Source organism: Triticum dicoccoides, chromosome 7B (genome assembly GCF_002162155.2).
Source record: "Triticum dicoccoides isolate Atlit2015 ecotype Zavitan chromosome 7B, WEW_v2.0, whole genome shotgun sequence".
In the NCBI taxonomy this organism is placed as follows: domain Eukaryota; kingdom Viridiplantae; phylum Streptophyta; class Magnoliopsida; order Poales; family Poaceae; genus Triticum; species Triticum dicoccoides.
Window position 1 is genome coordinate 359,396,659 of NC_041393.1, and position 63,399 is coordinate 359,460,057.

The 63,399-nt window shown below is 47.7% G+C and overlaps 1 protein-coding gene across 3 annotated transcripts; it reads right to left on the reverse strand.

Moving 5' to 3' along the window:
• Positions 1–8,336: 8,336 nt before the first annotated feature.
• LOC119337222 (pentatricopeptide repeat-containing protein At5g65560-like) lies at positions 8,337–42,154 on the reverse strand. 3 transcript variants are annotated; one of them, XR_005163070.1, is made up of 5 exons: positions 39,853–42,154; positions 38,835–39,048; positions 38,451–38,623; positions 38,185–38,376; positions 8,337–9,417 (listed from the first exon to the last, which is right to left on the reverse strand). XR_005163070.1 is itself a non-coding variant. In XM_037609343.1 (1 exon), the coding sequence occupies exon 1, from the start codon at positions 42,026–42,028 to the stop codon at positions 39,809–39,811; it is 2,220 nt and encodes a 739-aa protein (XP_037465240.1). In that variant the 5' UTR covers positions 42,029–42,154. The 3 variants fall into 3 exon arrangements, 1 of the variants encoding a protein (XP_037465240.1); XR_005163069.1 differs by having other exon boundaries at positions 38,835–39,051; XM_037609343.1 differs by lacking the exons at positions 8,337–9,417; positions 38,185–38,376; positions 38,451–38,623; positions 38,835–39,048 and having other exon boundaries at positions 39,809–42,154.
• Positions 42,155–63,399: the final 21,245 nt, after the last annotated feature.

Sequence of the window (63,399 nt, forward strand, 5' to 3'; positions counted from 1 at the left end):
CACCACTCCACATGGAAGAGGCGCCAGATCCAGCCGCTCCTCACAAGGTCCCCAGGGGAACCCGAGGCCGGCACCGCCGCCATCTCGGAAAATTCACGCCGCCGGAGCTACAGCGGTCACCATGGCCGTCACCGGTGCATTTTCCGGAGCGTCTTTTTCTTAATCTAACACTATGCTCACACATGTATTCTTATGAATGCAACCAATTTGTTCTTTTTTCAAAAAAGAAATCACGATTTGCATGCGCGCCGAGAAGGGGCCAAACTGGTTGGCAAATGGCAAACACATGCATTCATCGACGGAGGGCTCCTTTTTTTTGGCTGGAATAACGAGACTGCTCGTTCTGCAACTCGTTCTGTGAGTGGATGTGGTATTTAACATTAGGAAGTGTGAATTGCAAAAAATATCAACACTTCATATAAGGTTTGCAGAAACCACACATTTACGGAATTATGCCAAAAAGCACTAATTTTTTCATATTTTTTTGCAAAAAAAACTAGTTGGCAGTTTTGGTCGTTTTGATGACAATTATGACAGGTGGGTCCCGGAAATGATGACATGGCGTAACTGATGATGCTAGAGGTCATTAGAGATACTTTTTACCAAAAACTCCCTCACTTCTTCAAAAAGAAAACACCTGTGGTCAAACTAAAAAAACACGCCTGCACATAGGACGGCCGGACCTTGCCTCCGTCGCTGGCCTCGGGTCGTACACCTCTGGATCAGGAACATCGGACCAAACCGAGCACCGCCATGGCCGCCGCTTGTCGTTGACGTGGCTGGAGACAACCACGAGCTTCAGCATCATGTGCATCCGCCTCGCCCTGTCTCCCTCTCACTCCTGCTTCATTGACTGAGCCAGGGACACGCCATAGCCATCGGCAGCAACCTTGCTCTCCAACCTCGGTCATGGCGCACCATCATCAAATTAGCCACCGGCAGACTCCTTCGGCCCTCATCCTAGACACCGTCTGGTCCGCAGCGTCAACGCCGACCTCCTGGACATCCCAGCGTCAAGCTCCGCGTCCTCCTGCACCCTCGCCGACAAGCTCCGAGCCCCGGTGGTCGTCGTTGTTTCTCAACTCGCCGTTCCATGCTACCTCGCCTTGTCCGAGCACGCGCACGGGCTCGTGGTGCGTCTTCTCTGGTCCGCTCGCTGCAGCCTTCAAGCACGTCCCGGCGTCTGCAGCAGGAGGCCGACGTCGAGCCCCTCAAGGTGCCAGCACGCACGGGCACCGGAAGCCCGGGTCCGAGCTCGCGGGCACGCTGCCCGCCGCCGCCCTTGCCCCAGCTGGCCGCCACCGGATCGACCTCCATCGCCCCCCGCCCTGCAGCATGGCCGACTGGCCGCGGCCGGCGCGGCTGCAGCTCGCGGCCGCCAGGGCTGCTGCTCGCGCCCATCCGCGGCCACCGCGGCTGATGCCCACGCCCGTGTGCGGCCACCACGGCTGCTGCTCCGATGTCACGCTCCCCCAGCAGCTTCGCCCCTGCAAAAGCTGTTGCTGCTGCCGGTGCTCCGGCGCCCGCGGCAGCTGCTGCTCCCGTGGGGAAGGGGGCCGGAGAGAAGACGCGAGGAGGAAGGGGCTGATTGCTTTTTAAGTTTTTGAAGAAGGGCGTCTGTGTAAAATCCCCGGTTTAACGGCATCACCTGCGAACCGTTACGCCACGTCATCATTTCCGGGACCCACATGTCATAATCGTCATCAAAACGATCAAAGCCGCCAACTAGTGTTTTTTAAAAAAGTTATGAAAAAAAATTGTGCCTTTTGGCACAATTTCGTAAATGTGTGGTTCCTGCAAACCTTGCCTGGAGTGTCGGTGTTTTTTGCAATTTACTCCATTAGAAAAGATACTTGACCGATGCAGAGAACCTTCCAACCAGAACGAACCTCAGGTTAACCGGGTGCACACTGACATATACGGAGAACACATGAGACTTCTCTCTTCAGCATCAAATATACAAGATACTGCTAAAATTCCATAAGCCCATTCAGAAGAAGCCCATGTTTGTGTTAAGATTAATTAACTAAAGGTTAATTAAGGTTAGTCCCCGCTCCTTCCCGTTTGGCAACCGCACGTCGGTTGCTCCTGAAGGGTTGTGTTCACCAACAGTCACGTTCCAGGAGGCATTCACATGTTATATATGTAACCAATCTGATGCAATAAGGATACACTTGATTCATTTACATCTCTTTCGATTCTCTCTCTCGATTTCTACTTCAACATGTTATCAGCACTTGCCTACCAGAGTAGAGCAAAAGAAAACAGAGAAAGTGAGAAGGAAAGGAGGACTCGCCGCCGGTGAGATGCCAGGCCTCGTCTCCTTTTTCCTTCGCCTCATCCGTGAGGACGGTCACGGCTACCGCCTCACCACTCGTCGCCGCCATGGAGTGGGTGGACTCCGGCGTTTCCGTTGCCGGATGCAGGCCATCCGCCGCTTCGACCGGATGTCGTTGGACGCGGCCACGATGGCGTTGGGAGGGGCGCGCGTGGAGGTCACCACGCCTTTGGACGCGGCCGCCGCGCCGCCGGAAGCGCTCACCGCGGTGCTCCTCGTGCCCGTGGCCATACGCCGGTGGGGTTTGACCCCTGGCTGGTGGCCGGCCCAAGCGCTCCTGCAACGCATGGTGCCGCAGTCGCGCCTGCTCCGCCCCCCGGGTCTCCGCCTCCACCCCCTCCACCTCCGGTGGCCTGGCTCGCGCCGTGACCGACAGCGCCAGGCCGTGGCCGCCCGTGGCTGGCAGCGCCAGGTCGTCACATGGTCGTGCCAGCCCGTCCGCTTCGCCCAGCCACCGCTCGCGACATGGCCTCGCCACCTGCGCTCACGCGTGGCCGTGGACGCACTCCCCATTCTCCGCCGCAGGGACCCCATGGGGGCGCTATCGTCGTCGTCTCCTCTTGGGAAGGAGACCTCGTCGGTGCTGTGCCGGTGATCCCCGGAGATGCAAGGGCAGGCAGTGGCGGCCACTCCTCCCGACGGTTGCGCTGGGTGGGTGTGGGGATCGGGGTGTGGGGAGGTCTCTGACCTTATCCAGTAACCGCTCCATCCCCTCCCTCCACTTATGCGGTGGTTGCTGGACTGGGCCAGCCAAAGGCCGTGGTGGCCCAGGCCTAGGCGCTCTCGGCTGTGGACCGGCCCGAGCAGGATTTTTCTTCTTCTTTTTCTCTCAGTTTTATTAATATTAATACTATTTATTAGTATTCGCATGTTTTAGCCTGTTAATTACATTATTTGTCTTGAATTCCGATTTCTGTAGAGTACCTTGTATTCCAGTATGTGCTATAATATATTTCCATGTTAAATACATGTCGAGATTAATTACATATATTATTTGCAACTGAGATATTTATCTCTTGCAAACATAAATTCAGTACCTCTAGAAAACTGATTTGCGATTGAGAATTTTCTTCTCTCGCAAAACAAGCTCATTGAGATTGAGATTAATTTTCTCCCACAAAATATTAATTCACTTTGCTGAATTATCTTGCAACTTGATACAACACCATCTCATTTAATTTGAGGTCTATACAATTCAAGTTTTCACTTAAATATCAAGTTTACAACATCATTACTATTCATTACAATAGTAGTGTATTTCGTTTGAGTATGATGTATTTCGGAATGTATGTATATCCATGTTCGCTACACGTCGAGATTAATACGTCTATTTGCAATTGAGATTTTCAATTTCTTGCAAATATTGATGCAAAATTCAAAGTGATTTCTTCAAATTGATGCTTGGGATCACAAGGTAGTGTGTAGATCTACTGCTTGTAGATTACCACCATTACTATTAAAGCTTACATTTTGTCATTTCGATATTATGATTGCTTTACAAAGTGTTCTCCCACACATTTTACTAAGTCATGACATAAGGCATTACGAGTGAGTATATATTGATTTCATCAGATTATACTCTCTAGTGTTGCGAGATCTACTCCATTTTTGGAGATTATCTTCAAGGTGTCATATTTAGCAATTTGAGATTCACACTAATGGCTTCAAGATAACTTCTTGAAATACCCATTGATTTTGCTAAGTTCATTACAACATCAACCATGATGGTCTTGATTATCTCTGGTTTACCAATGGCGGTAACATATGGCTATAGAATTTGAGGCACTAGCCCTCAATGGCCACCACTGCCCTATCTGGGCCATGGACATCATGATCTCTCTTGTCACTCGTGGGATAAAGTGTGCAATCCAGGATTCAACTCTAGTCAGGATCACACCGCTAACAAAAAAACGGTGTCTTATATATCATAAGGCATCAGTTCAGATCTCAGCATCTGGTTATTCTGCATTAGCAATTCCTGGGATACGATGAACTCAAGGGCAACGGTTTGAAGCTCACTTCAACCTTCAACCCGACATCACCAGTGATGACGGGATCCTATGGGCACGGAGAACGTGTTGTTGAATATGCCTCAACCGACATGTTTGGAGACTATGAATAGTCTCCCAGTCCCCTGAGTGGTCAATATAATTTATGTCCATTCATGATGTTGTAACAATAACATGAATATTGTTGTCATCATATATTGTATATCACAACATATTGTCTCAGCATTTTGGTACAAATACATGTCTATATATAGATTTCTACGGGGTCAATCCGATGAAAGATGATATGTGCTTTATGGACATATGAACCACAATCTTTGTACTCAGGGACGTCCAATGTTTCCACTCTCATTGAGAGAAAGGAGATATTTTAAAGTCGCTAGACGCGATGAGGTATTTGTTGGCTCAACTCGAGTCATATTTACTATCCCTATGGGTACTCGAGTAACGTCGGCATGCTTTATTGCTTCCCAAGTTTAACTCCTACCCTACTAAGCTATAGAGATATCCGTCAAAATAGTTTCCATAGCGAATCTTATGTTGACAAGAAAGAGGAATACATTCTCTTTACCATATGCAACGGATATGGCAAGCACATTCTCTATGTATCATCTAGATTGTACTACACATACTACAAAACCCGTAGCACATGTTGCACCCAAGATAGTTTTCCAAAATGTCTTGTACATGACAAACTTGGCATACTCGCCTTGGTCATCGAGACACTAGGTTGAAACCAGCACTATCAGCAATTCCAATAGTTTATGATTATTATGATGCTAAATTCTAACGATATTTGGATTTTGTGTGCACTACAAGTGACACAGGGAAGCTCATTTTGAGGCATGCATCTTAAAGTCTACACTGAACCACTCAGACTCCTTGAATGCATCAAGTTGAGGTAAGTGGTTCTTCCCATCCATTGACTAGATATTCAGGTGTTCCATGGTTCTAAAAGACACATCTATACGATGGTCTCAAGTGTGGTTTATCCACACGGATCCATTGACTCATTATCCTAACATCGATTTCAAGCAAATCGAATGGATAACATTGTAGAATTCTTCTTGAGTGCCTTCTCTATGGTCCTCGGATTGAAGTTTAGCAATTTGTCGTAATGTCTAGACTCAAAATGGTTTGGTAGAATTCTTTATCCAAAGAGTTAAGCTCATGGCATTATCTTTACTTTGGAATTGCAACTTACCAACTTTACGTTGGAGTCATGAAGTTTTACACGCTCATGACTGAACTGCATAATATTATTCCCCTCTATCTTTGATACGTGGAAATATACAAAGTATTTCTCATCTGCAGTAATTCGGTTGCATACCGATATCACCACCCGACATACATCATAGGCCCCTCAACATATAGTTGGGATCTATGTGAGGAATAACTGTATTACCGTCAATACCTCAAGCCCCTCACATGGGGAGTTATTCAAGGCTAGTATGTTGATTCAGTGAGGAACATTTCCAGGCATTAGGGGGAGATTTCAAATACTATAAAGAATGCCAAGAAATTAGTGGAACGTGCTACACATTTCTGCCTCAAATCCATGTACTCAAAGATATGAACCATGCGTTCAAAAGATTTGCATCACATTGCAGATAACCTACCAGATTCATTTACTGACTATAAATGTGTCATCCAATCCTAAAATCCTGCAAAAGTACACCTGAAAGAGTGGAGGTACCAACAAAAACCACTCCACTCCCCGTTGAATGTAACAGGGGAGATGTATGGCAAAAGTACATCAGGATTCAACTTCTCGCAAGCAAGGATATCGGGGCCTCTGAATCAGCAAATACAAGTCAACGTCACGTTGACAGACACCTAATGGGTAGTATACCCAGTGGATGAGAAACCTCCACCAACCCGGTCATAGTGCACACAATGACTGGGACATCGGAATACCCGACTCAATCGCATTGGGATATCGCGAGCAATCACCATGGGTAACGATATTTCATCAACTCTATATTGATATATAGATTCTGAAGAAACATATAACTGGAAGTCGACAATTGTCGACATACATTTCTCAACTATATTGCAAAAACCTTTCAAATGATTCAGATCCAAAGACCATGGCCATGACAAAGTGTGAACAACACTCGGACTGAACTCAAGCAAAGGGTATAATCTAGGTAGAAATGATCTTGCTCAATAATTGGAAGGTATTCATAAGCAATACCTACACCAGTTTTCTTTTGGAAACAAAATGAGAACAATGAGGTGGTGAAACATAGAGCAAGTATTGTGGCACAAGGGTTCATGCAAACACCCAACTATTCTCCAGAGGTGGAATTTCCGATAACTTATATCATTGGCAGTACAAAATCATCTATCTCTGCAGTTGATAGAGTAGTGATTACATATCCATGCGGATCACTAGATTCAGACATATATGATTGATTCCCGATGGAATCTCAATTCTGAATCGAAATACAAAATGCAACATACATTGTGTAAAATCAGTAAGTCACCATATGATTTATTGTTGCCGGTACATATGGTACAACTGACATAGTAAGATCCTTATACACAAGGATTACTCCTACAACGATGATTATCCATGTTCATGTGTCTACAATGATGACATATGTAATCATCTAAATGACGGAGTTTAAAATGAAGGATTTGGTAAACCAAAATACCGCTCGTTACTACAAATTGAGCACCTTCATTCATACATTATGGTATACTATGTTGTCTATATTCATAATATATTGAAGAAATTCATTATGGACAAATCTTATCCATCCATAACTCTTATAGTAGTTCATTCTCTAAACGTAGAGAAAGATCTATTTATACCAAGAGATGATGGAAATGAGATATTGGGACTCAACATTCCATAATGCCATTGGATCCATCGAACACAATTGGTTGGTACTCAAGAATATCTTTCGATATCTCCAAGGCATCAAACATCTTATCCTGGTTTTTCAGTTTCACAGAAATGTGAGCACCGATATCATTAGATATATCGATCAGATCCCCACTATGTCAAATCATAGACAAGCTTAGTGTTCCTACTAGGTGTGGTAGCCCTCTTGTGAAGAGTCTTCGAAACAGACCTCATGGCTACATCCACCAACCATTATCTCAACGATAATGTTCTTGTGTTGACCGGATGCAAACAGGTTAATAATAAGGAATATCACTATATTGCATATCTTGGAAATCAAACCATGCTACTGATTTGTTCACCAGGTCTCTACCAACTTCTATGTTCTAGAAATGTGTTCATGGAATTGGTATATGACAGACTTCGGAATATGCAAGAATCAGGGGGAGTATCTTCCTGAAGTGTTCCTGTTAAAAGCATCATATTATACTTTTTCCCCTTCATGAGTTTACTTTATAGGTTCTCATAAAGGTTTTTAATGAACTAATATCAACACAAGACCATATGTCATATTTTCTGTTTTCCCCACCGAGGCTTTTTCAAGAAAGTATAAGTGACATATTTATTGTGTTCTAAACTCTGAGTTTTCTCGTATTGAGTTAAAAGAGACAATAACCATTATATGTTACATCGTTTTCTCCTTATTTTCCCACTGGGTTTGAAGGAGTTTTAGCAACATATCAAACACCTATCTCCTCATATTTTTCCCACAAGGTTTTTGAAGGAGCCTATAATCAAGATGATGATTATGCATTGTCAGGTGGTGATTAGGGTGAAGTGTTAAGATTAATTAACTAAACGTTAGTTAAGGTTAATCCCCACTCCTTCCCGGCAACCGCACGTCGGTTGCGCCTGTAAGGGTTGTCTTCACCAACAGTCACGTCCCAAGAGGCACCCTTTCACATGCTATATATGTAACCGATCTGATGAAATAAGGATACACTTTTCATTTACATCTCTCTCGATTCTCTCTCTCGATTTCTACTTCAACAGTCTACTCGGTTTATAGAAGTGAAACCGGGTGAAAACCTGCACAAGGACCACACAAGCACAACAGGACATAAAAGAACGCCACAACACAAACATAAAATCACATTGCCGATAAAGGGGTGTCATCATACATCAGCAACCATACTCACAGCCGGGCGACTTCGACTTCGCCTCGACTTTACCAAAGAGCACCACTTGTTGCATCGGGCAGGACTACCACAAGTATGTTTTGTGACCTCGTCGACACCGGAGAGAGAAGCCATATCCGATGAAAGAGGAGCAAACATGTGCCGCTCCAACAAGACTTGCTTGATGCTGCAATGCATGTCACGTGTGCTCCAACTGCCCAACACTGACGGCCAACACTCAGCCCCAAATGGACACGCCACCGCAGACACCACCCCCACCTCGGCACCGCCAGCTTCCGACCAGCCACTTCACCAGTCTAGGTGCTCCTGCCAAGTGGTCAAAACTCCAAAAGAACAATGCTTCCATTGCAGAAACAACGCCAAGGGTGCTGTAGTCGCCGATCCGACGAGGCAGATATTGGTTTTCACCCGGAGAGTAAAGCTCGGGGATGGGAGAGGGGCCGAATCTCCTCGATGAGGCCTCCAAGAAGGAAACAACACCCGCGAGTATTGTCATCACCCATAATGAGCAGGACCTACGTCAGGAGTACTGCACACCTGATAGCACCCCAAACATCCCCCGCCCTCAAATGTGGAGCTGGAGCTCCTCACCTCCTAGCAGGTCCAGATAGCCCCCGCAGACAGAGTAGTAGAAGAGCACCATCCAGAACAGAGCACCATCCACACGCACCGGCCCTGGCGGGTCCAGATAGCCCCCGCCGCCACCCTTGGGAGCAGCGCGAGCGCTCGAGGGTAGGTTTCCAAGAGAACAAAGTTGCTATGTTCTTATTTACTATTTTGGCATGCTACAGAAGTACAATTGCTGGTGTCGCTACAATGTATTGGTAGCATACTGAGCATCCACCTAACCATTCTGAAATATGGTTATATATGACGCCCCGAACAACTACCTCCCTCACAGTTTTTCAGACACCTCTTTACACCAAGTGTGCAGCTTTACAAGCACCTGTCGTCCACGTGATTCTAAAATAATGGAACCAAAGTCTTCAAGTTGCCTTCCAAAACATTCTTGGAACTCTGCTCAGAAGCCAAATACGTTAGTACTACACATTATCATAAAATGTGAATGACTAACAAAAACTACATCTGTCCATCAAATTCATATGTTTCTAAACTTGACTCATCATACATAAGATAAAGATTAGGTTAAGTTTATACATAAGAGTAGTTCCATAATATAATGCTCCTCGGTCCCAAATTATAAGACATAAATAAGACACTTATGTCTTATAATTTGGGACGGAGGTTGTATTCATATTACTTCTACTGATATACTTGTTCGGAAATTAATGGTCCACGTTGCATGGTGGAGACTGCGCCCATGTCCTACACATCATCTATTTACGGAAGGAAGTGCAAAACAAGAAAATGTTGTTAGGATAGTTTTATGTTGGCTATGGCCCCAGTTAGCAAACTATTCATTCCATTTGTTTAAGCAATGTGTGTCTTCTTTAACTAGTTTTATGTTCGCTATGCTCCCAGATCTAGATCGGAGTACGAATTCGCTCGGTTTGATCGGAAATTGATGTCCGATTCACCGAACTCTAATCGATCTCAAGTTTCCTTCCGATTCGTCGATCTCAAGTGAACCCAAAAAATGGAATTACAGGCTAGACCCCGCTGCAGCTCTCCTCTGTTGCCACGGCTGTCCATGTGACGACAACGATAGAGACATAGCTGCCGCACAGAGGAAAGATGCATACCTGAAGCGACGGGGTAGAAGATGTGTGCTTGTGTGTACGGACGAGATGTATAAATGTGGCACACAGGCACCTAGTGTGTTCACCTACATAAAGAGTACAATACACTGCATACTAGGGTTGGTGAATCGTCACAAACCCCTTTCACCAACCCCTTCTCTAATGGAGATGTGTACCCCTCTGATGGTGGACGAATTACTCGATGAGCTCGCAGGCACAAGGTTCTTTTCAAAGCTAGATCTTCGTGCAGGCTATCATCAGATTTGAATGCGCCCTAGAGATGAACCAGAGACGGCTTTCAAAACACACCACGTGCATTTTCAGTTCCATGTGATGCACTTCGGTCTTACGAATGCACCAGCGACGTTCCAGTGCGTCATGAACTCAGTCTTTGCTCTTTTCCTTCACAAATTGTGATAGTGTTCTTGGACGACATCCTGGTGTACAATGCATCATGGGAAGCTCATCTGGAACACCTACGCCTTGTGCTCGAGCAGCTCCATGCAAACAAGTTCTTTGCAAAACTGTCCAAGTACTCCTTCGGCAAAGCAACATTCACTATCTTGGCCATATTATTTCAGACACTGGGGTGGCTACGGATCCAGAAAAAACAGCTGAAGAAATGGCCCGTGCCCACCAATGCTACAGAATTGCGAGGGTTTCTCGGATTAACAGGGTACTATCGCAAGTTTGTTCGGAATTATGGTATCATCACGAAACCCCTGACACAGCTGCTGACTAAGAAGGGGTTTGTCTGGTCTGAACATGCTACATCAGCATTTGAGCTCTTAAAACAAGTGATGACTCGTACCCCAGTCTTTGGCCTTGCCAAATTTCAAGCTGCCATTTGCCATTGAAACAGACGCTTGCGCAATAGGGGTCATGGGTGGGTGCTGTGCTGATGCAGAATGAGCACCCCATTGCTCATATGAGCAAAGCATTAGGATTTATGAATCAGAAATTATCCATCTACGAGAAGGAATTTCTTGCACTAATTATGGTTGTCAATAAGTGGAGGCAATATTTACAAAGAGGGCCGTTTGTCATCTATACATATCATAAGAACCTGTGAAGTCTGACTGAACAACAGTTGGGTTCAGATCTTCAGCGCAAAAACAGGGAAAACTTGTGGGGCTGCAGTTCAGTTTCAAATACAAATCAGGGGTGGACAATAGTGCCTTAGATTCATTGTCACGAGTGGGGCACTTGTTACTCCTGGATGGCCTCTCAACTTGTCGGCCAGATTGGTGTCTGGACCCAACGCTATCTCTGTAACTTGACAACACCTGACAGCAGAGTTCAGTTAATTTGAATGGTCAAGGCGAGCGCGCGAAGACAGCTGAGCCGTCCATCTCGGATCCAAGGTCTCCTCTTCAACCGTACCACTTCGCTGGATTATGGTGTAACCGTCGCCGTGGATCGCGCATCGAACGGCCCCAAGACCTGGAAGAGTCGCTATTTACTTTCCGACAAAAGGGCTTCTGTTGAACCGGTATGGGCCCAAGCCCATCAAGCCTTTTCACTTAGGGCCCAAGCCCATGAGGAGGTGCTGACCTAGAAGGAGGCATCCAGTCCTCCCGTTCTCAGCTGAGCCACCACACACATACGACACAGCCACAAACAGGGTGAGCCTGCGACTCAACATGGTATCAGACGCAGGCGAGGTGCTAGGGATGATGGCGACGGTGGCCTAGTCGCCGGCCGGCGGCGCATCTGGGCGGACGTGGCTGTGTGCGAGCGCACGCGTGCAGCTGAGCGTCATGGCGGCGAGTGCATGGCGGCTGCACGCGGGCCAGCGGGAAATCGACGGCGGCTGTGCGCGTGGAGGCGTGCGGTTGTGGAGGAGAAGAGCCGGAGGAGCGGCGAGCGTGCAGAGCAGGAGAGGCGTGCTGCTGTCGTTCGCGCGGAGGGAGAGAGCGAGTCTGCATGGCTCTGCTCGTTGCCGTTGTGTCCTGGCTGCTGGGATTGAAGAGAGGAAGGTGCTGCTGATTGTTGCTGATGCGTGTGCGGAGAGTGGCAGGGGAGAGATTGAGTGGAGAAGTGTTGCTGCTGGGTTCGTCTTGGTCTGCTGTTGTTGCTTCGTGAGAGGAAAGAGAAGTCGAGCTGTGGGCTGCTGTTTCTGCTGTTTTGCGGCTGTGGGCAGAGGGGGAGAAAGATCAGAGAGCCTTGTTGTGTATGTGCAGAGGACTATTGCTGCTGATTCTGCAGAGGACTGTGTGCGGCTGTGCTTGCTGCTGTTGTTGTTGGGTGTGTAGAGGCTGTGTCCGAAGATGAGTGAGCCAACAGGCCTTGCTAAGGCTTTCGAGAAGCTAGCTAAGATCCTCGAGGAGTCGAAATCTGGGGCCATCGTTCCTCGACAGGAAGTGGCTCAGAAGATCGAATTGTCGCCCATGGACATGAAGTTAGAGGGGACTACCAATTATCTGAGTTGGTCCCGGAGGGCGTTGCTGGCTGTGGAACAGAAGGAGCTTGATGGGCACTTGTTGGGTGTTGTTGCTGAACCAGGAGACAAGACTACTGTGGAGGGAAAGAGATGGAAGGTCATAAACTCTATGCTCATTGGCTGGTTGTTGAACTCGGTGGTGCCCCCCATTGGACGCTCTATGGAGGGGCTATCCACATCCGCTGCGATATGGACGACTCTGTCCACTTTGTATTCAGGCAAGGGCAATGTCATGCTAATTGCTTAGATTGAGGGGAAGATTAGTCGGCTGCATCAAGGTGATGACATGTCAGTGATGGCATATGTGGCAGAGCTGCAGGCTCTGTGGGCAGAGCAGGATAACTGCGACCCTCTGGAACTCTATGATGCGGCTTGCATCGAGTCGGGGCGCAAGTGGATTGCACGCAGGCGTGTGCTGAAACTGTTGGAGGGTCTTAGAGGTTGCTTTCATGGCAGGAGGGCATCCCTGTTGCACCAACCTCTTCTGCCCTCTATTGAGGAGGCTATTGCTGCAATGTCTCAAGAGGAGGTGCGGCTATCTCTTGAGCATGCAGACATGAAGGCTGTGCCGGCTTCGACATGTGCAGTCACTAAGCGCATGGAGTGGAGCAATCCCAACAAATGTCATATCTGTGGGGAGATAGGTCACTGGAAGTGGGCATGTCCAACTCGTGACAAAGGCAGAGGATACAACAGAGGGGGAACTGGCAGAGGCAGGGGTGCTAGAGGCAGAGGTGGATACTCAGGGACCTCAAGGGGTCAGGCTTCTATGGGCAGAGGTGGTTACTCAGGACACTCATGAGATCAGAGGGCTCACATGACAGGACACTCATGGGATCAGAGGGCTCACATGACAGTGGCAGGAGACACTGGGACGTCAAAAGGCAAAGATGCAGATGATGCTGACTATGGAGACTTTGCTCTCTGGGCCTCCACTGATGAAGGTAATCCAGAAAAGGCATCTCTTGCTTCTAATGAGTGCGCTCCAGAGTGGGTTCTTGACTCTGGAGCATCTAAGCATGTTGCTAGTAAATCCTGCGTGTTTGAGTCTTACAAGAAGCACCCTCCATCTCACACGGGCACTATGCAAACTGCTGATGGCACAAACCAGCCTGTCATAGGGGTTGGCACAGTCAAGTGCACTCCGACCATCTCCCTATCCTCAGTTTTACATGTGCCGGCTTTTCCTGTCAATTTGGTCTCTTTCAGTGCTCTAATTGATCAAATTGACTGTCGTGTGATCCTTGACAAATTCGGTTGCGTGATTCAGGAGCGACAGACGAGTCAGACGGTTGGGACTGGCACCAGGCGTAGAGGGCTCTGGTACATGGACCAGGAGGTGCAGACGGACTTGGTGTGTGCTGCGACCATGGAGGACAAGGAGAAGGAGGCGATGATCCATCACTGTAGGATGGGCCATGTATCTTTTGATAAGATGAGTAGAATCTTTCCGGATGTTATGTGTGGGATAGGCAAGGGCAAGTTGACATGTGATGCTTGCGAATATGCCAAACACACACGAGCTTCATATGTGAGTAAGGGGCTTAGGAGCATATCTCCTTTTATGCTTATTCATTCGGATGTATCGAAGAGCCCAGTTGTATCAATGAATGGAATGAAATACTTTGTTACATTCATCGATTGCTATTCTCGTATGACTTGGATTTATTTGATGCGTCACAAAGATGAGGTGTTTAGCTGTTTTCAGAATTTCCATGCCTTGGTGAAGAATCAGTTTCAGGTGCAGGGCAGGTGATCAGGACTGACAATGGGACAGAGTATGTGAACAACACATTTGGGGCTTACTTGTCTGATCAAGGTATTCTTCATCAAACTTCATGCCCAGACACCCCTCCTCAGAATGGAGTGGCAGAAAGGAAAAATCGGCATATTCTTGAGGTTGCTCGGTCATTGATGTTTACGATGAATGTGCCCAAGTTCTTGTGGAGTGAAGCAGTTATGACAGCCACATACTTGATCAACCGGACACCATCAAGAATACTAAGCATGAAATCTCCGTGTGAGCTAGTATATGGAGAAACTAAGTTTGTTGTTCCCCCAAAGTTGTTTGGCAGTACTTGTTTTGTTCGAGATCACCGTCTTTCTGTTGGAAAACTTGATCCGCGAGCAGTGAAGTGTATTTTTCTGGGCTATTCTTCTAGTCAGCAGGGATATAAATGTTGGTGTCCCTCAGAGAAACGCAGGTTTGTCAGTATGGATGTAACCTTCAGGGAGTCTGAGCCATTCTATGGTGAGCCAACAGATCTAAGTGTGTTGTTTCAAGAGCTTGACCATTTACACTCTGTGCGGGATGGTCAAGAGGGGGAGAAGGCTGTATCTCACACTCAGGAGGATTCTGTGGGCACTAACATTGATGATGATGTGCAGGTTCAAGTCCAGCCAATTGTTGGTACAATTTCGATTGGTACTCTCATTGATCGTGGTGTGCAGGTACAGGTCCAACCAACAGTGGGTTCCATTCATATTGGTAATCTCCAGCTCCCTGTTCGAGATCGGTGGCAGAAGACCCCCCTAGTGTACTCTCGACGAGAGCCACTAGTGCATGACTCATCTGACACTTTGGTATATTCTCGGCGGCAGCCACTTGTGCAGGAGGGGGAGCAACAAGTGCAGGGGGAGCAGTCAGTGCAGGGGGAGCAGCAAGGCAGTGGTGCAGGCTCATCTGACACAGTGGAGCTACCTATTGCGTTGCGAAAGGGGACACATGAAGCGGCACAGAAAGCTTTACCACCGAAGGTTTTTGATAATCATGACATTGGAAATTTTGTGTCTTATGAGGCTTTGTCTCCTTCCTATAGAGTGTTTGTTGCCTCTCTTCAAATCATGTCAATCCCAAAGGATTGGAAGGCTGCAAAGCAAGATCCAAAGTGGCCTGAAGCAATGATAGAAGAGTTGGAAGCACTGAGGAAAAACAAGACGTGGGTGCTAACCACATTGCCGGCAGGAAAGAAAGCAGTGAGTTGTAAGTGGATCTATACAGTGAAGCAGAATCCTGAGGGGAAGGTGGAATGGTATAAGGCCAGATTGGTTGCCAGAGGATATAGTCAAACTTATGGAATTGACTATGACGAGACGTTTGCTCCAGTGGCAAAGATGAACACAGTAAGGATATTGGTTTCCTGTGCTGCAAACTTTGGGTGGAAATTGCATCAATTAGATGTCAAGAATGCCTTCTTGCATGATGAGTTGCAGGAAGAAGTGTACATGGAGATACCACCAGGTTTTGGTACTTCACAGACCACGGGGAAGGTATGCAGGCTGAAGAAATCCTTGTATGGACTGAAGCAATCGCCGAGGGCTTGGTTCGATAGGTTCAGACGTGTTGTCCGTGCTATGGGGTATGGTCAATGTAATGGTGACCACACGGTGTTCTACAGACACTCACTCTCTAATCGAAAGATCACCATTCTTGCAGTTTATGTGGATGACATTATCATCATCGGAGATGATGAGGAGGAAATAAAGAGATTGAAGGGGTGTCTGAGCAATGAGTTTGAGGTGAAGGATTTGGACAACCTAAAATACTTCCTCATGAAGTCATTTATCCTTCAGAAGACAAAAATGTCTGCATGAAGTTGACGCTCCTCATGAAGTCATTTATCCTTCAGAAGACAAAAATCCAAGACTTGTGTAACCAAGCCACTCTGCGCATTCACCTTCCTAATGTGGCCTCCACTTCTGGTCTTGCTGGTCAGATTAGGCAACCACGTCAAGCTGATACTGAAGCTACTACCAGTACAGTTCCATAAAGGCCTCAAAAACACCCCAAGGTGATGACAGACATAGAGCTTCTTGTCTCTCTTCAACAAAAGCAGGACAAGCATCACTTATGGCAAAAGCGTCAGATGCAGAGTCTGCTAAGTGACATCAATCGCGTCAGGAACCTCTCCTCCAAAAATGCTTTTGTTGCTCATGAAGCTAATCGCCGCGCTTGGAAGAGCCTCACACTCCTATGCTCTGAAGATGACCTTGCTGCCGATGGCTTCAAGGAAACCTTCAAGTTTGGCTCCAAGCCCCCATCAACAAAGAAGTGGCGAGCTATGTCGTCTATTGAAGACTCAGACTATTCTTCTTCTGCACCTACTGTTCATGCCCGGCTTATTGATGAAGATGATGCCACTTCTCCAACAATGACTTCTCTGCATCGCGATACTGCATCAGGCCCTTTTGCACCGCCCAACACCAACGTCGACCCGGCTGCACCAACATCTTCACCACCGCCGTCCGGGAACGCTTAGACACCCTATGTCTTCACACCTTTTTGCTCATTCGATGACAAAAGGGGGAGAAGCATATGGGTTGATAGTCTTCAAGCGAGAATTTTGAGTCGGGTTTGTTGTATTTTGTTAAGTTTGCAACTCTCGTTTCGAACATTTGGTATTGGGGTTGTAAACTTCAAGTCTTGATGGACGTCTGCTACATTCGTTGTTGTTTTTGGTTGCCCGCTACTTAACTTTGATCTTATGCGCATTAAGTCATTTCGCAGACGCCCATATTCCATTGTGCATTTCATTATTTTCAATGTAATCTTTGGATGCACATGTTGTGCCTTCATGAAAAGAGGGAGATCTCCACAAAGCAAAATCTGCCATGTACATTTGCATTCGAAAGCAAATTACATATATGCACATCTTCAAAGGGAGCACCTACTACTTCATGAAACCAAACACCTTGTACCTTAACTTCACATATTTGTATCCCCGTTGAAAACTTCAACCAGTTTGTCATCAATCACCAAAAAGGGGGAGATTTTAAGTGCATCTAGTGCCACCCTTTGTTGGTTTTGGAGTATTGAAGACAAACTTGGTTGTGGGACTAACGTGTCTGTGAGATTCACAGGAGAACACAGGTAGAAATCCTTATTGATTCAGTTTACCCATCGAAGATGACCCCTAAAAATGTATGAAGACACTGAAGACAAAGGTGGTTCACAAAGACATTCATATTGAAGATAATGGTTCATGAAGACATTCATTGGAGACAATGAAGCACGAAGACATAGTCTTTTGGTAGTTTCATTTTCTTAATTCTTGAGTCATAGGAGCCACTGAATGTCAAGTGGGGTAGAGGTAAGCGAAGTCAGAATCTGACGTGATGCTCAACCTAAAATCCTATGTCTTCAAGCGAAGATAAATGAGAGAAAATTTTATCCTGTGTTGGATGAGTCAGCTTTACTTGTAGCCCAAGTCAAGCTGTCGCGTGGGTTCAAATTCCGACCGTTGAACATGTGCCAGTTCCCCAATGATCCAGGGTCATTTCGGACAAATCATATCGGGTTGCCTTTGAGAGAAGTACACGGCTTTTGTCGTTTGAGAGCAACCCTCCTCCGAAGCCTTTGAGAGAGAATCCTTACAAGGACAAACCCAAAACACCCAAAGCCCAAAGTGATTGAGCATCACTGAAGACATTTTGTTCTGAGTGAACTGAAGACTTATTACACTTGAAGACTCTAATCTTCTAGTCGCTTAGGCGTCCTGTTCTGAGCATCCAAGAGCCATTGTGGATTGCCGGTGAACGAAGTCTGTAAAGGTTTGGAAGTCTACCTTGAAGACTTACCTAAGTGATTGGGTGAGGTCTAGGTGACCTTAGCTCAAGGGGAATAAGGTGAAGACAAGGTCTTCTGAGACGTACAACTGTCACAACTGTTGAAACCGGTCAAACAAATCAGTGTCTTCCCCAAGCCATTGGTCCCACCCTCTCTCTTTGTCTGTATTTGAAGATATTCTCTGAAGCCATTCATCTGTTAGCTCATTTATCTTCATACTTCTTGTGTTTATCTTCAATGCATGCATCCATGTATGAGGTCTACACCTGCCATGCCTGCTCATCTTAACCATCAATGCTGTTAGATCCTGTATTGCTTCCGCTACCTTCGTAGACATTGTCTGTTTTCAGAGCCTTTCATAAAAATCGCCTATCCCACCCCACCCCACCCCACCCTCTAGTCAATAACTAGCACTTTCAGTTTCTCTTTCCACTTCCATGTTTGCCTTATTGGTTAAAATTTCATGGGTGTTTCAGATCTTGACTAAATATTTTCTGAAAAAATAGCGATATTTTTTTGATTTTGCATCTGCCATTTTTGTAGGATGTGCAAGGCCTCAACATGTTGAAGGCGTTGAAAACTGCTTCCAATCTTTAATTTAATTTCACCCATTATATTTTGTCCTAGCTTAAGGGGAGTTGCCAACAAGCTCATGGTAAGAGTTACATCGAACAAATTTTGTGTCATGTATAATATTAAGCCTACTAGACCTGGAACTGTTACCCACCAGCTATACATTGTGCAATATTAGACCTCATGTTTCATGAGATTTTGATCAAATTGCAATTTCGGGTTTGTCGGCTATACCGTCAACTGGTGATTTCTTTTTCAAGTACGTTGTCATTCCTTATCAGTTATTCCCTTGATGTTATAGGCCATAGCTCAGCTCTTAATATATATTCTCTATTAAATTCCAATCTCTCTGCCATTACACGGGACATTGAGCATATATCACACATTGTTTCGGTAGCAGTTAAAGTTGATTATCATTAATAGTCAGCTTTAAAACATCTGTAACAGCTCAAGCACTATTTAGAGTGTTGCTTATGAGTTCCCCCATGAAGATACCTATCAACAACTCTGCTCAGTACTGTTACTTCTGTACCATAAAATGCCATGTGTCGGTATACTAGAGTAGGGGTACCCTAGTATCCCGAACTTGTGCACGGGCAGTGGCAGCACCCCGCGGCAAGGCATGCCGGGTGACCGCCAAGGTCCTCTGTGGTTCTTTCTGGAGCCATTCAAGAACAAAGTATTCAAGTCAAGGAGACAAGGCCCCGGCAAGAGGAGCTTGCCGGGAAGGCCAACCAAGGCATCTCAAGGAACTTGCCGCGACGTGCCACGCGTCCGGGCAAGGCCCGGTGAGCGACAAGCTTCCGGGCGCGGCAAGACAACGGCCGCGGCAAGGCGCTTGCCGCGGCAGGCAACCACTCTGTACCCGCGCTCCAGCACATCCACCAACGTGTCGCCCTGGGGGCCTTTCCAGGCGCGCGTGGCGAGAGGCTGTGCAGCCAGCGGTGTGCGGTGGCATGCGACGCTGACAAGATTGCCATCGTGGCAAGCGGTGGCGTCCCTGACGGTCCTTTTTTGCATTGTTTGGGCGACGCAGACAGGCATTTAATGCCTTTGTCCCCTGCCGTCAGGGTTAGGTAGGATGCACTGTACGAGTAGCTGTACCAACCACCCCTCTTTTTCCATTTTTACCCTTGTCTACGTTGCCACCTGTCGGTGACCCCTTGTGCGTATAAAAGGAGGCCCATGCGCAACGTAGAGGGGGGTTCGAAACCAGAAAACACTCACGCTCGGTCTCGCTAGCAGCTTGTGTGTACTGTAGCACTCAGCGCACCCGAGCAAGAACTCAATACAATCAGACAAGCAGCAGTAGGAGTATTATCTCTCCGGAGAGCTCCGAAGCTGGGTAAACTGCTCGTGTGTTTCGCCTCGATCTGCTCTTCGTGCGATCTCCGCCCCCCGCCGAACCGAAAGGGGCCCGGTCCGCCGGCCCCATAGGTGTTCGTGGATCAGCTTCCCCGACATCTTTGGCGCGCCAGGTAGGGGGCGTCGAGGTTGTGTGAACCCGATCCGGCGTGCACACGAGCCAGATCTTCATCTTCTTCATCGACATGCCACCGAAGAAGAAGACTTCGGCGGCAGCTGCTCCGTCCACGTCGATCCCACCATCACCGGAGCAAACGGGTGGTGGGGTAGACGCCGGCGGAAGAACGGACATCGACGAGGGAGCTCACGACGCTGCCAGGTCCAAGGACAAGGCTGCGCAGACCTCGGCGTCCGCGCATGTTCCGCGCCCATCTCAGGAGGCGCAGGACCGACAGCGTCATGGTACTCGCAGTACCATACGCCTGTTGGGCCAAGATCGAGCTGGTGGATCTCGGGATGCTCAAGACCAGCATGCACGCCAACATGCTGGCACGAGCGAGGCACGGTCGCCTGGACGGGATACTGCTCCTTCTAACATAGTTAGAAGTCCGAGCATATCCCGCTCCTCGCATCGTTCGCCACTGCCTCCCACCACTCCAGCAGAAGCTTTGACGCGAGCTCAACTGCTCCTGGATTACCCTCCAACGGAAGACAAGATCGACGGATGGAGGGCCACCATTCAGAGTCTCATCGGCTTCGCCAACGGCGACACTCCGCGGCAGCCGAGTACATCGCTGCCGCGGCAGGACTGTCAGGCACGAGCCGGTGGCGACGAAACCGGTGGGGGTGCAACCACCATGCACTCTCCCCCCCGAAGGCCAAGATCGCCGACTCGCCGGATCCACCTCGACAGCGACTCCACCGCATCATCGGATCCACGAGCTCGCCGCGATCAGCGCCAAGTTCTTCACGAACGACAGCAAGAAGACGCTCGTATTCGCATCGAGCGCCGAAGAGAAGCGCGACGTCAATCGGACCAGCGCGCTGGGCCCTCTGTCGACATGCATGCGCGAGGGGAACCAGGCGACTTGCCGTACGCGGTAGGATCCCCTGCGTTCACTCGTGAGCTGCGGCAAGTCCAGTGGCCAGCACGAAGAATTTCAAGCCAGACGTGCCAGAGAAGTACGATGGCAAGTCGCATCCGTCGGAGTTCCTCAGCATCTACACCATCGCGGTGCAAGCTGCCGGGGGACGGGACGACAAGATCCTTGCCAACTACTTCCCGCTGGTACTCAAGCCCAATGTCAGATCCTGGCTCATGCACTTGCCGGATAACTCCATATCCTCCTGAGCAGACCTATGCCATCAGTTTGCCGGCATCTTTACAGGCGGCCACAAGCCTCATGGCCAAGAGAGCGACCTTCATCTGCTCGCCCAGAAGGAAGGAGAGCCCCTGCGCAAATACATCCAGAGATTCAGCCGTGTACAGCACAACATCCCAGATGTCCACCCTACCGCGGTAATCAGCGCGTTCCATCAGAACGTGCGAAACCGCAGGATGCGGGAGGAGATGACGATGTGCAAGATCAGAGACGTCAATGAGCTATATGCCCTGGCCGACAAGTGTGCACGCGCTGAGGAAGGGAGGAAACTCCCCGGAGAGAATGTAGGAGCATGAGGATCTGATAGTGAGGAGACTGCCCCGGCAAAGAAAAACCGGCGGCGGAACAACAGGAAGAAGAAAGGCAAAGATGTGCTAGTCATTGAGAAGTCCGGCAACGGAGGTGGCGCCAAGAAAGCCAAAGCTGGTAGCTCTGGCGAGGAGGCTGTGGCGGTCGCCGACAAGCAGGAAGGCAACAACAAGCAGTACTGCAAAATCCACCGCACCAAGGGCCATGACCTCCAGAGCTGCAAGAAGGTCGAACAGCTTGTCGAACAGCAAAAAGCTGAATACGAGCGACGCGACAAGGAGAAAGCCCAGGAAGGTGCTGGAGGAGCCGGCAAGAAACGTCCCGACCGAGGAGGACGTCGCGGCAAGGCCAAGCAGCGGCAAGGAGATAGACCTCCCCGTGGCCGCGACAAGGATGAAGATGACGACGACGATGAAGATATGGATGATGACGAGACCGATGAGCAAGAGTTCCAGAAAGCCACAGAGGTCCTGTGCGTTGACGGCGGTGCTTCTCTGCATATTTCGCACCGCCAGCTCAAGCAGTGGGTGCGGGAAGTCAATGCGGCAGAACCACCCATCGAGTCACGCAAGCCTCTGAAATGGTCCAGCACGCCTATCATCTTTGATATTGAGGACCACCCTGATCGCATAACTACGGTCGGGTGCTTGCCGATGTTGGTTTCATCAACTATCCGCAACCTCAAGGTCACTAAGATGCTAGTTGACGGCGGGGCCGGCTTGAACCTGATCTCCTCCGCGGTACTCCAGAAACTCCAGATCCCTGATGGCGAGCTCGAAGAGACCGACACGTTCCAAGGAATCAATCCGGGAAGGAGCAAGCCGAAGGGAAAGATCACGTTGCCGGTAACATTTGGCAGCGAGTTGAACTTCAGGACTGAAAGGGTCACTTTTGACGTCGCAGACTTTCCGTTGCCTTACAATGGGATACTCGGCCGTCCAGCGCTCGCCAAATTCATGGCAGCCTCTCACTATGCATACAACATACTGAAGATGCCAGGCCCGATAAGTGTCATCTCTGTCCCTGGCGACAAGAAGGATGCTCTTATCTGCGCCGACAAGATCTACCGGGAAGCAGCAGCTGCAACAGATCGCAAGTCACTTGCCGTTGAAGCTCCCGGGGCGAAGAAGAATACCAAGTCCGGCAAGAGTTCTGATGCCCACTCCGGCAAGCGCACCTCTTCGGAGTGTTGTGCTACCGTCGAGGACGCACCATCGAGCTCCACCGGCAAGTGTAAGAAGACAATGGCAGCTCCACCAGAGACCAAGAGGGTGTCCGCCAAGGAGGATGGCACTGGTGGTACCTTCACCATCAGTGCCACTCTCGACCCTAAATAGGAAAGCGCGCTCGTTGCTTTCCTGCGGGCGAATGTCGACGTATTTGCATGGCAACCGTCTGACATCTCCGGTGTTCCCAGGAAAGTAATCGAGCACCATCTTGCCGTCTGTCCTCATGCGCGGCCCGTCAAGCAGAAAGTCAGGAAACAGGCACTGGAGCGCCAAGAATTCATTGCGGAAGAAATCAAGAAATTGGAAGCAGCAGGCCTTGTCAGAGGAGTGCTCCATTCTACGTGGTTGGCCAATCCTATGGTCGTGCGCAAGACCCATTTCCCTTGCCGCGCATCGACCAGATTGTTGACTCCACGGCCGGATGCGACTTGCTTTCATTTCTTGATGCATACTCAGGATACCATCAGATCTTCATGGCAGAAGAGGATGATGAGAAGACCGCATTCATCACCCCATGTGGCACTTACTGTTTCCTACGGATGGATTTCGGTTTAAAGAATGCTGGTTCAACATTTGCAGGGGTAGTCCATGACGCTTTTGAACCGCAAATACATAGAAATGTGGAAGCCTACATGGATGATATAGTGGTCAAGAGCAAGGACAAGGCGACTCTGATTCAAGATTTAGACGAAACCTTTGCAAATCTGCGCAAGATCAACCTCAAGCTTAACCCCGAGAAGTGTGTGTTTGGAGTCCCTTCCGGCAAACTTCTCGGGTTCTTCGTGTCTCAGCGGGGAATTGAAGCTAATCCCGACAAGATCAAGGCCATTGAGCAGATTGAAGCACCAAAGCGCGTCAAGGATGTACGAAGACTTGCCGGTTGCGTAGCTGCTCTCAGCAGGTTTATCTCTAGGTCTGCTGAGCGCGCCCTGCCGTTCTTCAAAATATTGAAAAAGGCAAGTCCAATGACATGGACTCAGGCGGAGGCTGCGCTGCAGGACTTAAAGAGATATCTGTCCTCCACTCCAACACTTGTCGCACCTAAGCCACAAGAGAAGTTGCTGCTATATATAGCGGCAACCAATCAAGTGGTTAGTGTTGTGTTAGTAGCGGAGAGGGAGGCGGATGATGAGCCAGCAACCATGGCAGATGCATCCAGCGACAAGCAGGGGACTTCACCGGCAAGCTCTGGTCCCGACAAAGATGGATCTGCGCAGGAGCGTGACAAGATGCAGAAAAGAATGGTGCAGCGCCCAGTTTACTTTGTCAGTTCTCTTCTGCAGGGGGCTAGATCAAGGTACTCTGATGTGCAGAAGTTGCTTTTCGGCCTTCTCATGGCCTCGAGAAAGCTGCGCCATTACTTCCAAGCACATGAGATCACAGTCGTCACTCATTTTCCGCTGAAGAGGATACTGCAAAATTCAGAAGCAACAGGCAGGATTGTCGAGTGGGCACTGGAACTGTCAAGCTTTGGCCTCAAGTTTGAGAGCACTTCAATTATCCAAAGCAGAGCATTGGCAGAGTTCATAGCAGAATGGACGCCAACACAAGATGAAGAAATTCCAGAGACGAGCATCCCCGTCAAGGAAGCAAGCAAAGAGTGGCTGATGTACTTTGATGGTGATTTCTCGCTGCAAGGCGCCGGTGCGGGCGTGCTACTTGTCGCACCCACCGAAGAACACCTCAAGTACGTAGTCCAGATGCACTTTCCCAAGGAGCAAGCAACGAACAATACCGCAGAGTATGAAGGTTTGCTTGCCGGTCTCAGGATCGCAGCAGACCTTGGGATCAAGAAGCTCATTGTCAGGGGTGACTCACAGCTTGTCGTCCGCCAAGTGAACAAGAATTATCAGAGTCTGTTGATGGAAGCTTACGTTGATGAAGTGAGAAAGCTAGAAGAGCACTTTGACGGCCTGCAGATGGAACATGTTCCAAGAGCTCAAAATGACATTGCCGATGGCCTGTCGAAGTGCGCTGCACTTAAGTTACCTGTGGAACCAGGGATCTTTGTGCTCAAGTTCACTCAACCATCCGTAACGCCATCAACTGGACAGAGCAAGAAGAGGAAGTTGATTTCTGGTGACTATTTTCGGCAGAGCTCCCCGAAGCCGCCACCAAGGTCATCAAAATCAACACCAAGGGTGCTGAGGAGCAGTCTGCTCCGGCGAGGCCTAGGGTTTGTTCCGTTGAAGCAAACGCTCCCGACAAGTTTTGCTCCGGCAAGCTTGCCGGGGGACATCAAGCTCCGGCTGAGCCGCAGGTTCTTGCCGTAGAAGCAGATGTTCCCGCAGCAGCAGATATGCCTTTAGTCCTTGTTGTCGAGCCGCAAGCTCCAGCATGGGCGCAGCAGATTGTCCATTTCCTTCAGACAGGGGAACTTCCCGAAGAGCAAGAAGAAGCGGAAAGAGTAGCCCGGCAGTCAAGTATGTACCAGTTTGTCGACAGCACACTGTACAGAAGAAGACTCAACGACGTGAAATTGAAGTGTATTCGCCGGGAAGACGGACAAGAGCTGTTGGCAGAGATACATGGAGGCATATGTGATCACCACATCGGCGCAAGAGCACTTGCCGGCAAAGCGTTCCGGCAAGGTTTCTTTTGGCCAACAGCCCTCCAGGATGCAACTGCACAAGTAACCAAGTGTGAAGCGTGCCAGTTCCATTCCAAGCAGATACACCAGCTAGCTCAACCTCTCCAGACGATCCCTTTATCCTGGCCATTTTCGGTCTGGGGGCTCGACATCCTCGGCCCCTTTCCCCGAGCTGTCGGGGGCTTTGAGTACTTGTACGTTGCAATCAACAAGTTCACAAAGTGGCCGGAAGTGGAAGCAGTGAGGAAGGTGACAACACAGTCAGCAGTCAAGTTCTTCAGGTCGATTGTTTGCCGCTTCGGGATCCCTAACAGGATCATCACCGATAACGACACGCAATTCACAAGCCGCACCTTCATGCAGTACGTCCAGGATCTTGGCGCCAAGATCTGCTTCGCTTCTGTTGCTCATCCAAGAAGCAACAGTCAAGCGGAGAGGGCGAATGCTGAAGTGCTGCGCGGGCTCAAGACCAGAACTTTCGACAGGCTGCGCAAGTGCGGAAAGAACTGGATTGAGGAGCTGCCGGTGGTTCTTTGGTCGATCAGGACGACGCCAAATCGAGCCACTGGCCAGACACCTTTCGCTCTAGTCTATGGAGCAGAGGCAGTTCTCCCCACGGAACTCGTATACGGGTCACCTCGAGTGCTCGCTTATGATGAGCTTGAGCAAGAGCAATTGTGACAAGATGACGCGCTGTTCCTTGAGGAAGACCGTCTTCAGGCCGCTGTACGAGCTGCTCGATACCAGCAAGCTTTGTGCCGCTACCATAGCCGCAAAGTTAGTGCCAGAAGTCTCGAGGAAGGCGACCTTGTTCTTCGGCGCGTTCAGTCCGCCAAGAATTCCAACAAGTTGACGCCGAAGTGGGAAGGCCCTTACCGGGTGAAACGAGTCACTAGCTCGGCGCAGTCCGCCTTGAGACCGAAGATGGCATTCCGGTGAGCAACTCCTGGAACATTGAGCATCTTCGTAAGTTTTACCCGTAAGGCACGGTTGCCGGAACCTGTTCCGGCAACCACCTTTTGTACAAGTCTTGCCGATGTTGCATGTAATCCTTTGTACGAAGCCGGGCGCAGACCCCGTGCATAAGTAAAGCTCATGTGCTCCGCACATCTTGTCAATTTCATGCTTTCTACTATCTTTGCATGCGTTATCTGACATTTTGTGCAGCGCCTACCCCCGGTAAGCAATAACGAGCCGTAAGGCTCCATATCTTTATTTTCTCTTCTTTCTTTTTCTCAAAAAGGAAAGGAAGGCTCCCTCGCACACAAGTTTGCCGGGGGGAAAAGAGAAGATAATGGTGTGGACCAGGCATCGTTCAAGCAAATTTTCGCCTTACCGGAAAGCAAGTGACAGAAAAGCTAAATTGCCAAAGTTTGAGCAATCAGTTTTTAAATTTTTAAGTTATCTTCCTCGAACGACCGTGCTTTGTATGGAAAACCTGTGCGCGGAGAACCAACTCGTAGCTAGTTGCGCCCTTACTTTGTTTCGAGTCCGCTCAACAACTTAAGTGAGCTGCGACTAGTTGCGACAAGGCTTCTTGCCGGAAGCGGCACCGCCAGCAAGCTGCTGACGTCCCGCACTCAGCGCTCGCGGCTCAGGTGCCTGCACCGACAAGTTCCCTAAAAAGATAGGGCAAAAACATACAAAGGAAGGAATCAAGTAAAGGAAATAACATAACAATCCCTACCCAAAATAGAGTTATATTACAAGATAACTTGTCGCGGCTCTAACAGATTGTTCTCATAACATGACCAACAGCGACAAGGAAAAAAGAGAAAACGGGCGGCCTAGTCTACGCGATCACCCTCAACCCTCTTGATTTCGCTCACCTTATCCACAATGGGTGCGACAAGGGCCTTGAGCGCCTCCAGATCAGCATCTGGCGGCAAGGACCTGAGGACGTTGGTGAGGTTGAGGCCTGGGTTGCGGAAGACCACCTTCATCAACACTTTCTGAAGAACTCCCGAGCAGATCTTGCGCGACTCGTCGGCCAGCTGCTTTGAGATCTTCTCCCGAAGTCGCTGGAGGGCCGTCGCCACACCTTTGAAGAACAAGCTGAGCTTGACGCTGGGTTGGAGGTGCTCATCGGAGGAGTACCCAAGATCCTCCATCCCCAGCTGCGCCAGCTCCCCGTCGATGGCTGTGGCAACATTCACCAGACCCTCGGTCCAGTGCTCCACAGTCTCCCTAAAAGTATCCTGGGCGGCAGCAGCACTCACCAGCAGCGCCTCGTCGGCCTTGATCTTCTCCGACAAGGCCACCTCCCGCTCCCTGGCGTCGTCCAGCGTCTGAGTCAAAGTAGCCAGCTTCAACTCGAGATCTGCATTGGAATCCTTGGCGGCGCTGAGCTCCTTGCTCCTCTCAGCGAGAAGACCCTGCAGCTCACCATGAGCGGCAGCGTTCTTCTCGCGCTCACGCTTGAGCGCGGCAAGCTCCTCGCCGCTCACCCTGAGATCGGCTTCCAGCTGCGCCACCTTCGTCTCCAGCTCCTTCTTGGCGGCCTCGGCAGCTGCGGCAGCATCTCTTGCCTCCTTGAGAGCCCCGCCAATTGCTTGCTCGCGCGCGGCAAGCTCCTCCTCGTGGCTGTCAAGGTTCACCTTCCGCTGCGCCAACTCACCTTCCTGCGCAGACAGCTTCTCGGCAGCGAGTCGCTGTTGCTCTTCAACTTCGGCCTTCGCGAGGAGGAAGGCTTTACGCTCCTCGAGAAGTTGCTCCCGCTCCTCCGCCAGGGACCGGAGGGCTTCCTGTCTGAGACCCCGGAGCTCCTCTGCCCGCTTCTCGATGTCCACTCCCGCCTTCGCGACAAGTGCTTCTCAGGATGCCAGCTTGGCTTGTCGGGCGCGGTAGAGCGACAGCAGCTTCCGCAGCAGCCGCTCCTCCTCAGGCTCGTCGCTGCTGCTGCTTGGCGTGTCGACCAACGTCAGCCCAGTGGAGGCGAGCACCTCTCCATCCAGAGTCTCTCCTTCGACCGGCGCCCTAAAGCTTGACGCCCAGGGGAGCTTGATGAAGATGCCATCGCCGGCCTTCAAGTAGGCGCCGGGCTGGGGCTCTTCGGAGCCTGGCTCTGCAGCAGCGGCGGAGGGATCGGCGGTCGACGCAGCGCCTGGCGCTCCTGCGACCTCGGGGCCGTCAGTGCGATCCCGGATCCCTCGCCAGCTTCTGCGGCGGCAGCCTTGGCGGCCTCTTCGCCGGCGGGATCATTAGTGTCGGCTTCTCCTTCGGTGGCAACGGCGTCGTCGATGTCGCCGCGCGCGCCCTCGCCGGCGACCTCGGTTTCCATCGGCTCCGTGGCAGGTGGATCTGACGAACGGAAAAAGGAGAAAAGTCAAGCAAATATCCAGAAAGAAAATAAGAACCCAAGGGAAGTTTTCAAGCAAGAGGATTACCTGTACTAGGATCTGCGGTCATGGCCTCAACCACCGAAGGGTCGCTAGCGTTGTCCCTTGCCGGAAAACTGTCCCTTGCTGGGGAATCCTCCCTTGGCGGTGTAGTCGAAGCAGATGGCACCTCGAGAGCGGCTTCCGGGCACTCCTGGTGAGGCTGCTCTGCTCCTGCACAAATCAGCAGTCAGGTATCAGCAAAGAAAGAGCACCCATGCGCACCAGACAGCAGGAAGTAAATCATATACTTACGCTGGGGGCTGCGCTGGGGCTGCTTTGAGGAATGCTTGCCGGGTCCGGCAAGGTGGTCTCGGACATGTCCCCTACCGTCGCAATGAGATCATCCTCGATGACAATCACTGGGGCCTTGGCTCTCTTCGCCGCTCTCTGGGCCAGCGTCCTGAAAAGGAATAGGTTCAGAGTAGAACAAATTAGATACAAGACAAAGCAACCAAATTGAAAAACTACAAGTACATCAAAGAATCTTACTCTTCTTCTTCCTCGTCGGAGCTGAGCACGGAGAGATCGAAGTCCGGCTCGCCTCCGGTGCGACGAGGCGGAGGAGTAGGTTCCCTTGCCCGCTTGGCAGGGGCAGTAGCGGTGGACCGGGAAGACCCCGCCCCAGTTGCCGCAGTGGCGTGAGGCGCTCCCGCGGCAACAGTGCTTATCGCGGTAGAGCGCGTCGCGCGGCTCGGCGGCTGTTGACCCGTCTGCCGCCCCGCTACGTCCGCGGTCTTGCGGAGACTCCTTCTTGATGGAGCTGGGGCTCCGCTTGCGGCAAGCTGTCTGAAGGTTCGGGCCCGACAGGCTCTCCCTCGGCGGGCTCGCTCGACTCGGCTTCAGGCCCGACAAGCTCTTCCTCGCCGGCGAACTCCTCTCGCTCGACAAGGCTTGCCGCCTCTGCTGCCTCTGCCTCCTCCACGGTGAATCCAAACTCACCCGCGGCAGCGGCTGCCGCAGCCTCTTCCAGCCTGGTGGCGATGCGCTGCATCTCCGCATCGGTGGTGTCACGGGTGAGGCTCTTCTGCTCGTCGGCGCAGACCGGCACTTCTACCAAGCCGTCAAAAAATCCCGCACGACGTCGTCTGCAGGCTCTTGCCAAGTCGGGACGATTCTGTGCGAGTCGCACAGCGGCATCATTGCGCGGATGCGGTCGAGCGCGGAGTTGTTGCACAACGAAACGACACCCCTCGGCAACATGAATGGATGTTGAGGGTCGCGCTTGAACAGCTCCAAGAGCATCGCATCCAGCTCCAGGACGGTGAAGTTGAAATTGAGGCCAGGGTGCAGCCTCATGATATCCGCCGAGTTCTGGAACTCCCAGGCGGTCTCCTCCTCTCCTGCAGGGGGGCGATGCGGCGGCGAAGAAAATTTGCGCCAACGGCGCCTACGGTGAGCCCGGCAAGCCTGAGGCGTAGGATCCGTGTGACGGCGATCTTCAACCTGTCGTCTTCCGGGGCCACGTTGCTCCAATCGTTACCACGCACAATTGGGGCTTGGCGCAAGGCAGTAAATGGCTGCGGGTTCTCCTCGACAATCCAGCACCACTCTGCTCTCCATTCCTCCCACTTGCTGCGGAGCTCTCCCTCCAGATAAGCTTCCTTCTTGCCGACTCTCGAGATCCAAGCGATCCCGCCGGCAAGAGGCTCCCCTCTCTCAACCCGGGGCATAAAGAAGTGACGGAAAAGGGCTACGTTTGGATGGACTCTGACAAAGTTTTCGCAGAGATGTGCGAAAACTGCCATGGTCAGAACGGCATTGGGGGTGAAATCAAGGAGACGAAATCCGTAGGTGTTCATGATATCACAGAAGAATTCAGAGAAGGGCGGGCAGAGCCCGCAGTAGAAGAACAGCGCGAAGAAGGGGTACCCGTTTGGAGCTAGTTCCGAAGCAGCGGCCGGGAGTACCTCCGTGCGCGGATGCGCTCGCGTCTCCGTCGACCAAAAAAGGTAGTAGTACTCCCTCAGTTCCTTCGCGCCAAGCTGAGGGGGGAAGATGGCCCGCTTCTTTCGCAGCGCCGCGAGCCGCTGCGCCTCGACAGATTTCACGCCCTTCCCCTTGTCAGCTTTCGGAGCCATGGCGGAGGTGGTGGGGGAGATCGACGGTGTTGGTGGTGCTGGTGGCAATGGGGGGCGGAGCGCTGCTCTCTTTCAGCTTCGGGAAGAAGGGGGGAGCGACGGAGATTTGTGAAGTTGGAGTAACAACCGGCGAGATGGGCGAACTGCCCCTGTTTCCCCTGCTTATAAAGAGGGAGGAGGCGGACGTTTCGCCCTTCCGAATAAAGAGACCACCCACGATCTCTCCCGCGACGCCGCATTCAACGCGTGCCGTTGGGGAAAGGCGCAGTGGATACGGAGTAAGATACAGCATAACCCAGGCCGCGTGTGCCCGTGCCCTGTTTTGGGCCTGGCCCAACAGCGCTCAGCACCGTATGTGGCCCAGGCCCGGGGGCTCCTGTCGGTTTACTAGAGTAGGGGTACCCTAGTATCCCGAACGTGTGCACGGGCAGTGGCAGCACCCCGCGACAAGGCTTGCCGGGTGACCGCCAAGGTCCTCCGTGGTTCTTTCTGAAGCCATTCAAGAACAAAGTATTCAAGTCAAGGAGACAAGGCCCCGGCAAGAGGAGCTTGCCGGGAAGGCCAACCAAGGCATCTCAAGGAACTTGCCGCGACGCGCCACGCGTCCCGGCAAGGCCCGGTGAGCGACAAGCTTCCGGGCGCGGCAAGACAACGGCCGCGGCAAGGCGCTTGCCGTGGCAGGCAACCACTCTGTACCCGCGCTCCAGCACATCCACCAACGTGTCGCCCTGGGGGCCTTTCCAGGCGCGCGTGGCGAGAGGTTGTGTAGCCAGCGGTGCGCGGTGGCATGCGATGCTGACAAGATTGCCATCGTGGCAAGCAGTGGCGTCCCTGACGGTCCTTTTTTGCACTGTTTGGGCGATGCAGACGGGCATTTAATGCCTTTGTTCCCTGCCGTCAGGGTTAGGTAGGATGCACTGTACGGGTAGCTGTACCAACCACCACTCTTTTTCCATTTTTACCCTTGTCTACGTTGCCACCTGTCGGTGACCCCTTGTGCGTATAAAAGGAGGCCATGCGCAACGTGCAGGGGGTTCGAAACCAGAAAACACTCACGCTCGGTCTCGCTAGCAATTTGTGTGTACTGTAGCACTCAGCGCACCCGAGCAAGAACTCAATACAATCAGACAAGCAGCAGTAGGAGTATTATCTCTCCGGAGAGCTCCGAAGCTGGGTAAACCGCTCGTGTGTTTCGCCTCGATCTGCTCTTCGTGCGATCTCCGCCCCCCGCCAAACCGAAAGGGGCCCGGTCCGCCGGCCCCATAGGTATTCGTGGATCAGCTTTCCCGACACCATGCTAAACCTTACTATTTGCAGAATAATGTCCCTGAGTATATGAACCTGTTAGCTTTCCTTAATTCATAAGAGAAGGTTATAGCGGTTACGCTGGCACTGCTCATGCCATCCTATCTTAAATGATTTTTTTTTATAGTTCAGTTATAGTGATTTCTCAAGTTAGGCATGGTCTGTTTCTTCAACATTGGGTGTGTGTTTGTTTTCGACTGTGCCTAAAAATTGGTGTTTATATCGCAATGAAGTTGATGCATAACAAAATTTTTGATTTTCTCTGATTTAATGGCACTGTCTCCTCCTTGTAGAAGATGGTTCTAGGTGGGCTAGTGAAACAACGACAATATGCCAAGAAGGCTAAGAACAGTTGGATAGCACAAGGAACAGATTCCTAATCAGGCAACAACCATCTTTGATACAGAGAATACATTATTTGTTGACCGGAAGTCCTTGAAGAAGGATGGATACAGCAGATGCAGAGAGCTACATGTTGTTTGTCAGGCATAATGGAAATGTCACAAGAAATGTTCAACCTTGTTATAAGCAGACATAAATGATTGTCTGGTTTTTGTTTTGGATTATTAGAAGTTTCAGCCCATGTCATGAGCCATGAGTAAGTTTGTAAAATTCTTTCTTATGAGGCCCGATATATTGTCATTCAGTATGCTGCTGCCACTTAGTAATGTAACCTCATAAGAGGTGGAGAGTATTCATTCTCAGGATGAGAGCAATAATTAGATTTTCCTTAAATGCTAAGGACTAGATGAATTGGCTTTCCATGGCCGAATGGTGGTATGACACCACCTACCATACATCCTTGAAAGTCACACCATTTGAAGCTCCGTATGTATATCATCCTCCTCAAATCGATGAACTGACACTAATCCAGAAGTATACTGCCTTGGAGCCCAAGCTGATATGCTTGACAAAGATGAGACAGAAGCTCAAGGATAACCTGTTGCATGCTCAAAAATCATACGAGACATTTTGCTGATCTGAAACGCACTGAAAGACACCTAGAGGTTGGAGACATGCTGTGCATTAAGGTACAGCCATACAAGCAGAATGCTTTTGGCCTAGGGGCTGTGGTCCTTACAAGGTGTTAGCAAAAGTGGGTGCTGTTTCTTACAAACTTCAACTCCCAGACACTGCTCAAATTCATCCAGTGTTTAATACTCCCTCCATTTCATAATGTAGTGCGCCCACGCTTTTCGAGATTCAACTTTGACCATAAACTAGACCAATAATACATAAATCATTTTACTGAAAAATTATACCTTTGAAAACTTCTTTTGAATACGAATTCAAAGGTATTTGTCATGCTCCCGCCGCACTCGCCCATGTCAGTTAAATTTATGGTCAAAGTTAAATCTCGAAAAGCGTGGGCGCACTACATTATGGAATGGAGGGAGTACTAGCCACCTCAAGAAACATATGGGTAAGTTTGCAGTTCCTCTGCCTCACGTTCCAATGCCAACAGAAGATGGGCTATTGAAAACAACCTTTTGCAGTGCTGGACAGGCACATTATTAGCGCAACAAAGTTCCTTTTGCGCAATGGTTGATTCACTGGGAGAACTTAGCACCTACTGATGCTACCTGGGAAGATGTCCCGTTTCTTCAGACGACGTATCCAGATTTTATGCCTTGAGGGCAACTCGTTTCTCAGGCAGGTGGTAATGTCAGGACCCAGACTGAACCCAGTATTGTCGATTCCAGAACGACACCTCTTCAGTTAACGGATGGACGAGATCAAACCATAAGAGTGGCAATGGATGGTCCACATACAAGAGAGTGCCGTTACATTACTTTCAGTTAACTCCATTTATCACTTTAACTGTTTATCTTCCTCAGTTAAACATGTAATTGAACCCGAAGCTATATATGCTGATTACTTGGAATGGAAGAAGTAAGAAAGGAGGAAACTAGTCTCATTAGTTACTGCAGCTAGGGTTCTACTCCTTCTCTTCATGCGAGCTCTCTCTCCGTTCGATCCCCAAATCAGAGACGAACACACCAAATTCCATGATCCTCGCATTTTAAACCTGACAGGTGCACCGTCATATTATTACCATGGCACATGTGTAAATTGCTTAACTTCGACCCGGATTGTCGGGGTCACATCCCACATCCCAGATTAACTTCCCAAAGAACAGTACCCCTCTCGATCCATCGATCTTAACTACCATGATCCTCGTCCGTCGACCCCGTTCCTCGACCCAGTGGATTCGGGTTTCTGGTAACTATGGGTTAGCCGCCACATGCATGTCCAAGGAAGTGGCCATGTAGAGGGCTACAGTAATGCTGATTGAGCTAGTTGTCCTCATGATAGAAGGTCAGCATATGGCTTTTGTGGCTATGTTGGAGGAGCAAAAAGCAGATTGTGGTCTCTCAATGTTGAAGCGGAATAAAGAGCAATGTGTGTGTGCTTGAGTGAGATGCTGGGTGAAATGCCTCCTGTTGGATTTGAGGCGGTCATTTCATCTGTTTGTGATAACAAGTTGGCCATTAATAATACAAACAATTCAGTTTGACATGACCGAACGAAGCATGTGTAAATAGATCAATCCTTCATCAACAGCATCTAGAAGGCACATTGAAGCCAAGCCATGTAACCTCTAGAGAACAAATAGCAGATTGGTTGACAAGGTGATTAGTTAGTGAAGAGTGTTTGTTGACATGTAACAAGATAGGGGCATTAGATAGCTATCGCCAATCTTAAGGGGTGCTGGGCTATATGTGTGTGTGGGTGTATGTGGGTTTTAGGCCCATAAGCCCATACTAGTGTATATATATTTGCACTCGTAGCAAGTTTGAGGGAGAAGATTCAAGAAATTTGCCCGCCAAAACTAAATAAACCAATAGGAGATCCAATAGAGAAATCATGGCTCATAAAAGGGAATCGTTTGCGCCCGGTCGACCGGCTGAGTATTCGGCCGGCCGCACCGCTCACGCGCACGACATAAACTTCTGCTCGTGGGTCCGCGCATCGAACGAAGCCGCTCGTCCACTCGTCGTCTTCTTCACTCGGTCTCTCGTCTTATCCATCCAATGCCCCGCATCCACTCCTCAGTTTTCTCATATCTCCGCCAGCCAGCCAGCCGTACTTCCAACACCAGCGTGCCCGGAGCACACAGCCCCCTGCCTCCACTCCGGCTAACCCGCAGCCGCTCCCCCTGAACCAGCTCCTTCAACCTTTTTCCTATCAGCCATGGTTGCACGCTTCAAGGCCGTCATGCTTTTGAGGATGGGAGGACAGGCAGCGCTATGCGGGGGGACGGCCGTCGCGTGCTGGAATCTGGTCGGTGTCGAGGCTGCAGCACCGACGGCTGGCCGGTGCTGCAGCCTGCAGCCACGGCCGCCGCACTCTGAAACATGTAACGCGCCGCCCTGTCAGCTCTAGACATGGTGCTGGAACCGCTGCGAGGAATGCTACAACCATAGCTTGGAGATGCTGGAACCGAAGACTCAAGGTGTTGCGACTGGGCGACCAGTGACGGGAGACGGTGGTATTTTTTGCTGGAATCATGGATTTCTTTTGCTGGAACCTTCCCCAATTTTTGCTACCACAGTCTATTTGGTTGGTTTGCTAGAACTAGCACCCTTTTTTTGCTACCATCTGTCTTTTGTTTTGCTGGAACTAACATCCTTTATTGCTAGTTTGCTACCATCATCTTGATTTTTGCTACAAGTAGCCAGCCGAATGCCACAACTGGTAGCTGTTTTTGCTACCATTGGCGACGGCCATGGTGTGATGGCAGCGGCGGCGCCATTTTTTAGCTGCAACCATCCAGCCTAGTGCTGGAACCGGCAAAATCTGTGCTACAACCCACGACAGCGGCAGCCCTGCGACGACTGCGGCCGTTTTTGCTGCAACCGCGACAGCGGCGGCTACCACCGGCGACGGCAGTGGACATTTTTTTGCTGCAACTGGCGACAAGGGTAGCTATCTCCGGCGACGGCGGCGGGCCGCTTTATTTTTTGCAGCAACCAGCGACTGCAGCAGCTACCACCACGACTGGCACGACGACGAGTTGTGCGGATATTTCTGAGTGCGGCGACGAGGGAAGACCAGCGGCGGCGCGAGCTGTGGATCTGGGCAGGAACTGGCGTCACGAGATAGATGAAGCAATCCGTGCGGGAGGATTTCCCCCTTTTTTCTGTGAGGGGCCCGCGAGATCGTGCACGTACGATTGGCACAATCGAACGATTGAGAGCCGACCGGCCGAAAGTTTCGGACGGCGGACCGGCGCCTATCACTGCCCCTAATAAAAGCATGCTACCACTTGGGTCATTGGATCTATATGCAAAATTGCAAATGAGTTTGCAAGCTCTAGCTATTGTATAAGAGAGTAGGTGTGATTTATTGGAAGAAAGACGTGGTACCAGCAAATCAGCGAGTAGGTGCAGCTTGAGGGCGGTTCAAACCTACTGAATCAAGATAAGCATGGGACTCCAGAGCAAATTTTTGGAGGAGCATGTAGCACATCAGACAAGAGTCGGGGTAGAGATACTGGGAGTTTTGACTCGTATCCTAATCCTAATAGCACGTACAGAGATGAACTACAAAAATTATAGACTAATCCTACTACTCACATGAGGATTCCAACTTCCTTCGGAAGCGGGGCGGTGTTTGTATAAAGTGAAATGGTCATTGTTTAAGCATTTGTTTTTTCAGCGGAAATTTTCACCACTTAACCAGGTTAATTTTCTATCGCACATTAGAACCTGGTATGTGGCATACTAATCGAAACCTAAAAAAATAGTAGCTACCTTGTTTTATACAACCACCAGCTTACTACTAGGATCACAAGGTTTTAGACAGTGGCTATCGCTCCATGACTAAATTTGACCCAAAAAAGTACTGCCACAAAACGCTGTCCTATATACCAGTATTTACTTTATAAAGCAATTATATTTATCATTCAAGATTTGAAAAACTAGAAAGGGTACTAAACAGAAACATGATGAGACATGTATAGTATGGACTCGAATAATTATAATTGTATAACCCTCAATGTATATTACAAATTATGCACTAAACAGCATTATTTAAGTATGGACATGAAATACTTGATGCTAAATTTATTCAACACAGCCACTGACATCAAGGCAAAACTAGGGAGCTGGCCACTAGGCACATCTCCTGTCTGGTCGGGTCCAGGTTCCGCTTCAGGTATCCACACCAGGCACGTCCAGCTGCTATGGCCCTCTCATTAGGCGGAGCCAGATCTGTTTTCTATTTTAGGGATTCTGGGAGTACCTCATAACCTTGCCAAGCAGTCCAAGATAGCACAATCATTTCAATTGCAACCCAGATGCAATCGGGCCCATGACGCACTCGGGGGATACTGACGATGCCATGTACCAAGGGTACACCAGCAGACCGGAAGTCAACCCATCAGGCCACGGTGTGGCCCAAGCCCTCTAAAAGGTTGGTGGCCTCATCAGGACGCATCCATCTACTTGGCGATCAAGACAAGCTATCCCGGGGATCTCAGAGGATCACCACCCAGGCATAACAGACCTTGAAGTTTGTAAACCCTAGGCCTTGTCCCTTGTATAAGCAAGGATACAATGGGGCTACTGACGATGCCATGTACCAGGGGTACCCGACAGATCAAAAGTCGACCCATCAGGCCACGGTGTGGCCCAGGCCCTCTAACGGGTTGGCGACCTCATCAAGACGCATCCATCTACTTGGCGATCAATAGAAGCTATCCCGGGGATCTCGGAGGGTCCCCACCCCGGCGTCGCCGACCTGGAACATTGTAACCCCTAGGCCTTGTCCCCTGTATAAGCAAGGCCTAGGACTAGATCATAGATTATCTAATCTGGATACACCTACGTGATCATAGCGATCTCTCCATTGTACACCACATCATAGCTCCCATACCAAGCTATCACCATCAATTCAATCAAGTAGGAATAGGGTTTTACCTCCACCGTGAGGGCCTGGACTGGACCTGGGTAACTGCCTCATGTGACTCCCTTTTGGCCTTCCGGTTACGCATGACACCCTATCGAGGTTACTGCCGGTATTATGAACCGGCATATATACAGAAGCTGACTCGGTGCATTAGCAATGAGTTGCATCCATAGAATCTTCCAGAATTTGACTATCCTATTTACCTGCGGAATGGAAATTATAAATAATTAGATTGTAAGTGCAAAATTGGTGAAAGCAATAAGCAAATGCAGCTTACCATTCAAGTATTCTTCGAGGAGCAGTCTGGAACATACTTAGATAATTGTCAATATTCATGCTCTTTACCATTAGAAACTAGTAATTTCACCAAGTTACAGCAATCAACTGAACAAACAATTCAACTTCGGTGTTGTATATATCTCTTCAAGCAGGTAATTGATATCCCTGATCCTGACAAATAAAAAGAGAAACACATCCTTCAGTGCACAAGACACAAACGTTGCACAGGGCACGGTAATAAAACTGTGTGCATTTAATATAACTCAACAACGAAGGAAGTTGTCTCAAAAGTGATGGAGCAAAATGTGCATCATAAAAGGTAAAGAGGAAGCAATAGTTGGCAACTAAACACAACATAAACAGAAGATAATTTGAAAAATACCTTCTTTCTTCCTGTGACGACAACTGCCTTGCCATCTGCAAAATAGAATGCACCCGCTCACGTTGCTCTCCGAGTTGGTTGAGAAGTTCCCAATACCATTGAGAATCTGTTGCATGCCTGACACATACAAGTCTAGCCATTGGCTGAGAGCTATTCTATGTAGAGTTTGTGTGGTATTCTGAAAGGGTGTGCTTCCTCCAAGGGATGAAACAGCCTGCTGAAAGAGCAAGTGGCTATCACAGGAAAGATGCAAAATGCATTTCTTACTTACTGTTGCAATACAACGACAACGACTGAACCACTACTTTGATAGAAAATGTACATCAAGGGGGGTTACAGAAAATAAGTACCAGATGGTAACAATAGTCAGCCAATACTGGAATGCGAAAAGGTTGGCAAGGGGCAGTAAAATAGGGCACAACAAAGTCTGCCATAAATCTGTGAATGACTAATAAGCCTAATAATACTAATATGGGCTGTATCACAGAGTGCTTAATCATTGGCATTAAATATATTAGATCCAAATCTGTTTAACTACACAATACTATATTAAAAAAAATTAAGCAAACGGGTTAAAGCCCAGTTTCCATTAGAGAACACAATGCGTGATTTAGCTTTCCATTCTGTTTTTACATCAAGCTTTCCTTCATATTAGTAAGTTAGTGAATTCTTGGTCACTGATGAAAGACTTTTCATAGTTTATACTGTTACATAATATCATATGAGTTGTAATCTACCAGTGTTACTAAACTGAATTATGAACATATTCCACTAGACATCTTCCTACAATCTATCAAATAAAATGACTGAGATCTTCCATACGATTCTATACATTGCTGAAAGCCTGAAATCGTGGAAAGGAAACCAATAACGGGCAGAAGATATGCTGGAATGGAACTGATGAGACATGAAAATGCATATGCCTCGGCAATGGACCATCAAAACACGGCAGTTTATTGGTTTGTCTAATAATTTTATTGAGCAACTTCATGTGCATCATTTGCAATTGATACTTTACCTGTAAGCTTGGCATACAATGCGTCACCAGGACGATAATCTTGCTCCTCCATCACTGAGAGCAGAATCAAACACTCGGCAGCATTGCCCTTCCGCAATAGACCATCAATCAGAATCTTCCAAACAATCTCATCATAGTTGTATTCCTCCAATAACATGTGACCCAAAACCTTTTTAGCAGTCTTAATACTTCCCTCCTCACAAAGAGAACAAATAATATGCCTATACGATTCTATACGTGGTAAATAACCACTTTTGACCATTGAATCAAGAAATGTCAAAGCTTCTGTTGGCATTTTTAGTCTGCAACAACACCCTATAATTGAAGTATATACATCCTCACCAGGGGTCAAGTTAGCACTCTGCATCTCACCGAGCAAAATTTTGGTTTCCTCCAATCTATCAACTCGGCATAAAGACCTAAGAAAACAATTGTAAATTTCAATGTCTGAAAGCAACTGAAGCTTAACCACCTCCTCCAGAAGCTCCTGGAGATATTCCATTTCTGCTATTTTCCATATATCAACAGAGCTGGCAAGGATATTATTAGAGGATTTTTTCTTTACCAATAATCTAAGCAGGGCCGTGTAGGACTCCTCATTTGGCTTGCATCTACTAGCAACCATGTGCTTGAAAACTGAAAATGCTTGACTGGCTAGTCCTAAATTTGCATACCCACTAATCAAAGTGTTATATGTCACTAAATTAGGGGAAATGCCCTGATCAACCATTTCAACCATCATATGTTCAGCATCTTCCATCCTTCCCTCATGACAGTAGGAGCGAACAAATATTGTGTACGTGAAAACATCAGGATTAATTCCTGCCGCAATCATCTTATTAAGTATCTTCTTTGAACCTTCAGATCCTAGCTCCCTAACAAGCTCATCAATTAGAATGGTATACGTGACAGTATTGGGTTGTACTCCTTTCACCATCATATCATCCAACACCAACATCGCTTGTGACAACTCCTTTTGCCTGCATAATCCATCAATTAGTGAACTGTATGTGTGAGCGTCTAGCACAAACCCCTGTGAAACCAATTTCTGCATTAACTTGTCAGCAGCATCAACCTTTCCTGCCTTGCACAGTCCATCAATCAAGCTGCTGTAGACAATCTCATTCACTCTGTATCCTTTCTGTATAAGAGACCCAAGAAACAACTGAGCTTCCCCAACCCTTCCACGTTTGCACAGAGCATCAATCAACATCGAGCAAGTCCACTCACTAGGAACCAGCCCAGTGGCCTCCATCGATTGGAGCATCCTAAAAGCACATTCCAACTGCCCATCATTGCACTGCCCCTGAATTAAGGCCGTGTATGTCACCACATTTGGAGCCAAACCAGCCTCAACCATCCGGCTGAACATCACCATGGCTCTGTCCACCTTGCCAGATTTGCAGAACCCACATATCAGCTCAGTATACGTTCGCACGTTCGCTGAGCACCCCTTAAGATCCATCCTCTCATAAACCTTAACCGCGAGCTCCAGATCCCCAGCATTGCAGTAGCCATCAATCAGAGCATTGTAGACGACCACATTTGGCTCAAAACCCTCAGCCATTGCCTCCGTGAGAATAACCTCTGCCTCACCAGTTCGCCCCGCCCCACACAGTCCATGCACCATCGTGGCATACACATGTGTGTCAGGGGCGCACCCGTCTGCCCGCATCCCAGCAAACACTGCCACAGCCTCACGCACCATACCGGCGCCACACAGCCCATGGAGCAACGCAGTGTACGTGAACACAGTGCGTGCACATCCTCGGAGCGGCATTAGCACGAACACCCGGCAGGCGTGCGAAAGCAGCCCGGCCCGACAATATCCGAGAACAAATGAGGTATACGCATGAGAGTCCGGCGCAAGACCAGCGCGGAGTAGGGAGGCAAGATGCCGCTTGGCAGCAGGGAGGTCGCCGGCGAGGCAGTAGGCATTGATAAGGGTGGTGTACGTGTGAAGGTTGCGCGCGGGCATGCGGGATGCGAAGGACTCCATGTCCGGGAGCATGCGGTGGCGGGCGAGCGCCATGAGGAGGGTATTGAGGCAGCGGAGCGGGGGGAGTGGGGTGTAGGGGGTGAGGAGGAGGTGGGAGAGGCGGCGGAGGTCTGCAGTTGAGGACGCGGCAGCGGAGATGGCGGCGAGGAGGCGGGAGGTGGGAACGGGTAGGGGCATGGCGCGGAGGGCTATTGTGTGGTGGGTTATGAAGGTGGGCGGCGCCGCCGCCGGAGGCGGATGGTGATGGAGGTGGGAGGAGGGAGATGGGATCCTGGGCCTTTACTGAGGTGCCTTGTTTGGGCTGCTGCGATTGATTATCAGATTTAGTCTTCCGAAAACAAGAAGTGTCAAACAAACTCCCCTAAAAAAAACAGCTTTTTAGACTAGCAGATCCAACATATCCTGTCCAACAAAATTCGTTTACGAAATTCATTTACAGGACACTTGTAAAATAAATTACGATACTGCAAGGTCTCCGACATGAAATAGATCATGTAACTCATCCCACAATATAGGATCTGTTCCGCGTATGAGACTTCGCGGTACCGCAATTTTACGAAGCTTCGTAAATTCTAGATTTTCAACCGTATAAATCTAATAGAATCATAATATAAATTAAACATGAATATAAATGGTCCGAAATGCAATTCACAATACAATAATCATTTTTCATTAGAACAAATGTTCACATTCGAATAATCATTACAACAAAAAATTGTTCAAATCACACTCAAATACATATGAAGTTTATTTATTAAATAAAAATGGGAATTTATCTCCCATAGAAGTGCCACAGATGCTCAACGAGATCATCACGGAGCTAGTAGTGTGAAGCATTGTTCTCAATCTTTAGGTAGGAGTCAAGAAATGCAGTAATCTCATACGCGTCCGTGTCAGGCTTCACACGGCTAGCAACATTGCCATAATAAAACTCTAAGTTCAAATCCCTCTCATCCTCGATGATCATGTCGTGTAAAATTACACATGCGGTCATGATGTTTCTAGGGATTTCTTATCCCAGAAGCGAGAGGTACGTCGAACAATGGCAAGCCGAACTTGCAACACACCAAATGCCCTCTCAATATTCTTTCGGCAAGCTTCTTGTGCTTCGGCAAAAAAAATTGTGCTTCTTGGTTTTGGGGTCGCTAATGGTCTTCACAAATGTTGACCATGGAGGAAAAATACCGTCGGCAAGATAGTACCCCATGGTATAGCCATGGCCATTTACGGTATAGTTGCAAGCCGGTGCTTTTTCACTAGCTAGCTGAGCAAAGAGACGAGATCGCTGTAAGACATTGATATCATTGAGAGACCCTGGCAAACCAAAAAAAGCAATGCCAAATCCATAAATCACGTGAAGCTACGGCTTCAAGCAATGGTGAGTTTACGTTTGTGGCTGGTGGTTGATAACCCACAAGTATATGGGATCGCAACAGTTTTCGAGGTTAGAGTATTCAATCCAAATTTATAGATTCGACACAAGGGGAGCCAACGAATATTTGCAAGTATTAGCAGTTGAGTTGTTAATTCAACCACACCTGAAGATTAATTATCTGTAGCAAAGTGATCACTAGCAAAGTAGTATGATAGTTTTGGTAATAGTGCTGACGGTAATAGTAACGATAGCAGTGATAGCAATGATTTTGTAGCAAGTGTAACAGTAACAGCAGCATTAGTAACTTAGCAAAAGCAATATGTGAAAAATTTGTAGGCATTGAATCGGTGAATTCGTTGGATGATATTCACCATGTAACAGTCATAACCTAGGGCGATACGGCACTAGCTCCATGTGACGCTCCCGATTCAATCGTACACTAATCATGCACGCAAACATGTATGATCAAGATCAGGGACTCACGGGAAGATACCACAACACAACTCTAAAAACATAAATAAGTCATACAAGCATCATAATACAAGCCAGGGGCCTCGAGGGCTCGAATACAAGTGCTCGAACATAAACGAGTCAGCGGAAGCAACAATATCTGAGTACAGACATAAGTTAAACAAGTTTGCCTTAAGAAGTCTAGCACAAAAGTAGCAACGATCGAAAAGGCGAGGCCTCCTGCCTGGGACCTCCTAACTACTCCTCGAAGCCAAACTCCATGTAGGATCATCCTCGGGATCATCTGGCTCCTGGGCTCCAGCATCTGGTTGCGACTTCCGGGAAGAAGAGGAAAAGGGGGGGGGGGAAGAGGGAGCAAAGCAACCGTGAGTACTCATCCAAAGTACTCGCAAGCAAGGATCTACACTACATATGCAAGGGTATATGTGTAAAGAGGCAATATCGGTGGACTGAACTGCAGAATGCCAGAATAAAAGGGGGATAGCTAGTCCTATCGAAGACTACACTTCTGGCAGCCTCCGTCTTGCAGCATGTAGAAGAGAGTAGATTGAAGTCCTCCAAGTAGCATCGCATAGCATAATCCTACCCGACAATCCTCCACTCGTTGCCCTGTGGGAAAGCGATCATCGGGTTGTCTCTGGAACTTGTCTGGGTGTGTTTTATTAAGTATCCAGTTCTAGTTGTCATAAGGTCAAGGTACAACTTCGGGTCGTCCTTTTACCGAGGGACACGGCTATTTGAATAGATAAACTTCCCTGCAGGGGTGCACCACATAACCCAACACGCCGGACACACTTTCCTGGGTCATGCCCGACCTCAGAAGATCAACACGTCGCAGCCCCACCTAGGCACAACAGAGAGGTCAGCACGCCGGTCTAACTCCTATGACGCAGGGGTCTGGGCCCATCGCCCATTGCACACCTGCACGTTGCGAGGGCGGCCGGAAGCAGACCTAGCCCCCTTAATACAAGAGCAGGCTTATGGTCCAATCCGGCGCGCGCCGTTCATTCGCTGACATCACGAAGGCTTCGGCTGATACCACGACGCCGAGTGCCCATAATTGTTCCCGCGTAGTTGGTTAGTGCGTATAGGCCAGTGGCCAGACTCAGATCAAATATCAAGATCTCGTTAGGCATGTTATTATGAAGTAACCGCGAACGCCGACCAGGGCCAGGCCCACCTCTCGCCTAGGTGGTCTCAACCTGCCCTGTCGCTCCGCCTCAAAGTAATAGTCGGGGGCCGTCGGGAACCCAGGCCCACCTCTACCGGGATGGAGCCACCTATCCTTCCAGCCCCCACATCGGAATCACTTGCGGGTACTCAACGAGCTGACCCGACTTTAGTCACCATATGTTTAGTATATGTATGTATAGTATATACTCGTGATCACCTCTCGAGTGATCACGGCCCAATAGTATAGCATGGAAGACTGACAAGAATGTAGGGCCACTAATGGTAAACTAGCATCATATACTAAGCATTTAGGATTGCAGGTAAGGTATCAACAGGTGTAGCAACAATGACAGGCTATGCAACAGAATAGGATTAATCGAAACAGTAACATGCTACACTACTCTAATGCAAGCAGTAGAGAGAAGAATAGGCGATATCTGGTGATCAAGGGGGGCTTGCCTGGTTGCTCTGGCAAGGAGGGGTTGACGGTGACGTAGTCGTACTCAGTGGCATCAGCGCCGATCTCGGGGTCTACCGGAGAAGAAGAGGGGGGAGAAACAGTAAATACGGAGCAGACAAAGCAGCACAAAATATAACAAGGCAATACGCGGTGCCAGGGGTGATCTAACGCAGGGGTAGGTGATACCGGCGAAGGGGAAAAACATCCGAGAAAGTATCCCCAGTGTTTCGCGTTTTCGGACAGACGGATCGAAGGGGGATTGTCGCATGTTCGCTATGTTAGGGACGTGTGGCAGATGAACGGACTGCGTATCCGGATTCATCTCGTTGTTCTGAGCAACTTTCATGTACAAAACATTTTCATCTGACTTATAGATCAATTTATATTAATTTTCAAAGTTTTTTTAAACATTACATTTCTTCTTTCTATTTCCTTTAGTTACTAAATAGGCAGAATCCTTTTTACACCTACTAGGGGGCTAGCCATGTGTATGATAGTGGGGCCAGGGTTGGTCCAGTCAGCAGGGTCACATTGACTGGTCAACTATATCAAGGGGACCCACATGTAAGTGTCACATGTGCTAATAAAAGTAGGTGGACTAAATTAAACTAGAGGGGCCACACGTCATCTACACATTTGACTAATTAAACAAATAAACTAACCTAATCTCTACTACCTAAAGGGACGACCCCATACACACATACGCACACAACCTCCATGGATGGCTAGCAGTAGCAGCTTGCGGCAACACGCAACATTAGCAACGGCAACTACACTGGTAGCAGGGGAGTAGCAGGGCACAGCGGCCAGGAGCAAAACAGCAGCAACTGTTGGCTGCAGCGACGCAGTAAAGCAGCAGCGACAGTAGAGTAGCAGCGGCACCAACAGGGAGAGGAGCGCAACAGCAACGGCAATACAATACGCAGTAGGCAGAGCAGCACGGATCAACAGTGAACAGCAGCGGCCGCGGACGCTGGGCGAGCAGAGAGTGGGCGGTGCGAGCGAGCGCACGGGCAGGGGGATGCGGGCGTGGCGGCTAGAGGCTCGCGGTGTGGCCAGAGGGCTTGAGGACGCGCACGGCATGACGACGAGCTTCGGTCGCGACGAAAACGGCGGCTACGGGCAGGAATTCGAGTACTAGGGAGAGGGCTTTCGAGCGGGTTCTGACCGAGGATCACAAGAAAGGCTCGGCGAGGGACGGGAGCAGCAGAGGGTGCCGGAATCAACGGCGGCGCTGCGGTGGCCGGAGATGGAAGAAGGCCTCGATCCACTTGACTTGGCGCGTTCCAGCTCGATCCTTGGACGTAGTCAAAGCAGTGGATGGTGATGAATCGTGGGGACAAATTCTCAGGTGCACGAGAGCTCGGTGAGCGCCAGAACGACGAAGGCCATGGCGGTGCTGGTTTGGCCTAGCGGGGGCGGGGAGGTCGATGGCGGCGCAAGGAAGGGAGGGGAATGGAGCTAGGGTTCGGGAGGCGTCGGATGACGACTTTATAGGCGGGGACAGGGGGTGGATGGCCGCCATGCATGGCCATCGCCGGCGGATGGCCGCCACGGCACTCCTGCCTCGTGTAGCGAGAGGTGGGAGGCAAGAGGGGTTGGCCTGGGCCGTTTTCATAGATGGGCCAAAGGGTCCAGTAGATTAGGTTTCTATTCTTTTTTACTAGTATTTTCCCATTTACTTTTCTGTTTATTTATTTAGCTACTGTTTTGTACTTTCCTTTTGCATCAAACTACGTTTATAAAATGTAAAACCTTTCCATATAATTACTAGGCAATATTTTGCACTGCCACAAAAAGTTGTTCAAAATAATTCATGAAGTTTGAGATTATATTTAAATGAAAAAAAGTGTTGTTAGTCCACTGTTTTAATATCCAGGAGCATTTTTATATTTTGAAAAATGTTAATTCTTTCATGAAAAATTGTTAGTGAATATTTGCATCCCACCGAACATTTTTGTTTTACCGTTTGAAGGAATAATAATTAGACTTTATCTTAAATTTGAATTTGAATTGGTTTTGAAACAAGCGAGTTTGTCAACAGTAATCGTGGTGACGTGGCAATATTAGTAGAGGTTTACTGTAGCTTAATTATCTGGGTGTCACACTCCAGTTCATAAAGATAATGTAGGCATGTATTCCGTAAATAGTCATGCGTGCTTATGGAAAGAACGTGCATGGCAACTTTTGTCCTACCCTCCCGTGGCAGCGGCTGTAGGGAAACGTTGCATGGAAAACAAAAAAAATTACACACACGCAATGATCTATCCATGGAGATGCATAACAACGAGAAGGGAGAGTGTATCTACGTACCCTTGTAGACCGTAAGCGGAAGCATTTAGTCAACGCGGTTGATGTAGTCGTACACCTTCGTGATTTGCCCGATCAAGTACGTAGGACACCTCTGTGTTCTTCACACTTTCAGCTCGGTGTCGTCCTCGCCATCTTGATCTAGCAACCGTGACGAGGTAGTAGATTAGTTCCATCAGCATAATGGCGTGGTGACAATGGTGGTGAAGCAACCCCGCAAGGCTTCGCCTAAGCATTGCGACGATCTAGAGCGGAGGAGTAAACAAGAGGCAGGGGTGCCGACACACGGCGTGGAATAAGTTGTCTATTGTGTGGCACCCCTCCCCCCCCCCACATATATATATATATATATGTGGGGGGGCAGGGGAGGAGGCAACCCCTAGGGCACCCCAATAGGTGTGACGGCAGCCCTAGGGCTCCTCCCTTTGGTGTGCCCCCCTTTCCAAATAATGGCACAAGGGGAAGGAAAGGGGGAAGGCGCCCCCTTCTTTCCTTCCTCCTTGCTCCGGGATATGGTAAGAGGGCACTAGTACGCGTCGGTGCTATACAAACGGTTTTAAACCCCTTTCCGCGAAGGCATTTGAAACCGTCGCCAAGTGAGTGTGGGCGATAGGGGGCCCTTCCCACACGATCCAGAAACCGTCGAGGATATGGAGCCATGATCCAGAGGCCTTGCAAAACGTAATCGTGTGTGATGCAGCACACACTAAATTCTTTTGCACGTGTAGGATCGGTGATTAAACGTTTCTAATGACGCAGTGAAACCAAACATTGTGTCGTAATGAACTATTTGGGAAACAGTATGCAAGGTACACGGGCCAACATATGAACTGTGTGCGATATGTGCCCTATCACACACAAGTTTTCTGCGGAACCTGTCTGCCATGGAAGACTCCATCGCACACGTTCTCCCAACATTTACCGTCTGCAATAAGGTTCAATGACAAACGGTTCAGGAGCCCCTTCGCACACATACAAGTGTTGCAGACCATTTGTGATTTGCTGTGTGTCACCGACGGTTGCGGCGAGAGTGACGTGTGCTTTTCGTTTGGGATCCACGCGTTTCCTGAAAGAATTACGACTGGGATTGTATTTTACATTCGGCACGGTTTACTCCGAGTTCCCGTGTGCGATAACTTGATATCACAAACGGTACTGGAGAGCCTACGCACACGTAGTAGCGCTACAAATCGTTTGCGATCTGTTGTGTATCACCGACGGTTCCGCTATGATTGACGTATGCTTTTCGATGTGGATCGCACACACTCATTTAGTTGAATCGTGTGCGGAAAAATTGCCAGGTTAAAACAAAAATATCCCATTTTGAATCGGCATGCAAAAAGCAAATTCGCCACAATATTCAATTGGACAAATAAACAAAAATATTCCATTTTGAATCAGCACGTATATAGCAAGTTGACCGCAATATTCAATTGAATAAATAAATAAGAATATCCCATTTTGAATCGGCACGCAAAAAACAAATTCGCCACAATATTCAATTGAACAAATAGTATCCACAGAAAGAACATTCATCAGATTTCGCAACAATTACAATTGAACATATAGTAGCTAAATTTCAATGATTTGTCCACACATATATGCATTACATAATTGATCATAGTGTATAAAATACAAAGACCTCATCAGATGGCGTATATGTTTAGCGATAACTCTTACTCAATGTTTCAGGAGAATGCATGCTGAAATCTTCATTATCACCAGTGGGATTGATGTAGTGATTCAGGAAGAAGTCGCTGATAAATCTCCGAACCATCAGCAATTCACCAGCCAGGAGCGGTTTAGGCATCCTCGGTTCTAAGATGAGTTGCAGTATTTTTAAGATCAGAATGTGCCATATGAGTGGAGTATAAGGCATTAATTAAGATAGACTTACTGGTACTAATTCACAAGGATCATCACAACTATCAGCAGATTTGCAGATGGAGATCATGTGTCTGCAAACATAGTATCCACAAAGGTTGGTCCCTGCTTCTTGCTGAGGACACTGAAATTTTTTGTACAGAATTAGTCATATTTGTCCTGTTAGGAACAACCTAACCGGTTTTAGATGTATTATTTTTTCTTTGGACAAAATAGAAAGAGATTTAATTAGAAGCTTGAACATTTGACTAGCGTAAGAAAAGGTATTTGCAGACTATTGGATAAATTTTCCAAAAATAACGGATTTCGGTATGTTACCGGAGAAACGATCTCGTGCTGCAGAGGTAGTTACCTCTTAAACATGTTCCCTGGTTTAGTTTTCCACAATGCGAGCACACTGCAAATGAAGATGAATTTTAACAACATCAATTATCGAACCAGATATGAATGCGAATTAATTTCAACACCATAGAATTCAATACCTATCCATTAATTGCTGAAGATGCGTCAGATCCTGAACGTTTGTTGACTCTTTGAGAGAATCGATGTAGTAAACTGTCTTCTTGTTTGGAACAATGAATATCAATATCCAGTGAAGGCTACATATTAAGAAAGCCATGAACTTACGAATTATGTCGAAATCTGAAAGACAATCAGTGTATGCGTGTGAAAGCACAAGTGCTTCCTGGGTGATTTTGGTAATTTATGTCAACATATCTTTTGTTGGACTAATACTTTTACCTAGTATGTTTCAGATAAGTTCAACAATGGAGTGGCATGGACTAGAGGATGTGAAACCCCTTCAACATGCTAAGGACAAAGGATTGGCTCAAGCTCCAAGCACAAGACTCTACATTTTCTATTTTAGTGATCCAAGATCACATTGAGTCTATAGGAAAAGCCAATACTATCAAGAGGGAATGAGGTGTTGCTTAATGGCTTGCTTGCTCAAAGTGCTTAGTGATATGCTCCAAAGCCCTCAACTACATTCTCACATCCACATATGACCCAAACCAAAAGTCCAACTCGGTCCTACTGATTCTTTCTATCCGGCGCCACCGAGTTCAGATGTCATAGCCACTGCCACAAACCCTAATCAAATCGGTCTCACTGATAGGGATCTCGGTCTGAGATGGGATTGTAATCTTTCTGTACGTATCCATTACCAAAATCGGTCACACCGAGTTTGTGTTATCTGTCCTACCGAGATTACAATGCAAACTCTCTGTTCCTCTTCGTAACGTTTCGGTCTCACCGAGATGAGCAAATCGGTCCCACCGAGTTTGCCTGACCAACTCTCTGGTTAGCTCATTACCAAAATCGGTCCCACCGAGTTTGAGTAATCGGTCTCACCGAGATTACGTTATGCCCTAACCCTAACCATATCGGTCCCACCGAAAATCCTAACGGTCACATTATTTGCTAAATCGGTCCGACCGAGTTTGACGATTCGGTCCCACCGAGATTGGTAAGTTTGTGTAACGGTTAGATTTTGTGTGGAGGCTATATATACCCCTCCACCCACTCTTCATTCATGGAGAGAGCCATCAGAACGTGCCGACACTTCCAGCATTCATTTTCTGAGAGAGAACCACCTACTCATGTGTTGAGACCAAGATATTCCATTCCTACCATATGAATCTTGATCTCTAGCCTTGCCAAGTTGCTTTCCATTCAAATCTTCTTTCCACCAAATCCAAATCCTGTGAGAGAGAGTTGAGTGTTGGGGAGACTATCGTTTGAAGCACAAGAGCAAGGAGTTCATCATAAACACACCATTTGTTACTTCTTGGAGAGTGGTGTCTCCTAGATTGGCTAGGTGTCACTTGGGAGCCTCCTACAAGATTGTGGAGTTGAACCAAGGAGTTTGTAAGGGCAAGGAGATCGCCTACTTCGTGAAGATCTACCCTAGTGAGACAAGTCCTTCGTGGGCGACGGCCATGGTGGGATAGACAAGGTTGCTTCTTCGTGGACCCTTCATGGGTGGAGCCCTCCATGGACTCACGCAGCCGTTACCCTTCGTGGGTTGAAGTCTCCATCAACGTGGATGTACGATAGCACCACCTATCGGAACCACCACAAAAACATCCGTATTTCCAATTGCGTTTGCGTACTCCAATCCCATCCCTTTACATTCTTGCAAGTTGTATGCTTTACTTTCCGCTGCTCATATACTCTTTGCATGCTTGCTTGTTATGTATTGTGATTGTTAAACTTGTGCCAAAACTCCACTTCAACTTAAAGAGATTAAAAACTGTAACTTTTTCACTTAGTGTCTAATCCCCCCCCTCTAGACACCTCTTCTCGTTCCTTTCAATTGGTATCAGAGCTTTGGTCTCCATTGCTTTGGTTTAAACACCATTGGAGGAAGATGGATGAGTCTACTTTGGGGAGTCTTAGACATAGAGTGCCTATACTTGATGGGGAGTACTTTCATGAGTGGAAAAATGAGATGCTTGTGATTTTCAATAAATATCATTTGAACAAGTACATTGCTAGCCCTTGTGCACCTCATGTTGATCCCATGCATCCTACCGTTGATGAGTCAATTGACATGATTCGCAATCTTAGAACTATTAATCTTATCACTAGAGGCTTGCCTAGAAACTTGATTGGATGTTTGCCTACTCTTGAGTGTGCCTACACTATATGGAAATTTCTTGAGGAACGTTTTCCAAATTATTCCTTGAAAAATCTAGATGAAATTCTCCATAAGTTTATTGCCTTGAGTAAGATGAATTCCAATGATCCTATGTTTGGTGATTGTCTATTTGAGCTTACAAACCTTATGTGTGCCAAAGGAGATGTTGGAATTATTACAGTCCGTTTGGATGTATATATTGAGCCCCAGAATTAGGATTTGGTATTGGGCAGCCCGAATATCGCTGTTTGGATGGTCATGGCATTCGGGCGTGGCATTCGAGCTGAATATCTCTCAGCCAGCAATAACACTCGCGCGACCCAATCCTCAATTCAGAGTCGAACCCCTCCGTTTTCCTCTGTATTCGCTCGCCTCGTGTAACCCTTCGCTAGCAGGAGTAAACAGAAGCAGATCCTCGACGGCGGCATCTCTCCTATCGACGGCGGCGCGAAGTGAATCCCAGGCCGACAGCTTCTCCGCCAAATTGAGGCCAAGGGCAATGTCTTGGATGGGGAATCGGGAATGGGCGCCGCGGCCCCGCTCCTGCCGTCGGTGCAGCAGTGCTCGACGCTGGAGGACTAGGGTCCGAAGGCCTGCTGCTCGTCACATGGAGGCAACGGCCGGCTCCCACACTGGCGGCGAGGAGCACAGGGGCATAGGCGGAGCGGGGGCCGATCTAGCGCGAAAGCGGCGGAGATGTCGGCAGTCGGCGCCGGTGCGGGCCACACATGGAAGCCTATATTCGCGGCGAAGGTTGCGCTGGTGCTCCCGCTTATCTCTATGCTCGCCTTCGTCTGTGAGCTGCACGACTTCATCAACCCTACCTCTAGGCACAGATGTGCAAACTGCAATACAATACTTGACCATCCAAACAAGATTTGGCATTGTTGCTCCTCTTGGATTCCAAGTACGAAATACCTAAACATCCAAACACTAATATTGGCATTGAAGCTCAATATCAATGTCTCGAGTATTTGGCATTGGAGCCAATACAATGCCAAACCCCTGAATGTCTACATCCAAACGAAGCGTTAGTGATATTATTTCCGAAGCTATTAAAATTCATAAAGAAGATCATTGTCAAACTCACTCTAACGAATCACCCTCTCTAGGATTTGATCCACCACATGACGATGTTGAACATGGATACTAAGATGAGGATGATGATAGTGACTTTGATCTTGATGATGCAATGAGACACTTTGGTCTTATGGCAAATCTCCGGGGATATATGGCAGGAGGAAAGGAATGGGTTCTTGACAGTGGATGTACCGATCACATGACTGGAGATAAAGATATGTTTCGTGTGCTTGATGAAAACGATGGCCCTCGAAAGTATGTCACTTTTGGTGATAAATCAAAGGGTAAGGTGGTTGGCCTCGGTAAGGTGGCCATCTCACATGATAGCTCCATACAAAATGACATGCTCGTTGAATCTCTTGGGTACAATTTACTTTCAGTATCTAGACTTGCTGATTTCGGTTTCAATGTCCTATTTACTGAAGTAGATTGCCAAGTGTTTCGTAGAGATAATCATAAAATGGTCTTTACCGGCATACGTAGCGGTGATCTTTACATTGTTGATTTCACTAAAAAGGCTCAACCTAGAACTTGCTTTATTGCTAAATCCTCTAAAGGCTGGTTATGGCATAGACGACTAGGTATGTTGGCATGCGAAACCTTGATAATCTTATTAAAGGAAATCATATCCTTGGCGTTAACAATGTCATATTTGATAAGGATAGACTTTGCAGCGCTTCTCAAGCAGGTAAACAGGTTGGAGGAAGGCATCCCGTGAAGAACATCATGACCACAAGGAGGCCACTCGAGCTACTTCACATGGATCTTTTTGGTCCCAACGCTTACAAAAGTCTCGGTGGAAATTCTTTTGGTCTAGTTATAGTTGATGATTTTTCAAGATTTACGTGGGTGTTCTTTCTTGATGATAAATCGCAGGTCCAAAAGATCTTCGAAAACTTCGCTAGAAAGGCCCAAAATCAATTTGAAGTGAAGATCAAGAAGGTTCGCAGCGACAACGGAACAAAGTTCAAGAACACAAATGTGGACACCTTTCTTGATGAAGAAGGTATCTCACATGAGTTCTCGGCTACGTACACACCTCAACAAAACGGAGTTGTTGAGAGGAAGAACCGGACGCTCATCTAAATGGCGAGAACGATGCTTGATGAGTACAAGACGCCGAAGCACTTTTGGGCGGAAGCAGTTGAGACAGCTTGTCACACAACAAATTGCTTGTATCTTCACAAGCTACTTGGCAAGACGACATACGAGCTCCTCACCGGTAACAAACCCCAAGTTGGATACTTTCGAGTATTCAGCTCAAAGTGCTACATTCTCGATAAGCATAGTCGTTCTAAATTTGCTCCTAAGTCTCATGAAGGTTCCCTACTTGGTTATGGCTCAAACTCTCACACTTACCGTGTCTACAATAATTTCACCCGAAAGGTTGAAGAGACGGTAGATGTGAAGTTTGATGAGTCTAACGACTCGCAAGTAGAGCAATTGCCAATTGATGTAGGAGACAAAGACCCCTCGGAAGCAATCCAATACTTGTCTATTGGCAAGATCCATCCAACGGAGGTGAAGGAGAGCACCTCGTCCGTCCAAGTGGAAGCTTCTACCTCACTACAAGGTGAACCAAGAGTTGATACGGAAGCATCCACAAGTGGGACACACCAAGATGAAGAAAACGAGGAAGTACACCAAGATGAACGTCAACAACCTCCTTCTCCACCACGACAAGAGAACGACAACGTCAACAATGAAGAAGGCCAAGAAGAAGAACAAGATGAAGAAGATGTTCCACCTAGATCCAAGCAAAAGCTTTCACGAGTTCGAGCAAGAATTGCTAAAGACCATCCCGTCGAGCAAATCTACAATGACATCCAAACCGGGAGAATCACTCGCTCTAAAACTCGTTTAGCTAAATTTTGTCAACACTATTCATTCATCTATAGCATTGAACCTATGAAGGTTGAAGAAGCATTGGAAGATCCGGATTGAATAAACGCCATGCCTGAAGAGCTACACAACTTTGAGAGAAATCAAGTTTGGACATTGGTCGAGAAGCTCGACAACAACCACAACATCATCGGTACCAAATGGGTGTTTTGCAACAAGCAAGATGAAGATGGACAAGTAGTTCGCAACAAAGCATGTCTCGTCGCCCAAGGCTACACTCAAGTCAAAGGTATGGACTATGGTGAGACATATGCCCCTGTTGCTAGACTTGAGTCCATTCGCATCTTACTTGCCTATGCTAATCACCATGATATCACCTTGTACCAAATGAACATTAAAAGTGCTTTCCTAAATGGTGAAATAGAGGAGGAAGTTTATGTTAAGCAACCTCCCGGATTTGTCAATCCTAAGAAACCTAATCATGTTTACAAACTTCACAAAGCTCTTTACGGTCTTAAACAAGCTCCTAGAGCGTGGTATAATGCTTGACCAAGTTCCTTATTAAAAAGGCTTTGAAATTGGAAAAATTGATTCTACTCTTTTTACTAAAAGGGTTAATGGAGAACTATTTGTGTGCCAATTCTATGTTGATGATATTATATTTGGTTCAACTAACCCTTACTTTAGTGAGAAATTTGGAAAGCTAATGTCAGAGAAGTTTGAGATGTCTATGATGAGTGAACTCAAATTCTTTCTTGGTTTGAAAATCAAGCAAACTAAGGAAGGTACCTTTGTCTCTCAAACAAAGTACACCAAGGACTTATTCAAGAAGTTCAATATGCAAGAATGCAAAGGTATGACTACACCCATGCCTACTAGTAGACATCTTGATTTGACCAAAGATGGTGAACCGGTTGATCGAATGGTTTATCGCTCTATGATTGATTCATTGTTATATCTATGTGCTTCACGTCCCGATGTTATGCTAAGTGTGTGCATGTGTGCACGATATCAAGCTGCTCCTAAAGAATGTCATCTTAAGGACGTGAAAAGGATGGTGAGATACTTAATCCATACACCAAATTTTGGCATTTGGTATCCAAAGAGGGCCTCTTTTAATCTTGTTGGCTACTCCGACTCGGACTATGCCGGTGACAAGGTTGATAGAAAGTCCACTTCGGGTACTTGTCAATTTCTTGGTAGATCTCTTGTGTCTTGGTCTTCCAAGAAACAAAACTCAGTATCCTTATCCACCGCCGAAGCGGAATACATTGTCGTTGGTTCATGTTGTGCTTAATTACTCTGGATGACCCAAACTCTTAAAGATTATGGGATATATGTGAAACATGTTCCATTTCTTTGTGACAATGAAAGTGCTATCAAGATTGCTCACAATCCCATGCAACACTCTCGAACCAAGCATATTGAAGTTCGTCATCACTTCATTCGAGATCATGTTTCCAAAGGGGACATTAATCTTAAACATGTTCGCACTGATAAGCAATTAGCGGATATTTTCGCTAAACCACTTGATCATAAAGTGTTTTGCAGGTTAAGAGGTGAATTGAACATCATTGATGCTACAAACTTGGAGTATGAACTCCATTTGATACATGCAAGACATGAGCCTATGACTAATCCTTGACATTTCTCTTGTGATGACCCTCTTATGTCTTGGATATATTTGCACCTTGCATGTTATCTAACCCGTGTAGGTACTTGGATGAATCTAAATCTATGAGATTGCAACTCACTCACATCTTGAGCAATCTCTACATCCCCAAGTCTCTACACGATGGTGGTTGAAGACAAGGAAGAACAGAACCATTCAAACATATCCTTTGACAAATTTGTTATTGAGTATCATGATTGTCATTTTGGATAAACAAGTGCTCTTCCTTGCAAAAACTAACACATGTAGGTAGATGAACTCACATTCCAAGTGGTGCTCCCAACTCTTGATGAGCTACATCAACCTTGAGCAACCCACATAAGTTCAACTACATGATCACGATCAACACCACCGCCCAAGGTATGATATTCCATCTTAGAGAAGCTTTACTCCAAGTCATGAGTCAAAGCAACTCGACAAGATGTGAATACATCAAGATGCTTAAACGAAAAAATGGTAACCCCATTTTTGAGCTTAAACGATGAGTATGACCCATGATCAAGTGATCTCACTTGACTCCTAAGTCAATATACTCTAACATAGGTGACTTTGTCGCCAACCAATTCTAGATGAAGTTTTCTTATGTTCTTTTCTGTGCTCTTGCTTTTGTCTCATGCATGTTTGTTTCCCCTTTCAAAAAAACTTTATCTAGATTTCTTTTCTGTTTCTTTTGTTCCGCATTCCCTGCATCCAATTCATTGCAAATCTTTCAGTTAATTCCTTGCAAATCCTTGTGAGATCTTACTTGTCTAGTGAGCTGAGGTGACAAGTGTTTTCTCTGCGATGAACTCGGTCTCACCAGTCTGATGCCTTCGGTCCAACCGAATCCTTTCGGTGCAACCGAAGCACATAACTCGGTGCCACCGATTTTACTACATGAAAGACAGCTTGCCACTTGTTCCTGCATTCTTCTTGATCCAGCTCCACTCAATGATTCTTGTCCTCTACCAGCATCACATTCAACTTGCTGCTTTGTTCTGAGACTCAAGGACCAAACCCATTTGTGACAAAAATCCAGAAGACCCTTCTTGGAAATTGATGTCAAAGGGGGAGAGAGAGATCACATCAAAGCTTAATCATATCTATAGGGAGAGAGAACACTCAAGGGGAGAGAGAGTAATCATCAAGGACCCCAGATGCTTGGTGTTCAAGAGGAGATAAGTCACATGTCTTCAAGAGGGGAAATACACGTTCATATTTGTTTGTTTGCATTAGCTCTGTTTATTTTCTTTGAGCTCTGATTTTCTGTTCCCTATCTTCTCCCAGTATCCCATGCTAGATTCAGGGGGAGCAAGACATCTGAGGGAAGGAAATCCTCCTTAAATTCATTGTACATCTTTACCTTTGGGGACATGTCTATATGCAATGTGGTACTTAGTACTCACTCTACATGTCATCCCAGTCTTGGTACTCTTGTGGTTTCTTTTGTTTGCTCTGGCTAGTAGGTGCATCTATGTTATCTAACCTTGTGTTACACAGGTTCATTCCATCCTAAGCCAACTCAAGACCACAAGGTAAGTATATGCATCACCGTCATGTGTATGAGGAATTCTTGCTGATGTACATACTGTTTGCAATAAGGACTCACAAGCATGAAGGTACATTTCCCACATTCACATCTTTTGCTCTGATGCATATAGCCAAGATACATGTAATACATTCACTACAAAAAAATACACTTTCGTGATGATACGTGTTTGTCACAGTAGGTCGCGTTTTTTGTCATGCATGTACATCCATGACAAATTTATGACAGAATCAAGATAGTCATACATGTGCTGTCGTAGAAGTGTTCCATGACATTACCAAAATTATCATCATGGAAGTGTCCACTTCCATGACGATAAATCGCGCGTCACAGAAGTGCTTTCGTCAAGGGTGACCGACACGTGGCATCCACCGTAACGGAACGTTGTTAAGCTATCGGGTCGGGTTTTGGATCCGATAACCCGTTAACAGCCCCGGCCAATGGGGATTTTCCACGTGTAAAATCATCATTGGCTGGAGGAAACACGTGTCGGCTCGTTGTTGGGACAGATGTCATTCACTCATTGGACAGAAGGCGCCTATGATACGTCGACACATGGCACGGCCCAACAGAGGCCCATTCCTGTGAAAAGGCCGGCCCGTTTGACTTGGTCAAAAGGTGACGGGCCGGCCCATGGAAAGCCTGTTAACGGCCTGTTCACATATAGCCCATTTACGGCCTGCTAACCCAAGGCCCGTTACGCCCTATCCGAATTAGGCCCAGTAGCGTCATCTGGGCCATCCAATATGATTCCAGCCTGTTTTCACTTCTGGCCCATGTATGGCCCATGACGTCTTTCGGCCCATATGGGGCCGTGTGTAACTCTTGGCCTATTAACGGCCCGTGGTGAAACTGGCCCGCAATGAATAGTGTATCTTTAGACCCATTAACGGCCCGTGGTGAAACTGGCCCGTAATGAACAGTGTATCACTTTATACCCATTAAGGGCCCGTTATTCAGTTGGGCCATTTCTAGCCCATGTTATTTTTTGGCCTTCTCAGAGCCCATTTATTCTTGGGCTCATTTCGAGCATTCGTTTACTTACGACCCATTACTATCACTACAGGAATCAGCTACTTTGCCATCAGCCACGGCGGACGGCAAAGGCACGGATGGCGGACGGCAAAGGTCTTTGCCGTCCGCCGCGGACGGCAAAAGTGGACGGCAACGTACGGGACGGCAAAGAGCTACATTGTCGTCCGCTTCGGGCGGCTGATGGCAAAGGGTCCTTTTCCATCAGCTGCCGACGGCAAAGAATACTGACGGCAATAATTGCGCTGTTACTCCGTTAGGTAGTTAACGGCAAGCCTTTGCCGTCGGCCGCTGAAGGCAAACATCGGAAGGCCTTTGCCGTCCGCCGCTGTAGGCAAAGTGTTTTTTCTCTTTGCCGTCAGCCACTGTTGGCAAACTGACCAAATAGGTCAGCCTCCCAGGAAGCACAGTTGCCTGCCACATGGCCTCTTTGCCGTCCGCTGCTGATGGCAAAGAGACCTTTGCCGTCGGTGGCTGACGGCAAAGAGCCTGCATATTGGCTCCTTTTCTGTTTTTTTTAAATCCAACAATTTTCACAACAAATATATATGACATATATAGATATATTTCATAGAGCTATTTAACAACACATAAGTTTCATGGTACATACATATATAGTTCCATCCACTCATACATAGCAAGTTCCATCAAGATAGCAAAGTTTCACATACATATTACAATGCAAAGTTTCATCAAGATAGCAAGTTCCATCGTAGCAAGCTAGAAGAATACTAGAAGAGAATGAAATTAAAAACAAGCACTCCATCATAGCAAGCTAGCTTCCGAGAAGTGAATGAAATCTGCAAAATGGCAAATAAGAAAGTTAGGAAAAGGTGACTAGAAGAAGAAGACTAGAAGAAGAAGCACGCCATCGTTTGTGAGGTAACTTAGGTGAAATGGATCGTTTATGAGCTAACTTAGGTAAAATGCATCATTTTAGAGCTAATGTAGGTAAAATGGATCGTTTATGAGCTAACTAAGCTAATTATGCCATTTTTTTACATAAGTAAGGTAAGTACATGTCATTATTGAGAAAACCTAGTTAACTAAGCATATTATAACTAACTTAGGTCATTTTGGAGGAAACAAAGCTAAGTATAGATCGTTTTAGAGCTAACTTAGGTAAAATGGCTTGTTTTGGAGGTCAGTAAGCTTATTAAGTCATTTTGCAGGAAAAGAAGCTACGTCTAGGTCATTAAGGTAAGCATATTGGATGAAATAAAGCTAAGTATAGGTCTTTATGCATTTGTTAAGAAAAAAACTAGAGAAACTTACCTTGATCATGGAGGTGTGGGAGCGAGCTGGCTCAGGCCAGTAGCTGGAGAAGGATCGTGTGATGCTTGTGTGGAGTAACGCTGCACCAAAGATCATTTCCAATGTTTCGTTAGCATGATGACACTCAAATGTTAAGACTAGCAAGTAACGTCCATTCAAATTAAACTCACCGTGGTCTCAGGAGCAATCTCTGGATCAATGGCTATGGAGCCACGGGACCTCCCGCCACTAGATATCATCACCTGCTCTGGATTGTAGGGGATCTGGCTCGGGTTAAACTCCTCGCCTTCCCCTTGACTTGCTTGTAAGAGGCAGTGTGGGCCATGGCATACAGGTCGTACCCCTCTGGCACCTTATCCGTCTTATTGTAGCATGCCTGAAAGAGAGAAACAAAGTAAATTAGTAATTAAAGGGCTCAAGCTAGCATGATGAATGAATTGCATTAATAATGAAGCAAACCACATTACCCAATTCCGCCCGAACTGATATAAGCTGGAGCTACCTTGATGGTGTGGCACACCTTCAATTTGGGCACGTTTGTCCTTGGCCTCAGTCGGCTCCCCTTCCATCTTTCAACACTTGCCATGACAAAGAGTAAACGAAATTAGTACAACATAAAAAAATACCGACATGAATAATAATATGTATATCACTTAAGTGTATCATCACCAAGTACAACATAAAAAAATTGAATACCTGACACTACTAATAATCTCGATCAGTATCATCAATAAACGCATAATCATCATCATCACTATAATCAATGATGGGCTCATAGGGTTCAGTGGCATCAACATGTGGAAGGCCACTTTTACGTAATCGGTCAAGCGTTGAGAGGTCGTCCGCAGCAGTAACCTCTTCTTGTTCCGGCTCTTCTTGTTCCTCCTCTAGGGTGATGTGGGATTCACTGTCGCTGTCTACTTCAATGTTTTAGGGTGAAGTATACCGGTTCTTGAAACACTTTTTGGAAAGACGTGTCTCTTGGAAGAATTCTCCTTCATATGTGTCTGGGTTAATGTGAGGTTCATAATCCTCTTCCTTTGGGGGAGATAGTCTAGCACGTGGCGGCACTTCATAAACGACATCCCAACCTTTTAGATTTGGATTAGTTTGGCAGGCCCAGGGTAGATAGAATACTTGGGTCGCCTGTTGAGCCATAATATAGACATCAGGAACATCTAAATGGGTGCTTTGGTTGATTTCAACTAGCCCTATATGTTCATGAGTCCTTCTAGTCTCCTTCGGCTGAAACCAATAACATTTGAAGACTACAACATTCGGTGGGTTTTCACCATAGAATAGAAGTTCATAAATTGCTTCAACTCTCCCATAATACTCGGTACCTCCTTCGCCGATAGCAGATACACAACAATTTGTAGACTTTCAGTCGGCCATAGATAGCTCTTTGCCATAGGTACGAAAACGATACCCATTGATGTTGTATTTGTCAAATGAATGGACCTTATAGTCAAAACCATTAGCGACTTGTCTCAATTCGGCGTCCATAGACTCTGAATTAGCCTACAAGTTTAATATGAAAGGATTGTTGCATTACACACAAATTAGCGAATGAAATGAAATTGTCTAATAAAATTTACCGTTTGTTTGAACCAAGAGATGAAACCGGGATAGCCGCCTCCTTGCTTTGCGAGAAGCTCATACTCTTCGACGGAATCCTTTTGGATCACCGCTCCATACGAGAATAGGGCGACGTATCGACTGTATGAAATATCCAGGAATAAGAGCAGTTCAAAGGAAATAGAAGTTGCGAAACAATGTACCGAGAACTTACTCGATGTACGGCCGCACTTCTATCAGGTTGTTAGAGATATACAACGAAATGGTCCGCCATTCTTCGTTATCCAAAGATACTGGATTTGAAACACTGGCTGGTGCGAGATTGCCTTTGAATAGGCTGAGGTTGGATCCACCCTTTTTAGGCTCGTCAGCATTGTACCGAGGCTTCGGATTATGCAAATGATGATTTTTGGTTTCGTAGTGTGCTGTCACGAAGTTTGCCGCCTCCTCAGTGATGAATGCCTCAGCCATAGACGCTTCAATTCTACGTTTATTTTTACATTTTTCTTGAAGCGTCTTCTGCATCCTCTCAGTTGGGTAGCACCAACGATTTTGCACGCCCCCCCCAATCTTGCCTCGGTCGGGAGATGCAAAATCAAATGCTGCATTGGATTAAAGAAGCCCGGTGAAAAGATCTTCTCTAACTTGCAGATCAACTCTGGCGCCAACTCTTCCATTTCTTCTAGCACGCCAGGCGATAGTTCTTTCGCACAAAGAATCAAGGTTATAAATATGCAAATGCATGCATATTTATAACTATGACGCTTTCGAACGGGAGACACATATTGGTTACGCATACTGATGATTCAAGACACATATATAGCTAGCTACCAAATTTCATGTCATTTGTGCAAATAATTAATGGGGGAGAAGGACATGTCATTTGTGCTCACCCACGAACGAAGGGGCAGAGCTCGTCAAACGCACGGCGAGGTCGTCGAACACCAAACCTCGCAGCAATGAAACAACTGCACATTTAAATCTACCCGATCAACACAATTATATATGATGTTTTTTCATAACAAAATCGAAAAATATGTGACCTAACTAATAATTCACAAATATATAACCCCGTCGGCCTCTGGAAGGCCAAAGAGCACCTTTTCGGGAGGTTTAGGGGGTCGACGTGTCATGTCGGTGTCGGGGTGCTGTTTCAGGGTCAGGGTGTCGTGTCGGGGTCGGGGTGTCGGGGTGTGGTGTCGTGGTCTGTATGTCGGGGTGTGGTGT

Bases quoted from the DNA above. Each gene is read 5' to 3' on its own strand.
- LOC119337222 (XM_037609343.1), bottom strand. From the start codon at position 42,028: ATGCCCCTACCCGTTCCCACCTCCCGCCTCCTCGCCGCCATCTCCGCT.